Raw genomic sequence first — 72,089 nt, 5'->3', positions numbered from 1 at the left:
TAATTATAAAATAAATAATAATAATAAAAATAATAATAATTGTTATTATTTACATGTGGCACTTAAATACCGGAGGCATTCAGGCATGCAGGTTTGCGCTGAACATAATATATCTAACATTAAAAGAAAGACATTTTGCCTGAATAAAAAAAATACTTTTAACAAAAAAAGCAATGAATAATCAATCAATTATCGATAGTATTCCCAAACAAATGAAATACCTTGCTTTCTTTGCCGCCTGTGTCGCTTAATCGCTGGATGTGGGCGCCGGTGCGTGACGCCGGGGGAGGTTTTTTCGGACGAGCCCGCTTCACCGGGCACACGTCCAGACGCCCGGGGGCTGGTGGCGGCTCTGGCAGTAGACGTCCCCGGAATCCTCCGGCCGGACGCCGCTGATGGTGAGCGTGAAATCCTTCGCGGATCCGCTCCCGCTGAATCGAGTCGGGACGCCGGACCGACGATTGCTTGCCCGATACGCCAGGAGTTTTGGGGGCTCCCCGGGGGCCTGGGGGTACCAGCGCAGCCGATCTCCGTTTGAATCTCGGTATACGTCACTGCTGACCTGACAGCTGACGCTGGCCGACTCACCCGGAGGGACCAACTTGCCCTTCGGGGTCTGGGTCAACACGAGCTGCCCATAAGACCCTGCGAGGGAACGGATTCAAACGTCATTGACGAATTCAACTCAATCGGGGTTTATTCCGATTGAATGGGTTTTGTTTTTTTTTAGAGTCAGATTTGTTTGTCCCCTCACCGTCGACCCAGAGGGACAGCGCGAAGCAGACGACGGACGTGAAGCTCATGGCCGCTCGGTCGCTCGACTCCGTCTCCAACCGGGATTCAGAGTCGCCGGCTCCTATTTAAACGCCCCGGGCGGGCGTGGGCGGCGGGGCGTTCGCGTGCAAATCGTAAGTGTTTTTTTGGGCTGTTGTTTTTTTTGGACCGGTCCTCTGAGACCGCGGCCGCGATAAAAGCAAACGGCACAATTTGGGACCTTAACCCCGCCAGGTCAGCGAGTTGCAGCGGTGCGTGAAAACGCCGGGGGCAGTTTGGATCAGATGATTAAAAGGGTATTTCAGCGTTTTGCGCCCAGACAATTGAATCGATTACCCCATATATATCAAACATCATTTGAAAAGATTTGAATGAAATTTAAACCATGAGATCCTTGTGACATACCGGCTTAACTGCACCTTAACCGTGCTTGTAGGTTCTGCTGAAGTTTGTGTTCCAGATAGTTGTAGCTGGGTTGGACATATTTTGGCGAGAAATGCATTGGACCGTGTTTGTGAGATGATCAGATTTGGTCAGTTTTTGGCTAATTTCTGCTCCATAGTTGGATTGATTTGGATGAAACTTCAACTACAAGGTGTTTGTGACATACCAGTTCAAACGAGGCGTGAAGCGTGTTTGTAGGTTATGCTGGAGTTTGTGTTCCAAATATTTTTAGATTTCAAAATTCAGAGAACTTTTCTCTTTACAGCCCTACGGGCTGGACCCCTAAATATAGCTGCAGACAGCTTCCGTTATGCCGGGATCAGACTACACAAATTCAGCCTGATTTTGACCCTATTTTGTCGTGGCCAACACAATTCCAGCGCCGCGTGACATAATCGGTGACCACCCCGACGAAAGGTCTAGCGTATCCGATTTTTTGGTATTTTCCTGCCTGGTCCGTCAACTCCCACGGGGCGTTCCTTGATGTTGACCGATAGGATGACAGAGTGCTCTCTTGTGCACATACCCGTATGTAAACATGGCGAAGAGAAGCGGAGGGAACCGAGTGCGTCCGGGTGGCGTGGGGAGACGGGGGGAGGTGGAAACTGGAACTGGTTCAGATTGCACGTCCGTTGCCGACACACACTGTCCAAACGATCGGATCTACAGTACACTTTCTTTTATTTTCCATTTCGGAACGCAAGGCTGCCAGCATCACACGTAGCGCTTCTGTAGCTTCTTGATCCCCTCCACCCGCCGACCTATGAATTCACCCCTTCCCTCGTGCAACGGTGATCGGTCTCCTGACCAAGACACTGCGAGAATTTATGGCACCATGATCACCTAATCTGACATGAAAGACAAAAAATATTGTATAGTCTGATCCCGGCATAAAACACACCATCGTTTCGTATCGACAGTTTTTCGGGGTTCTGTCGGGTTCTGCGAAATGCAGCGTGAGTTACAATTTTCCGAGTTTACATCGAACGTGGCATCGGCTCCTCCGGTCTGTCGTCGGGATACAAGCGTAAATACTACGCGAAGCAACCGGATCTACACACTACGACTCTCTCAACGCGAACGCGCACCCAGAGGACCGGACCTACAGTATATACCATCGGATGATGACGTCACAACGCGACCTGCTGCTCAAATGAATGGTTTTCCACTAATTCCTGCTCTAAATGTTAATTTATATTGGTCAAACCTAAACCACAAGATGTCTTAAACGTCCCGGTTCCGACAAGACCTCAACCATGTCTGTGCATACTGCGGTTTTCTTATTTCAGATACCTTTACTCTGAAACATGCCAAGAAGATTAATGATAATAACAATCCGAGCATAAACAATAGGGTTCCAGCCCATAATAATACTAATACACATAATGCATACACACAAACGGCCACACAGGGACACCTTTTCTCCAGGAATTATCCAGTTTTTATTTACAACACTTTCAGCCTGTTAATGTTAATGATGGTGCGGAGCTGGCCATATTCATATTACTGTTTATGATATGGTTTTGAGACAACAGTAAAGTGTGAAATAATGAAGACATCAATCACCGTGGGGATGCAAACATCTGCTGGAAGACACAGGATAGGAGACTATTCTGGGCCGAGCCGAGTTGTTCAACCCTGAATATGCAAATATCACTTTCAACCCCAGAAGTCCCCTTCTCCCAGGGGGATACTCAGTGGTTTCCATCGCAGCCAGGTGTGCACTTTGGTGTGTTGGTGACCTTCGACACTTGGAGTATTCACCCAATGACATGCAGAACAACAGTAGATCATAGATAGATAGAGACTTTATTCATCCCAAGAGGGAAATTGCATTGTCTCAACAGCTCAGTAGTGAAATAATAATAAAGCAATATAATAAAAATATTAAAAATAAAATCACAATATAGGGAAACATTGGAAAATATATGATGAACCTAACAGTTAACTGTGCACAATAAGAAATATATAGCAATATACACTAAACCTTATGATAAAGTACAATTATATATAACCTAAAAATAACAGATCAATCAACAACCAAAAGTAAAAGATAAAAATAAAAAAAGTCCTAAAAATAAAATACAAGGTCCTATACAATAGCTTGAAATAAAGAGTGAAGCAGAAAGATGAACTTCAGATTGAAATGGTGACGTACAATAAACCTGGCATTTAATACAAGCTTTAAAGACGCCCGACGCCATCCAGTGGTCTGTGCAGGTACTGTACGTGGCCACCAATTCAGTGGCAAAATACAGTATAAAGATTTTGAGGAATATATATTTATATAATATAAAATATATTAAATACGTTTTTTTCTATAAAAAAAAATTCAAAATCACTTCATTGTATTTTTGTTTGAAAATTTGAAACTGCAAGTAAACATCTTTACACAGACGTTTGTGGGATTTACATTGGTTGAGTTTGAATGCGTGTTAACACAGAATCACTGTGAATGGGCCCTGACGCATCAGTACATCTCAACATTGGGAATACAGTTTACTTTTAGATCCTCACATCCTCACATAAATGCCCTCCTAACAGACAGATTCACTTTACACTTGTAGTTGTGAAAATGATTCATAAAACTGTCTAGTCCGTCCTTCGCACGGAGAACACGTGCCTAGCTTTGCTCTCCGCTCTCAGTTTTGCTTCTATTCTGGTCAATTTCAGCAGCTTTTTTTTTTTACCCCCTGCTGCAACAGTGGCAATGTAATTTTAATTTTGACAATTTAACAACTGCAACTGTTTTTTTGGGGAACTTCGCGACACACTACCTTTGTCTCCCGCCAGCGAGCCGACAAAACCTTGCACAGCCAGGCAGGCTCAAAATGAAGATACGTTTATAAATAACACAATAACCTTTCCAAAGCCTGGCAAAACTGAGCCGGTACGAGCAACGTCCTCTACGACTACAGATAATACCACCTCCTGGCGCAAGTTGGGAGCGAAGCCCAGGGACAAGAAGCAGTAGTAGCTGTAGTCCAGTGCGGAACAGCGATAAGGGCCTCTCGCTCCACACCGGGCACCGGCAGACCAACCCTGCGACAGCAGGACGGGTTCAAACCGTGACAAAATCAGCATCGATTGGAAACAGGGAGGGCTGCTGACCAGATGCACGAGAGAACGAGGAAGGGCGTCCGCCATCCCAGAGGGAGAAATGTCCAAAAGAAAGCTCATCCAGTCAAAGGACTAAACCGCGGACCCCCCTCGGATCAAGCTCTTATGGTGGGAGACTCTGATATAAGAGACCTTAGTGGTAAGACGCTTAAAATATTGATATTGATATATACGATATTGCCTGACGACACATGGATCGATAAAATCATTGTTCATGTGGGGACTAATGACGCCCGCAGAAAGCATTCAGAATTCCTAAAACACCACTTGCCCAACTGAAGATTGAGTCATTTATCAGCGGTTCCCCGACCATCAGCGGACAGAGGAACGGAGAAGATTCGGCAGACTCCTGGCGCTCAAACTCGCGGCTCATTGGGGGAAATTCCACTACCGCCTTCATCACCCATCTGCCCCCGCCGCCCGAACGCACCGCAGTCTGCCCCCGTCCCAGCATCGGTTGCTCCGCCCGCTCTGACCCGTCTCCGGTCTATCCCCAGCAGACAAAACGAGCTCCTCAGAGGCTGGACGACAACCGTCGGCCCCATTCTCTCCGGTCCTCCGGTTCATCCTCCGCCCCCCAACCTTCTCCCACCGCCGCCCACTATTCCCTTCATCGCCCATCTGCCCAGCTTAACGCCATTGTCATAGGTGGTCTGGGGAACCGGATCGGTCTGCCTGAATGTGTCCTGAGCCGGTCTGGAACTTGCGTCCCCGGGGGAGGACGTTTTTCATCCGTCTTGGGAGATCATCATATCGGATGATATGCCTTGGCCCCTTACTTGTCTCACTTTCCATGCTTCCATTAGGTGATGTTATCAGAGAACGTAATGCACATTTCCATTACTATGCCGATGATACACAACTGTATATTTCCTTTGGAGCCAAATCTGAATGTCGAATGTTCCCTCACTACCTGTCCCCTTGCTATAAAAGATTGATTAAATGGTGATGATGATTAAAACTAAATGAAGACAAGACAGAAAGACAAATGGTTGGAACTCTCGCCGAATCCCTGTGTCAAATCAGACGTCTGGGTTTCTATTCCAAATTGTGATTCAAGTTTTGAAATATCAAATTGAGGACGTGACCAGAACAGCATTCTTTCATCTTCCCCAGCCGCGAAAGACGCTGAAAAGCGAAACTCATGCGTTTGTCGCAAGTCGATGGGATCACTGCGTTGCCCTTTCGGCTGGCCTTCCGAAAAATGCCATTGAGAGACTTCAGCTTATTCAGAATTCGGCTGCTAGACGTTCGGACAAAATCGGTTTTCCTTTGGAAGTGACTTGGAAGTCGTCTTACTTGTACAGTATACAGAGCTCTAAATGGCCTACGTGACGGAATCGCCGGTCTTCTATGCTCCATCTGGATTGGATACGCAGCCCTTTCTAACCCTGCTCCAAAATAATGGAACAAGCTGCCAAAAAGATTATTGGAGGCAAGACTCTCGGTGCTTTCAAGCCAACGCCAAAAACCCCTCTTTTCAGCTCTGCCTTCAGTTGCTTGTTTTTAAAATGATTTGTGTTCCTTTAATGTTCGGGTCGAGTCTAAAAGTGGGGAGTTTGAAAACGGTTGAGAGGTAAGAGACGGGAAGCAGGAGAAGAGACAGGACGTGGAAGCCACGGTTGAGGATCACGGCGTAGGATCCGGGGAAACGCCTCGTGCCAAGTGTTGCCTTTACAGCGTCGTCTGTGCTCGTGGATGAAGATCATTGCGTATGATCTGGAAATAGTTTGTCTCAGCATTTGTTTTTATGAAGGAGAGGTATTTGGCCAACAGCGTAAGAAACCCACCGTGAATATCATTTATGTGTATGTTTGTCTGGGATTCTTGGAAGGGGATGAGAAAGAAACTAAGTAATTAGGAAGAAAGACCATGCAGGTAGGAAAAGTTACCACATGGGTTTATTTTATTTTATTTTATTTTATTTTGTGCATTTTGGGTGTCAGGATAGGGCACTTATTTTAATTATTTTGTCATTTTTCTTTGCAAATGCGTTTTTGCTTTGCTTGCATCGCTTTTATTGTCATTGCGTGACGGCCTTCTTTTAATGTAAAGCACTTTGATTTACATGATGTGGTGTGGCTGGGATATGACCTGGAATCAAATCTAAGGTAATTCAAATAAAGTTTTTATTTTATTATTATTATTATTATTATTATTATTATTATTATTATTATTATTATTATATAGCCGGTGCGGAAGTTTCAGCTAGGCATTATGATGTCAGGCTTTGTGATGTCATACTTTATGATGTCTTCTCCTGGAAGGCACGCCACGCGCCATTCCAGGTGCGTTCGTGACAAGCTGTGCTGCGGCCGGAGACACTTGTGTCCTATCGGCACGGGGAGAGAAACTAAACACAAACAGCTCGTCAAAGGCACAAGGTGAGCGCCACGGACAATACTCACCCTTTATGATTCTTCAAAGCGTCCCCGAATGAAGATTTCAGTCGGAACCAAGGCCATATTGGACTTTTATTATCACGTGTTTAGGTGGTTGAAACGTTTGGTTTTCCCTCGCAGCTTGTTTTAACATCATGGCTACATCAATGTCGGCAGCCCACCGGCTGGTTATAAGCTGTATCAAAAAATAATAGAGGGAACAGGAAGTTATTAACTGAGCTTAATTAAAGGAAGTTACAGTAACAATGGCCGCTGTCCGACAACACCAGAATTGACAGGAAGGACAGGAGTCGTTCCGAAAGTCAAAGTTGGTCAAATCCTATTATCTATCGAGACCATTATCCCCATTATGACTATTATTATATTATATGGGATTATGGTGTTTAACTGCAAAGAGAAGAAAGAAGAGCGTTTTAAAATACTTTTAGGCGCTTGTGACTAGAACGTGAATTGTGATCCACTTTCATTCGCGTTTTAATCTTCTCTTCTCTCTCCAGGAATGGCCTTTCCCAGCAGTCTCCTCCTGTCTGAAGAGAATTTCTCATGTTCCATCTGTCTGGACGTGTTCACCAGTCCCGTAACCTTACCATGTGGACACAACTTCTGCAAAGCCTGTATTACAACATACTGGGATGGCAATGTCCAGTACCAGTGTCCCATATGTAAAGAGCATTTCCACACTAGACCCGAATTACGGGTCAACACCTTCATATCGGAGGTGGCTCAAAAAGTGAGAGTTAGGTGTGTTGAACCCGGAGAAGTTCCCTGTGAGTATGGCAAGCCGTTTGAGCATTTATTCACTTTCTCGAACTCGTTGCAAGTCTTGACTGAACTGGTTATAAATCAGCTATTTGATATAAAAAAAACACATTCTTGATATCAAGAATTCAATTCTTCACGCCAAGAAAGCACATTTTTGACCAGATATAACAGTCCTGATACCCCAACCCTAATTAAATGCAAATTAATTTGTAATTCATTTCTGGCTAGTGAACTAGTTGCCTTTAAAATGCAGATTCGGAGGTGTCTATCCATCCATTGGCCAGTTTCCCGTCTCGGCTGTTTTTGGCCGGACGGATGGAAGTCCTGAATATTGTTAACAAACTTATTAACTGGCCACTATGGATGAGAAATATATATAAACATTTGGTTGGAACGAGAATTAAGAGATTATCATGAATATTAAAACTGAACCCGAAGCCAATTGGAAATGGCTCCAAATTCGCATTTAACTGCAACCAGATAACATGTGACACCTTGTGGTTCACTAGTTAACTCGTTGGATACGCAGGCCTCACTAGTTGAGTAGTTACACCAGAACGGTGTAACTAGTTCACCAGTAAGCCTTTTTGGTCCGATACTCAGCTAGCGGCGTTCAGTACGCAGCCACTAGTGAACTAGGTGCCAGTGTGAACAGCGGAACATGTTAACTAGTGGCATGTTTGCTCATCAAACAGGACATGGCAGAATTCTGACATCTGAGTGTTTTATTTTTAAAACTGGAACTTGGGAGCAAATAAAAAAACGCCTCCTGATTTTCTATGTAAATGAAACTAGTTGACTAGTGAAGCCACGTGTTTCACCGGTTAACTAGTTGCACACATAGGCCTTTCCAGTTCGCTAGTTAAAACAAGAAGGTGTAGCTAGTTAACCGGAAAGCTTTTTTTTTGGTCTGACTAGTCAACTAGTGGGGTGCAGTGAGCCGCAGCCACGAGTGAACTTGTGCTCAATGGGCACAGCTGAACATCTTAACTAGTGGTATGTGTGCAAATACATTTGTTACAGTAAACATGAAGTGTTGTGTGTATCTGAATTCACCTAAGGTAGGCCAGGGTGACATTCTAACATCACTTTCAGGCAGAATAAGAAAGGTGTGTCATAACTGCATTGAATTTCTAACATGTGCGAGCGCCTCGTGTCGATTATGCACATTTCAGTATTTTCAGTATCTTTAGACCTTATTGTGCGTAATCACCGGGTGTCATGATATTTCACTGCATATATGTATGTGACGAATAATCTCTTGAACTTGAACTTAAATCTATAAATTCTAACATAAATAAAATAAAATAACATAAATGAATAACATAAACTAATAAGGTTTGTGACACGACAAACATGAACCCACAGGTCTTGTAAACATATGTCTTCACCACTCTTTACCACACAAATATTACCATTATCAGAGGCATTCAGAGGCTCAGACGGCGAATGAGTGTTGAGCCTGAGATGGGTGGACGGATGTGTTGGACCTGGGCTGGAGACCAGGAGTTGGTGGGAATACAGTCTCTCAAGTCTTCTCTAAATATGTCTCCAATCATTACACTAATAAAAAAAATACCAAGTCAGGCTGTGGGCGGTAATACTACTGTAGTCAGGTTGTGGAGTTATCCGTGGTGGTTGCTGCGGCTGCTTCTACCTCCCTCCTCCGCCGGACCCCCTGGGCACTGCTGCTGCCGGGCGGGAGGGGGTTGGAGCTGGGGCCGCCTGTTGACCCGCTGGTGGCTCCAGGGCGTCTTTGGACGGCCCTCTGTGTCCCGTCTCCGTGCCAGAGAGTCCCTGTTCAGGTGCCATTGTGGCAGTTCTGCCTGCCACACACCACCCGAGTGATGTTTTCAAGGCCCCCTGGCACAGAGACACAGACAGTGGGGTTGACGACACACAAGTTTATTGTAGTGAGTGGGCTAGGTGGAACAAACCCCGGAGCAGACGGACAGCATGTCATGACAGGGCTCCTCTCCCGAGTGTGTGTGGGGAGGGGGGTTTTACCTGTTGCTTGTTAGACCAACCAACGAGCAACATGTATACAGCCACACTGATCCTGGGCCACAATTACCTAAAGCCGGGACAGGTGTGGCTGCTCAAACCACACCATCCTCACACTACAGTGATAATACTGCTGTAGTCAGGCTGTACGCAATAATGCTGCTGTAGGTGGAGGCAGTGAACAAAAAAAAAATCATGGCTTTTTAACATGTAAGCCTGTCTGTCTGTCTGCCTGTGTCTGTCTGGCTGTCTGTCTCCAGGCTGATCAATGCCTCAAGTGTTTCCACTGGGAGACTTACCCATAATGCACCTGGTTGGCTGTTGTTCACTGAGCGTGGGTCAGATGGAATATTGTATGTCATGTGACTCCACGTCGGGATTCATCACAAAACTGTTTTTCTTTTCACAGCTTATGAGGGAAGGTTCTGCCGCGCTGTGCTCTGCACTCTGTATATATTCCTGCTTTTTTGTCCTCTGCCTGATCATCTTAAAGATAAAATAAGATTGAACTTTATTCATCCCCGCGGTAAATTCAGGTGTCACAGCAGCAAAAACACAGTGCAAGTTGATAAAAGGATAAAGAAGTAAGACAGGAGAGCTGAAAAGTGTTTCTGTGTCCTTTCAGCCACCTCTACCACATCCACCCCTTCTCCCGCCGCCCAGCCAGTGGAACACTCCCCTCGCCCAACCACCCCTCTGCCTCCCTCCTCCTCTTCTCAATCCAAGGGACCAACACCCCAAGCTAGACCCAAGTAAGACACTTTTGCTGTCAGTGACGCAGATAGCGTCGGGAATGACTGAAATGCGTTAAGCGTTTTTTGGGGATTTGTGTTTAAATTTTAATCTACAAAACAATCACAAAAACTTATAAACCAAACAAATGTTTATCTAAAACAAATGATTTAATACATTTTGATCATCATTGTGGCAGTTCCCCCGCCACGCGGCGTTTCCCGGGCTCCCCGACACCGACATATGCAATGATGTTGAAGACAAACCATTTTATCGAAGAGAGTGGCAAGAAGTAAAAAGGTTGTCATGACAAAGGCTTCCTACCATGTGCATGTGCATGTGCGTGTTGGGATGGGTGATTTAACCTGTGCTCATCATCAACAGGTGCACAGCCACCCTGGATCTTGGGCTCAATTAACTAGGCCGAAGACAGGTGTGACTGCTTAAATCACACCACCCCCACACAACAATTATCAATGAACATTTTATTTAATATTCGGGTGACATCATATCACCACTATAGATTAAAAAAAACAAAACTGCCATTGGAATGGATAGAGAAATTAATTCATTGACCAAGACCCAGAGAGTTATCTCACAATAAAAGCAATCTCAATGTGATTATCTGCAGGAACATGGTACATGAGAGGATCCACACTTTTTTATTTATTTATAAAAATGACCAATGGAAAGCAGCTCCTAATATTGGATACCATGATTAAAAAGGGATCATCTTAATCTACTCTTCCTACCAGATACACCTGGTGTTAATGTCTTGGTGTCTCAGTGGAACAGTTAGACATCACCAGGTGCTCGCTGAATGAATTTCCACAAACGTTAAGTTCCATTGAAAAAATGTTAGTTAGCGTCAAGTTTGTTTTGAGAAAAATGTGAAGCCTTTCCCTTTTAGCCCAACAACCACAGCGGAACGTTCCCCCTCCGGCAGCCACAGCATAGAGGGGGAGAGGAGGCGCAGAGACCAGGACGGATGCAGAAGGACCCAGCGGGGGGACAGCAAGGACCGCAGACAGAGGCGCAGGTTGGTACCACCAAACCTGTGGTGCTTGCCGTGCCCCAAGTTGCTGAAAACATTATAATGTTTTGCATTGGGGAAATATACAACTGACTAACCAAATTATTTGGAGGTTTTTGTTTTTTGTTTTTTGTTTTTTTCAAAATAAATGGTTTGACTCGTGTTGTATCACAGGTAATTGGATACCTCCCAAAACTGGATCTGGGTTTTTCTTTATTCCCCACACTTTTCACACCTGTCACAATGTCCAAAGCTTGATTCCCTCTTGTCCATCAAACTCCAGCTTCAAGCATCCACAAGGTGATATCGAGCAGCCTCTGAATTTTTATGAGTTTTATTGGTTAAAGCAATTCTCAGTCACCTCTATGCTGCACAAGCTGTGGGTGTGGCACAGCTACTCCTATGTAGATGTGTAAGGAGACATCAAGTACCTGCAATATTTTTCTCCCATCAAATATCAATGCTTTGTGTTTGTTTTCCCCCGTTTAGTCTGACGTGGTCATTGCATGAGTCATAGAGAAAAAATTGAGTGAAAGTGATCTGAGTAATTATTATTTAAGTGCCCTAAGTAAATGTGGATACAGAAGTAACTTTCTGAATGCAATATTATCACAGACACAAACTTATCGTCCGAACATGATGCTTTCCACTAAGCACAGTGAACCAAGAGGTTGGTTGTGAGCAGCCGATCAACGTCCTTGTGAATGCCTTAATGATCCATTAATGGCTCCTAAATGCTAGAAAGAAATGTTAGTTAGCGTCAAGTTTGTTTTGAGAAAAATGTGAACAACTGTTCCACTGTCATTCCAGCCCACCACCCACAGCGGAACCTTCCCCCTCCCGCAGCCCCAGCAGAGAGGGGAAGAGGAGGCGCGGGGACCGGGACAGACGCGGCAGGGACCGGCGTGGGGACGGCAAGGACCGCGGACAGAGGCGCAGGTTGGTATCCGGCAACGCCAAACCTCCTTGAAGATCGGCCATGTTTGTGTCTGTTACCTGGAGGGGGCTTGCCGTGCCCAGAGTTGATGAAATTTAATATAAAAAAAAAAGAGAACAGATCGATTATAAACTTGCCGGTCAAGATTTCCGGTAATAATGGTCATACAAAACCTAGCCACTCCACCTGCCCGTCGTCGCGCCCCGGCCCTCGCTTTCATTGCGCCACGGCGCTTGTTTCACCCGCTGACTCACGCGTGCGAGCCGATCTGCCAGGCCGAGCACATCCGGTAACTTCCACCGGTAGCAGGGGGCCGATCGCCACACCGGAGGAGCCGTGGACTGAAGCGCCGAGGTCCGTGCAAGGGGCGCTGTAGCTTAGATGTACATTACATTTGCGTTTGTGACATAGACTGTTAATGAAACGTGACCGATAAGGTTCACATTTGTCCGGTAAAATAAAATATTTTCGGACGTTGCACTTTTGCAGTTGTAGATCCCAAATACCAAACGTTGCATAGTGCTGCTTTAAAAGGAATTACCCAAATTCCTCTATGCTGTACAAGCTCTGGGTGTGGCACAGCTACTCCTGTGTAGATTGTGTGAGGAGACATCAAGTACCTGTAATATTCTTTATTGGCCGGGGCTCCAATCAAATATCAGCGCATTATGTTCGAATTCCCCCCTCTTCAGTCGGACGTGGTCATTGCATGAGCCATGGAAAAATAGTGGTATACTCATGGAATACTCAAAATCTGAGTATTCTTTATTCAGATGCCCTAAAAAAATGTGGCTACAGAAGAAACATTCTGAATTGACTATTATCACAGACCCAAACTTATCGTCCGAACATGATGCTTTCCACCATGCACAGTGAACAAGGAGGTTGGTTGTGAGCAGCCGATCAACGTCCTGAATGCCTCAAAAGATCCATGGGGCTCCGCCCAAATCCTAAATGCCAGAAAGAAATGTTAGTTAGCGTCAAGTTTGTTTTGAGAAATATGTGAAAAACCTTCATTGGTCATTCCAGCCCACCACCCGCAGCGAGGCCCTCCCCCTCAGGACGCAGCCCCAGCAGAGAGGGGAAGAGGAGGCGCGGGGACCGGGACAGGCGCGGCAGGGACGGGCGTGGGGACAGGAAGCAGTGTTGCCCACAGGTCTGAAATACACCTGTGGTGGTGGCCGGCCGTTAAGGGCCGGCATTAAACCTGCCGGCAGCGCCCGAAGTGGAAAAAAAAAAGTGCCGGTACTCCCCTTATTCACATGTTGGCGGGGGGGATTAAATGCTGACACTGTGGCTCTTTGGAGTACTCTGTTCTGATTGGTCGATAGGGGCTATCAGCGGGTCGGTCATTTCTGAATAACGATCGCTGAACTGTTGATAACGAACGTTGCTGTGGCAGCCAATTCTCTGGCCGGCTTCACGTCCCTCGCATCACTACGCCTACATGCTAATGATAGTGACTCGAAGAGGTGAACGTGGACATTTCCATTTTGATATTATGAACAGTAAATTGTTATATATAGTCATATATACCTACGGGGGACGGTTTTGTCGTAAGAGAATAGTTTGCCACGTTGTTGTTGAACTATTTGTCTTAGTGGAAGCTCTTTAACTAGATATTCTAGTTGTAAAATAACTTGAAATCAATGTATTCTTCCGTTTCCTGTAATAAGCAGGATGACGAAGAGCCGGCGGTCATTATCACTAAATAACCTTCATGGTGATACAACACCTGATTGCCCTGTTGGCGGTTATTTTGCCATAATGGCCGCCTGGCTATACGTTATCCCTCAACATAACCTTTATTTCACCTGGAAAGTCCAAACTGATAAATGGCTGTGAATATGACTGTTCTTGTGAGATTCTCACGCTTTAATCAAATGAAAAAGACATTCGTCATCTCCAGCGACAACTTGGATAACAGAGAGATGAATCTAACAGAGCTTCCTGGTATACAGTAGATTTAGCAAGGGCTCGCCTGAAAATTATAAAAAATAATGATTTCCATATTCTCCATTCAATTGTTACATTTTAATCAGATATGTGTAATGAGTATTATGTATATTTCCATTTCAAACAAAGAAAGCAGTCATCCGTGATTTGTTTCTGGTTCATTCCACAACTTTACAATGTTATTCTGGGATTCAAAGCTCAAACTTGAGGTGTTAACATTTTTTTCAATAATGTATTTGATTCAAGAGACAATCCAACCTCCAGAACCTCATGTTCTTCAAACGGCATGCGCTTTCAACTCTGTGAGGTCCATCCACCCTGTTGCAGACACTTGCCCGTTTATCGAAAATGATTCCTAACATACTGTAAACACAAAACACAAAATCAAGGAGAACGTGTTAAATCAGAAATTCAAGTAGGTTGTTTATATTTTGCATATCACAATTTATTTCTAAAACGTATGATTTGTCTGGGGAATATTATAATTGCTTTACAATATGTCGTCACATCACATTTAGTATGTATAGGATGTGTTTTTATCGAGATAAATCAAGTTGTTTTTGTTTTATCAATGACCACTTACAGTGTTTGAGGGTCAGTTTTAGTGGTGATGAGAGAAAAAGGGATGGTCGGACATTATGTTGTTTTCAGTTCCCAGTGAGAATAACACAAATTAAGATTCATTTTTATTACTGAAGAAATGAATTCACTCAATACATATTTAGTTCTTTACATAGATGTATCATCAGAATACACTAAACATTTATTTATTAAATAAAGTTGAATACAGCAGTGGCTGTACTTTCTTGACTGCTGGCAGTGCATTGCACCTTAATCCAACAGATAACTCATCCAACCATCACAGCAAACTGGTGCCTGTGAATCACGGAAAGGTCACGACTCTGTTCTGGGCATAATAAGGCGAGATCAAGCAATACTTTTTGGAAAGAAACTCAAGTGTTTTAATAATAATAATAATAATAAATATAGCTGCAGGCAGCCATACACAGGATCCAGGCCGCAGCAATTGCACCAATGTGAAAACAAGCGAAATAACGTGTTATAATAATAATAATAATAATAATTATAATCGTAATAATAATAAATATAGCTGCAGGCAGCAATACACAGGGTCCAGGCCGCAGCAATTGCACCAATGTGAAAACAAGCAAAATAACAGAAATAAACAATAACTATTGTACTACTATACTCGCCACTTGATGACATCATCTCTCTCGCTGTTTTCATTGTTGAACACACATTAAAGAACATACCGGTACATAGAAAATACATACTGTACATATAATATAATGCAACATAATTTTTGTCAAAATAAATGAAAACAAAATAAATTACGGGGGTTTAAAAAAATATATACGTATATATACATATATAAATAAACATTTCTTAGTCACTAGACATAGATGAGAACAAAAAAATGGAGAGCAAGGACTTCAAAAATAAGGGGCATAAATCAAAACAACAAGTAGATATAGCCCCATGAATCATTCTTGCTATTTTACTAGAGTGCATTTTTTAAAGTGAGAAAAATAACTTGAAATAATTTATAAACCAAACAAAGGAGAGTTTGCTATTTCTCCATTTGCTGCAATGAATACGGTAATTACCCGTAAGAATGAAAATATTAATCATGTCAGGAATAGATGTGTTTAGATTATCCATATAAAATATATGAGAAATGTCAAAAGTCGTAATTTCATTTAACTTAACTGATGAACCAAAATCTTTTGGACACGGCATTAGATAAAACACGCGTTCTAATGTTTCGTCTGTCACATTACAAAAGGACAAGGGTTAAACTTATACCTTGTTTTTTTTAAAATAAACTTTGCAATCAGGTAAACCTTGTGAATTATTTTGAAAACTTTCTTGATTGGTGAAGTTTTACCCCCGTTGGTCTCAAGGTTTTACAAGACGGTTTTTCAACATTTGAAAGTCAATTCAGAGCCCTTTTCCAATTCTGATTGTTGGTTTACGGTGACTTATTAATTATATGGTTATTTGTCTCGTTCGGTCGTTTCTCCTCTGATACACTGCTGTAGTATGTTGCTCATGTTAAATAAAAAGTACATTAACGTAACTGCTTTGGAGTCAATTGTTAATGTAATATTTTGCACCAGGTTAGAGGGTTCATTGCACAATTTACACCATTAGTTCTCTGAGAACCTCCTTCATATCCAAGCAAAATTTGTATTGTAACTCATGCATCCCTAACCGAATCAATTTGGGACCTTGTGAATCAGAATTTAATCAATTTGGGAAATCAGTGGCAATACCCAGCCTTAGCCCCCCCCCCCCTTTCTCCCAAAATTAGTGCGTATATGCAGGGTAACCCCGCTAAAAATAAGCGATCAACTCCTTTCCTGTTACCAGCAGACGAGTATTCCTTTTTAATCCGATGTTAATCTCGTTCGACGTCACAAATGCTCCGGAAAAGGGGCGGTCTGGTCTGTCCAGGTGTCATTTGTCATGTTTGCAGGAAAAAATAGTGATTGGGGAAAACAAGAAAAAAATCATGCGGTTCATATATAATATGATTTATTATCAAGATTATCTTGAAAGTGACCGTATGGTACTGTATATATAAGTCAGGAAGGCACTTCACAGAAAAAGGTGTTTATTATGAGTTTGTTATAGTGTAGCAAAAAACACATTGTCAAATTTACTAGAAGTGTAATAATTCTCGAATTCAGTGAGCTCGTTGCTGTTCGTCGCTCTGCCCCCTGCCAAAAAAAACAAAAACAAAAAAAAAAAACAGCAAACAATGATGCTGGTGAAAGAAGCACATATGCCCTCCATTCCATCCCTGCAAGTGCTGGCAGGAGAGATACCACTAGATATTAGAAGGAAACAGATGACCAACTACTGGGCGAGCCGCAATGGGCAAAAAGCGCCAACACCCTACAAAAGTGGTTCTACAGCAGTGCTGGGAACAAGGCAAAAGACAAAGATCCAGCTTCGGGTGGGCTGGGAAAGTACACGCAGAGGACGGGGGTTAATATCAAGATGAGCCCAACAGTAGTAATACTTGAGATTAGGCCATGGACACACACAACAACGCTCACACACTCGTACCTGCTGGAGCTCAAAGAGATGGAGGGAAAGTGGAACATGTTTACAGCATTTCCGTCCATATTAGAGAGCACTACTCCCAGTGTGTACAAGTATATATAGATGGGTCAAAAGATCCAGAATGTCAGGAAAGTTGCCGGAATACAGCGAACTCCAAATGATCTGGGGGTTTCCTCAGTGGAGATGCTGGCAGTGCTACTGGCTCCGCAGTGGGTAGAGGAGAATAAACCGGGACACACTTTGATCTGCTCTGATGTTCTGTTCTGTTGCAGTCCTCAAGAGCCTGAGATCTTTCAACTCCAGCCGCACCCAGATATTCTGTTCAAAGTATTGCAAGTACATTCCAGACCCATTCAGCAGGTCATGTCAATTGGGGGTGACGTGGGTTCCGGCACACGTAGGCCTGAGGGGAAACGAGGGAGCGGACAGAATATCAAAACAAGCATTACGTGCTGTACAGCCACCATAGATTTACGATTATGTCCCATAAAGAGGTCAAGGTAATCATTTGGAGTCAGGCGATAGAAGAGCGGAAAGGGAAGAGGAATGCCGAAAAAAGGGGTCGGTTTCTATACAGCGTAAGCAGCAAAGTCAATCCAACAGTGAGAAATGTAGGCAGGTCAAGGAAAGAAGAGGTCATCTGCTACAGAATAAGGCTCGGTCATTCTAACTCAAACGGCACACTCAGTATAAAAAGGAAACATCCCAACCGGTTTATGCGAGCACCGTCAGGCTGGGGGGACTATTACGCATGCGATCATAGATTGTACTAAGTATGATCAAGAAAGACAGTACAAGAAGGAAGAACTTAGGAAGACCGGAGGAGCTCAGCATTGAAACATGAATAAACCTGCCAAGTGGGACCAACAGGAGTAAGACTTTTCTTTGTGTTTATTGGACTGACAGGGTTAATAGGTAGGGTTTCATCTCTGGTCCACACTCAGAAGGTGGCGGTAATGCCAATAGTTTGTAATCATTACCTAATAAATGTATCGGTCTCTCATTGTCCGATGAAAGTTTGTCTTTGTTGGGTTTGGGGGATTAGAGTGATGAGACCCTGCCTGATAGTGGGAGAAGGATTTCTTACTCGAAAAAACATTCTAGGAAGGCATTGGTAAAGCAGCTCTCTGATATCGTTCCAAAAAAATATGTGTAAAACTCAAAAAAATGTGTAAAACTCCACGGTTAAACCGTCAAAGTCCTGGTGAAGCTGATGTTTCCTATCTAGTTCTTAAAGTACATTACCCGTCATCCCATTATTAACCCTATTATTACCCTCATTTTATCTAAAAACAAAAGACAATTTTCCTCAGAAAAGTTGGGTCTATACAAGTTGCTATCAAAAAAATCTCCTATTTCATCATTTACTTGGCCTTGATTTTTTAATAGTAACACCTTTAATAAGCAACTTTTGAATTTTCCCTTTTGTTTGTCTTTGTTTTTTGTTGTTTTAGCTCTTGAACAATGCTCCCTTTGCTTTTTCCAAATACATAATTGTCTAATTGGGATTGAAGGCTGTTTAATTGAACATGTTCTTCCAGTGATGATTCAGCTTTACAACATCATTTGTTGATATCACTCTTAATGTCTCACTGTTTCTGCTTTTTAAGTTTAGAAGAATAATTGCTTGTTATTTACTCATTTACTCATAACCGACAATGCGATTCAACAATTTCTCCAATCAGTTGTTTGACTTTTTTGCAGAAATTGACTTTTCCCAAAAGGTTATTATTGAATTTCCAGACAAAGGTGTAAAAGTGCAATTGCTCTCAAAAAGTATAGGGGCACCAAATCCCAAGTATCGCGAATGCCTAGACACCATTCCATTCCTCTGACAAGCTTACACAAAGACTGAGCTTTTTTGTTATATCCCGATACACATAACAAAATATTGTTTACCACATTCATTTCCGACGCCACCATTAGCCCATGACCATTAATATTACTCTTGTGGTTAATTACATCGCCAGGGAGCCCGTTAAACGAGATCATTATGCCAGCTGAGTAGAAAATAGTCCCACCATTGCAGTTTCCAGAATTAAGTGTCAACTGAATGAGTCTCTTGCAAGAAAACACAATTGGCCTTTTGCTCCTTACAGAAAGTTGCCTTACGTTGGGTAGATACACTGTCTAGCTGCCTCACAGCTAGAAGGTCCTGTGTTCGATTCCCGCCTGGGGTGCTGTTGGCACCGTGCTCCCTATTAGGGGCCTCTCTGTGTGGAGTTTGCGTGTGCTCACATGGAGTTTCCTCCTTGTAACATCAGTAAGGACCCCCAGCAAAAACATGCAGGACAACGTCATCTGACCAGCGCTGGACATTTGTGACAGGTCCCCGGGCGTTCGCTGTCTGCTGCCCCCCGGAGGGAGGACAAGCCAGGAGGGGTCAAAAGCAGAGAACTGATCTCACCGGCCACCATTTGAAGCATGTGTGTGTTGGTTGCCGTGTGTGTATGCGTGCTGTGTGACAAAGATTTGTTTTGAGCAGCCACACCTGACCTGGAGCTAGGTGATTGGGTTCAGAGTGGCGGCATCATTGGTTGGTCTGACGAGCAGCAGGTAAAAACCGCCACCCCCACACACACTCAGTATATGAGCCCTGTCATGACACATGTCTACCTGCTCCTGGCTAATTCCAACTGGCCAACGCTCTACAATAAACTGGTGTTTAACCGCCCCCGTCTTCTGTGTCTCTGTGCCGGAGGTCCCTGAAAACGCCACTTGGGTGACGCGTGGTCGGAGAAACTGCCACAATAACCTTTTAAGGAACGCAATTTTTTTTTTTTTGCGATGCGCAAAACCGTTGAACAAAACAAAACCCGATATCGCTTGTGCATTCCTGGTCCGCTCTTCGGGTGTCATCCAACGCGTGTCCTTCCTTCAGGAACGCTCTCGTTCCCTTCCTCCTGGCTTCCTGCGCCAACGGCCACAGTTTGGAACGTCTTCTCCCGTCTTTTTCTGGAAAAGCCTCAGATTGCATTTTCTTTCGTGTCGGGCTTACTCAGCACATGAATATCGATTTCCTCCTTGTTTTCTTTCGCTGGCGTTGTATTGACTCCAATGCGTTTTTCGAAACCTTTCAAAAGCACCGTCTGTCCATCCACCTCTCGGGTCAGAGTTTGCGCGGCGTGGAGAATCATCCTCCTTCTTCCATTACTTTGCACTTTTATTTTCCTTGGGTTCAGGCTTTTTATCGGCGTGTGGGTCCGATTTATTCTATTTCCCGTAGGAGTCTTTTCATCAATTTCAACTTCCTCAATGTCGCTGTCATCGCACACCTCGTGCAGATCTGTCAGGTTGTCGTCATGGTTACTCATGTTAGGAGGCATGCCATCTCAATTGTACCAAAAGTCTTATCAATGTACATTGATATGAAATTAACTAGATATACAATATTGGGTTATTGCACGAAAGGGTTCACAACTTAAGGACTAAACAAAAAAGTACAATGATAGTACAGGGATAGTTCTCTCATAAAAACCACCAATAATGGTAATTAACAGTAATTACTTTTTATTTTATCCTCCATTACGATTCCAAATGTAATATCATTTCTGGTAAAATGGGAAAGGCAGAAGATTTTTGATTCTAGCCAATCATACGTGTACATATCACACCAGAAAGAATTGCTATAAAGACATAAGGAAAATAAGTGATCCATAGTTTCTATTTCTGCATCACACAATATACGGCTCTTGTGATCAAAGTTGAACCTTCATCTAACCTTCATCGGGGGGCATATGAGGTAGTGTGCCATCAAAATAAAAGATGATGGTATGCTTTTAATAACCTTATCATATTGTTTACTGTCGCACTGGAAATACAATTTCATACAGAATCCCTCAAAAGGGAACATGTTGCCAGATTCATCTATTGAATGATTGACCAAATATTTTTCTCCATCCAGTCACTGAAGATTAAAGACCTGTTTCTAAAAAGAATGAATCTGCAAATGGAATATTGTAGCATTGTGCAGTGGCCTGCTTGTGAATGGAATGAGGATAGATTTACGAGTTATTTTTGAACCAAAAAGTCAAAACGTAAAAGAAAATCACTGCCTCCAATCGTTTTCAAGATTTTCCTGGGAACATAATACCAAAAGCTGTTGTTACAGTATTTACAAGAAAGGATCTTAAGGTTCCATTTATACAGTCAAAGGCAATGGTCTGGAGCCCACCATCTTTATCATCATTTGCCATTGCTGCTTTTTTTAAATAATGAGATTTTCTTTTCCAAATGTAGTCTTAACCAATTTGTTGGATATGGAAAGAAAATAAGAAGGATAAATGCGCCCTGAAAGACTTTCCATCTTTGTTATATAAATGCGACCAAGAAGATCTCTATTTAACCATCCGCCTAACCTTGATTTGCATTCATCCATTTTGTTCTATATATTCAAATATTTCACTTAATTTAGTGTCCTTTGTAATATGTATGCACACCTAAATGTTTGAGCATAGTTGTACTGGGGATACCATATGCTGCCAAGTTCCTTTGGAACCTGCTTAGCACCTTTCACAAAGTTGTGTCGTCTGCCATCTGACTTATGACCATTTGGTTTTCAAAGACATTCAATTGCTCAATATCTGAATTTTTTATAAGAACTGAGAGCATTTCCCGGCAACTGAGAAAAGTGATGGTGAAATTGGGGCAGCCGTGTTTATTACCTCTGTTCATCATAAAACCAGGGGAAGTACCACCTGATAAAGACATTGAGCTATTAGTGTCGTGATCAGAAAATTGTTTGATTACACCCCTGAAATTCTCTCCAAAACCGCAGAGTTCCAATGCCTTGAAAATAAAAGGATGCTCCAGCACGTCGAAAGATTTGTAAAAATCAAGGAAAAGAATGAAGCCGTCATCATTTATATCATCACTATATTCAAGAAAGTCCAGGACTAGGATCACATTGTTATGTAGTGATCTACTCTAAATCCTGACTGGGTGTCACTTTTTATTTGAGAAAGCCCTTCTTTGAGAAGAATTGAAAAGATGTGTGCTAGCAGTTTGTAATCATTGTTGAGGAGCATTATTGGTTGCCAATTATCCATTATTTTGGGGTCTCTATTACACCTCACCACAGTCTGTGGAAGTGATCACTTTTCTATAGTTTCTTTTTCGATTCAACTAGTTGTCATTGCACAGAATACAAGTACTGAGGCAACGGAATGCATTTTACCATCCGAGTAAGTGACGTATCTTAAAGCAGTGGGCTGCCATGTAGCGGCGCAGTTAGGGGGTTAACTGTCTTGCTCAAGGACACATCAGCATGCTACCAGGAGGAGCCGGGGATCAAACCGGCAATCTTCCGATTACTAGACGACCCGTTGTACCTCCTGAGCCACTGCCCCCATAAAGGGTTTTGTTTTTAGCGTTTTAAATAACAGTATCTTGATATGTTCCCAAAAATATTTATAAAAATGAGCTGTAAGTCCATCTGGGCCAGGAGAGCGATCGGGGGTCCAGCACTGGACTGCTTTCTCTAGATCATCGTATGGGATCTCTGCTTCCGTCATTTCTGAAATCTTCATTTATTTGAGGAATGAAGTCTTTGGTTTTGCCAAAGATTTCTGCTGTATCAGGTGAGAAATTACAAGAATGGAAATAAATTGCTATAAAAGCGAAACGTTTCATTGGCTATTCTCTTAGAGCATTCATTCTCATTTACAGTATGATCAATATTTCCATATTTTTTTCCTGGCGGGTTTTCTCTAATCTACAAAAAGAAAGAATTTCTCTCTCCTTCCCTCGATCCATTTTTCTTTAGATCTAATGTAAGCCCCCCCTTATGTAAATGTCATCCAGTTTGGTTTGTAGTGTGAGTTATTTGCTTTTGTCAGCATCAGTAATTGTGGTTTTATTGCAGCAGGGACTTTTCTCTCTAGTCAATTTGATCTCTTCTAGCTGGGCGGATTGTTTCAGTTGTTAACTAAAGGATATGGAAAAGTTTATTTTAAATTTCAAAAATTCCCATTTGGAGATATAAGAAGAAATTCTGGCTTCTTCGGAAACTTCAGTAATAACGCCTTTAGTCCCCTGACAGTCGACCTCGGAATGTACCAGACTGGCATAAAACTTCCAATAACCTGTTTGATAGTTAAACTGTGGAAACAGTTGACGGATAAGGGAGCGGTAGATATATAGACAGTCAGCAACACGTTTTATGCAGTCAGAAACCAACAAAAAATCAAATCTTAGACCTACTTGAACCATCTGGCAAGCCAAGAAAATTTTATAATAATTTAAAATGTATGATGCACAATGGGTCAAAATAAGAAGAGGATTATATTGATGGTTATAAAACTTGGGTGAATGGTCCAACCACTCATTGTACGTCATACTGAAGTGTCACCTACTCATACAGTATTATTTGTTGGGTATCTAAATTTCAGATCCTTGATAAGGTTATTGATTTTGGAAAGTAAGCTCTGATTCTGGTTTATATTATTGTGTCCATACATATTCCCCAGAATAAAAGAGTGTTCAATTGACAAAACACAGAGGACCCAGTGTCCCTCCATACTTTTTTTGGAAGTAATTATTTTCTCAGGTTCAATAGAATTGCAGTATCTGTAGAGCGATGGGTTCCGTGACAATGAAATCTTATCCATCATTGGAGGGTTCATAACTTTTCATGAGTTTCATTACGACCTTTGCCGAAAATAAATATCGCCTTTTGTTGAATACCGTCTCTGAGGCCTCTTGCATTAAGTGAAATGAAACAATTTTGATTTGACAGAGAACATTAAAGAACTTAAAAATAATTACTTGAGCTTTATTTGTAGGAAAAAGCATGCTTTAGAATATGAACATAAGGCACTGTCCCTTTATAGGCAGTCAGCTGAAATGTCCTTCTTAGAAATGACTTGAGTTAAGAACATGACGGTAACTAGGGCGCCACAATTCTTTTTCCATTTATGCAGCCAGCCAGCCCTCTGAAATACGCCCGCTGACCTGCTTCTCTGGCTTGCTTGATCTGTGGCCATGCTGCCGCTCTCGCCTCCCTGTCAGCTGGTAGGATGTGCTCTGCAACGCTCAGATTCAGCTCCTTGCAGATTGCAGAGCCCTTGGTCGCATGCCAGAGCTCCTCTCTGAAGCGCCTCATGACGAAGTGCATGAGGACACGGCGACGCCTGCCTTCCGCCTTTTTGCCCAGCCGGTGTACCGACGCAACGACGCCGTCGATCTTGTCGGCCCAATTTGGAGCGATCTTCACCGGGATCTGTGACGCCTTCTCTCTCTCGTGTTTTCATTTTCCTCGATCCTTGTGCGAGGACAGTGCTGTAGCGGCATTAATGTTACCCTTCGTCTGGTGAAGTTTCGGCATTACAAACAGCCTTGAGAATCGGGTTGAAAAATAAGTCAGAATTCAATCTTTGCACAGCAAAATCTATAAAACAAGTCTTGCATTAAAAAAGGACTGATTTCTAAACTTCTAAACTCTAAACCACGATCAATTTAGTTGACGAAAATTGGAACAGCAATAACAGCTCATGGCCTCTTCCTGTGATAGCTATGGCAGTAAAGGAGAGAAAGGGAGGAGGATGTAATCTGGAGGGTGTTTCGGGGCATGTGATGCTGGGATTGTGTGTGTGCCTGTGATGAGTCCACCTGTGTGTGTGTGTGTGTGTGTGGGGGGGGGGGGCAAAATAAATATGGTTCCTGCCCTTCGAGCTGGACCCCTAATAATCGAACAGCACTGGTGCTCGCATTAGCTCTACCTTTTACATGTGCATATGGCATTTGACCTGAATCAGCATCTTGTTATTCATAATTTATCCTCCCTGTAGCCTCTTTCTAAGGTCGTGCCCATGTCAAGCCAAGTATTGATTTATTATTTGACATGAACAAATCTCCCATGGTCGTTGCAGCAGGAGTGCAAAAGAAGACTCTACTGATGATATTTATTTATTTAAAAATGTTGAATAAAGGTACTCCTCACTTAACCACCGAGTTCCATTCCTACGACGAGGTTGTTAAGCAAATTGGTCGATAAGCGAGGAACCACCCCCCTTATTGATATATTACCGGTCTTTTTGCGAACGCGAGTGTAGTTAATACTGACCGACTGCGGGAACGAGACTGAGAAAGGGTGATGTGCAAAGAGATGCTTGATGCTGAGACGCCACACTGCTGTTTCCACGACCAAAGTTCTCGTACAGTGTATAATACTGACTGGTCGGAAAGCTGGTCATAATCCTGAGCAGTCGTTAAACAGGTAGGTCGTTAAGCAAGAAGTACCGGTATATCTATATATATATATATATATAAAACATGGGGCCTTGGGCTGCTGTACTGGTTGGTGGAGGCCCGTGTGTGAATATATATATATATATATATATATATATATATACACATATACAGGTACTCATAAAATTAGAATATCATGAAAAAGTTCAATATTTTTTGTCACTCATTTCAGAAAGTGAAACCCATATATTATATAGATTCATTACATGAGTGAAATATTTCAAGCCTTTATTTCTTGAAATTTTGGAGCCACCAGCGGGTCACAGGTGGCCCCAGCACCCCCTCCTCTGACTGGCAGCAGCAGCATCCAGGGGGTCCGGCAGAGGACCGGAGGAGAAGCAGCTGCAGCAACCACCACGGGTCACCGCTTGCAGCTAGCTGCATGCTTTGTCACCCTGGGGGAGGATTGCCGAGGGACTGTGCTGTTCCAAGGGAACCAGGCCCCCTGGAAGGGGACCAGTTCTGTTTTGTCTGACTTTTTTTGTTGGTTTGAGGTATGGGACGCTGTTTCAGAGTCCAGTGTTTTATTTCTTTAAGGTATATGGTCCTCATGTCAGAGTCTGTCCTTTTAGGTATAGTAACCCTGTGTTCAAGTCTGTCTTTTTAGGTATGGGGACTCTGTTTCAGAGTACATCTATTTTTTTTTCTCTGCTTGTTGGGGGGGAAGTAGGCTTTGGCCAGGGATTTTGTTTGGTGAAGGGGCTATGTGGTGGGGGGATGGGGTGGTTTGAGCAGCCACACCTGTCCTGGGTCTAGGTCATTTGGGCCCAGGATCAGTGTGACTGTATACCTTGGTGTTTGGTCTAACGAGCAACAGATAAAACCCCGATCCCTGCACAAACTCGGGAGAGGAGCCCTGTCATGACGTGTACACACAGATGTCGTGTGTGTGTGTGTAAAATATGATCAGGGTTAATAATCAGTTTTTGGTTAATATTAAAATATCATTAGGAATTTGCATTTTATGGTCTGCTGAGGAATGTTTCTGGTCGTGCAGTTGTCCATGCTTTTTACGTTTGCCTGTGGAGGTGGGCCATAAGTTCTAGGGGAATAAGTTCATCTTGCACGTTTTGGGATTGTTTTTCTCACCCTAGAGTCGTGTGTGGTCATTGTTTTTCTGGATTGGAACCTTTCTGGGAGTTCAGGGATCTTCTGCTTTGGGCTCTTCGGGTGTTTTTACAGGTGCAGTGCTGGTGTGGGGCTCTGGAGCTGTTCTGCCAATCAGAGGTGTTGTGATTCTGTTTTGACTCTCAAACACCGCTACCAATTAAATCACTCCCCCACACACTCAGGGGGACACATCACACAGACAGATGCACACACACACATACACATACATACCCTCCTGAGAATCATTTTTTTATGCATAATAATGACGATGATATGACAGCAAGAAACCATATGTCCTAACCGTTGTTCTCATTTTGATGATTTAATTTTATTGTCTTTCCTTCTGTTATTGCAGTTTATATGATGTTATTATGATAGTGACCCTTCTCTTAAAAATAAAATAATTGTAAATGATAACATAATAAAGTCATGACAAAAGGAAAAGATTACTCTCATCAAGCAGTAGATCGATAGATCTATGGATAGACAAGACAGGCGCGCAGCGAGGGAGAGGGAAAGAGGGTGGGGGTGACATGGTAAAGAGGAGAGCCAGTTCTCACTTTCCCAGATATATGAGTCAGAAATGGGTTTGCACCTTGGGCGACATTTTCGGAGGAGGGGGCTGTGTGAGAGTTTGACTGAGTGATCATCACCGCCACCGCCACCGCCACCTTCTACTACTACTACTACTAGTACTCGTGCCCCCAGTACCCCTCAGGCCTGGGTGCGGGGCGCTGTACTATGGTGGTCCACACTCGGGGCTGGAACTTCAGCACCGCGGACAGCGCCCTCTCCAACTCCAGCTCCAATGCCCCGGTGCCGCAGCCCCCCGGCGGGCTGGGCGGCACCGGGCACTCGGTGGCGGCACTGTGCCTGGGGCTCATCTTGGTGCTGGGCGTCGTCAACAACTCCCTGGTCCTGGTGATATTCGCCAAGTTTCGGTGCCTCTGGACCCCGATCAACGTGATCCTGGTGAACATCAGCGTGAGCGACATCCTGGTGTGCGTCTTCGGGACTCCGTTCAGCTTCGCGGCCAGTCTGCGCGGACAGTGGCTGATCGGGAAGCATGGCTGCCAGTGGTACGGTTTCGCCAATTCACTTTTCGGTAAGTTGGACCTTTGGTTCCCTTTTGCTACTAAATATCTGTCTTGCTGTGCGTTTATCCTTTTCTGTGTTTTATTTTTTATTTTTTATTTTTTTATTTTTTCATTTTTTTACCTATGCTGCTTGCAGGTTGGGTGCACAGCGGGAGGGTATTTGTTTCATGCATGTCCGTGCATCACAAACAGTTTCATCTGCAAGTCGAGTTCCAATTCCCAATCTACAATTCCAGTCTTTAAAAATCATCCAAAACCATTTAACTCCGTCCTTTGCATGACCTGTGGAATGTCAAGACTTTATTTTCCAAGTCTGTTTTCCACTGTTCAAACTCTGTTGCATATATATATTCTGATTAAGGATTGTCTTTTAAGATAAGATAAGATAACGATACTTTATTAATCCCCAAAGGGAAATTCCAGTGTTGCAGCAGCAATGACATACATGACAAAACACATATACATTTATAAAAACACACGTTTTTGAGCAATGTGTTTTTTGTTGATATATATATATATTTAAAAATGATTTTGATCATATTGTTTTATCTTTGCTTCCTACTTTGTTTTCCCCTTCATCATTTCACCGTGCCGACGAATAAAGACTCTTGAATCTTGATTCTAAATGTTTAAAGGGGACTTGAAATGTCACTCTGGCTTTGTCCTCATTGCAAAAGGTCAGCTCAGATGCAGGAAGATTTCCAGAGGTGGTCATTATTGCCTCTATCCCTTGTGGCCCGGGTGAACTGTGTTTAGATGTACACCCTCCCCAAATTGACCTACCTTTTTCAATCCTACCCATGTTTCTCCCCCTGTCTTTCTTTTGTAAATTAGATAGTTTAGTCACTGGGTTCATTTGGAATAACAAAGTCCCTCGACTTGGAAGGGAGCTGTTGCAGAGGCTGAGGTCTCTCAGAGATCTGGCTTTGCCTAATTTTAGTTTTCTTTTATTGGGCTTCCTTCCTACCTTAGAGTGATTCTGTTTTGGATCCGTCTGGGGAGTTCACCTGCTCCTCTGCCATGGCTGCATATGGAGGCATCCTCCACTAAAGCTGCCTCGCTGATAGCCCTTGCTCATCCCCCCCTTAACTTTTCTTCCTCTCCTCCCTTTAAAAATGTCTTAAATACATCTATACTTTGAAGATCTGGAAGCAATTCCGATGCCATTTTGACATTAGCTCCGATGTCACCTAATCCGTGTTTTCACCCGTCTCTGATTGGAACAGCTCTCTTATAAGGTCCTTTAACCTCGACATCCGCAACTTTGTTCTTAATTTTTGCTTCCATTTTTTCAATCTCCCAGAGGCTTCACCTACAGACTCTTTCTAAACCCCATTCCCTCTCGTATTTGTACTCTATTTTACATAAGTCTTACAAACAGTGCATTCTGTTTTTTCTTGATGTATGTTATTATATTGAACACAAAACTGGTATTTGAAAAGTGACTTTTCTGATATTTGTGTGTTGTTAAAAATCAAATTAATAAAATTTGGGAAAACATTGTTTTACTGAACATCTGCCCTACTGCAAACTGCAAATACATATTTATTTCCATGTGTGCGGTATCAGATATATTGACATCGATTTTTTTCAACCAATTCTCAACACATTCTCAAGATATTTTCAGAAAGAAGTAACAATGTTTGAAATTAATATCTTTTGTAATATACATTATAATAGTACCATATTGGAAATATTTGTGAATAATAGAGAAAATATGAAATATCGTCATTATATTTTGTAATATGTTCTTGAGGAAAAATGACAATATATTGCGATGTGGAGTCCTTCCATGTATTCAATGGATTTTTTATTGTATTGCATTATATTTTTCAGTATATGTCTATATCAATATAGACATATTTATATATATATATATATATATATATATATATATATATATATATATATATATATATATATATATATATATATATATATATATATATATATATATATATATATACATACTGTAAATAATACACACACATATACACACACACACACATACACACATACACACACACACACACACATCAATAGAACCTGAACTTCAGCTGCTGGAACAAAAGAGTTTAATCCACCTGTTTCGTGTTATATCAGAATGTCTAAAATTGACATTTTATTTAACTGACATGACATAACCCACATATTAAATATATTCTGCATAACCTCAAATAGATGCCTTCCGTAGTTATTAACCATGTCATAGTGCCAACATGTATGCAGTACAATATTAATGTACATTTAATATTGAGCAACTACTCCACCTGTGAGGTCTTGGGATACATTTTACGGAGAGAAGGCAGGTGTTAAACTTAAAACTTAGCAGGATTTGAAGAATTTGGGGTCTACTTCAAAATCAGAAAACTAGTCGTCATCACAAAAACATAACTCAATATCTCCCTCCTATATTTATTCAATTCTCAGTTGATCAGAAGTCAAACCATTTGGCTGCACAAAGGAAAAAAATGGCCATTTTCCTGCTGCCGAGGGTAAAAATGTTTTTTTCAGTTCCCAGTTGCGAGTTCACTTCCTACGTCATTCATGCCCAAAGCACAAATTTGAATTTGGATAATATTCCCTAACATGTTGTTCTTTGTTAACCACCTTAAACACAACCCGTTAAACACCTTTTTTTTTCCATTGAATTGCATTCTGTTCTCCATTGGTGCCGGCAAAGGTTTCAGTAAATCAGAAATATTCTATATAAGAGCAGAGTTCTCAATATGAGACGGAATTGATGTTGGAGGCAATAAGAGAAATTAGAGGAGAAACAACACACACAATGCCCCACTAAGGTTACCTAGATATCCCCATGGACCAGTGTGCCCGACTAATTACCCTTCTCACACCTCTCAACTCCACAAGATGTGGAGTTGAGAGGTGCCTGAAGCCAGCCAGAATACAAGAAGGGGGCCGAGAAGGTCAAGTTGTCCGACCCAAATCTCATCCACCAGATTGATGCAAGGCTTTGAAAAGGACGCTCAGAGGCAGAAGTCGTTGAAGCGGTTGTGAGAGAAGGCAGCCAAGACCTCGCAGGAATAAAGAGAGACTTAGCCCCGTCTGCTTTGAAAACCATCTTAAGAGGCGAGCTGAAAAGCTGAGAAGAGCTGAAAACCACCAGAGCCCCTGAATTGGTGACAAACACGCGCACGGAAAAAAAAAACAGTTCCACCGAGTGAGCGCCGCCTCAGCCCCTGACCGTCCCAGATCAAAATCCCAACACAGCAGATGCTGGAGGAACTCACGACCAGTGAGCTGAGGGAGCTTTTGGGAGGTCTTGCTGGTCACCCACAAACCTTTATAACTGTGTCGGCCTCATCTCTTCCTCTACTGAGATCCAGAGGAGCATGGAAGACTGGAAGGCTGTCAGGGATACAGTACGGCGGTCATGCCTCGGTGGCGAACTGAGCTCCACATTTGAAGCCCACCTGGACCGTGTGAGATCCAAGCAGCGGGGTCTTAAGCTCAGCCCCTGTAAGTGTGAGCATATAAAAGAAATGTCTGGTTCTGAGGGAAAAAATGGTCGGTGGAGAAGGATATACCGCGGACTCGAAGGACAAAACTTCTCCAGGGTTTCAAAACCCCTGTAAGCCTTTCTTTCTTCGACACCTGGAGCTCGGACACAGCTGGCCCACCGTCAGCCGCGGTAGTCAAGGGAAGAAGAATAAAATTATGGCCAAAGGTCCTCTCGCACCCCTATCAAGTCCATCCTTGTATCGGTTGATGACTGAGACTGCTTCTCCTCTCCTCCTGTTTTGGGCTACTAACCAAAACTGAGGACTTTTAACTTTGAACACCCTGTCTCTGTCCAGAATAAATGCATTTCATTCAATGAATTGACCAATGTCCCTTTTTCCTCGTTCTATTATTATGGGAGGTTACTTCATGTGGTCATAATATCTGTCTAACTTCTCCCTTCCTCTCTCTTGCTGCTCCCTTTCCTTTTTCTGCCCCCCTCCCTCCTCCCACCCCTCCGGTACCCGGCCCCCAAGGGATCGTGTCCCTGGTGTCTTTATCCATCCTGTCCTATGAGCGCTACAACACGGTACTGCGTTCCACCCAGGCGGATGTCTCAGACTTCAGGAAGGCCTGGCTCTGCGTGGGCGGCTCCTGGCTCTACTCTCTGCTCTGGACCCTCCCGCCCTTCCTGGGTTGGAGCAGCTACGGGCCCGAGGGCGCCGGCATCTCCTGCTCCGTCCAGTGGCACCTGCGCTCCGCCGCCAGCGTCTCTTACGTGCTGTGCCTCTTCATCTTCTGCCTGCTGCTGCCGCTCCTCCTCATGGTCTACTGCTACAGCCGAATCTTCATCGCCATTCGGGGGGTGAGTTGTCGCGGCGCGTCTTTGCCACCACGACTAGCGACGGGGGGTAACTTGCAATTACGACACGTCAGCTGCTGAAAAGTAATACTTTAAGTCCGTTTTCCGACTCTCTCCATGATAACCTCGCCTTGAAGCATGCTTGGGGCTGGATTCAGGCAACTTACCCCATGCGATGAACAAAGTTGTTGCCGTAAATTCCGTGGCATATCAGCCACATTTTTCCCATCAGTTGTGTTTAAGCTTTGAGTGAGAATATTATCTTACCAAAGATGACTCTGTTGTGATTGTGAATGGATCTGGGAAAGGCATCTTATACTGCTGGAGATCCGGCATCCTGACCAGTCTCAGTCCCAGTCTCCACTCCACACGATAATAGGGATGCACGGTGCCTCACATGGAAATAGATATGGTGCAGAGGGTGTGGATAGAGATCTCACTTTTGCCAGACGTGACTGGGCAAGTGCTACCAACAGCGCGCTGCTGTGGCTTCTCTTATTGTTCCTGGCTGTCTTTCCTCTCGCGGCGCTTTTGAGGATAGCTTAGCTAAAAGTCATCTGTGGGGTGGATAAACAGAGGCAGAGGGCATATCGGTATGTCGTGTTTTCGCAGAAGAGGTGAGAACCTGACAGAGGAGCTTGTAAAAGAGACATTGCTGCAATCAATGGGCCCATTCTTCGTCAAAGGTAGTTTTAACCCACATGCGGAGCACTCATGCCCTACAACGCTGCGTGTGCGCTGCTATCGAATGATTCTATTGAATTTGTCTGCCCGCAGCTCAATAACAATACCTTGAAGGTCGGCGGAAATAAAAAAAATCGTAATTCTTAATGACAAATAATAAGATGGGAAGAGAAATATTTCTCAGATATGGATTTGTTTGCCTTGGAAAGACAGGCATGGTCTTGGGCGAGTGATGGCTGTTCTTTTATTAACTGTTGCTCTTAGAAACGCCGGGCCAATCAATCCTAAGGACAAAAGATCTGGATTTACCCATCTACTATTAATTTATCCAGCCACGGGGAAAGCGTCTTGGGGGGGGGGGCTCAAGCCAGGCTGCCTTCTCGTGGGCAGCGACTCCCCCTCGGAACTCAATGACTCACTGTTCCCCCGGGGGGGTCTTACATAAACCTGGAATTCACACATAATAGGTAATTAAAAGGCCTTGCTGGTGCTTGGGTCACTTACACACCTTGCTCCCATGTTTCTATGAATGCGTCATCCACGGAGAAGGTATTTTTAGATATAGGAAGCAGCCGGCTTCAAACGGATGCCTACTATTATGTCAGGCAATTCATTTTGTTCCAACTCGGTTTTCCAGAGTGAGGGGAAGTCGGGAGCGTCTCTGCAGATTGGATCGCAGTTCCAGTATGAGCGTAGATTGGACATGGATTTGTTTATTTGTGGCGGGAAAACTTCACACTCTAATTCTGGAGACAGTGTTGGTGTCGATGTTTTTCCATATTGTCTCTGCGCCTGCGAGATTCACACATTCGCCCCATGCCAGCGTCAACGGCACGTTCCCGTTTCACTGCAAAATCAATTCTACTGTAGGTGAGAAGCCATTATTTCCTTTTCGCCCAAATATTCCGGGGCGCGACAGAATTCCAGTATTCTCACAAATTCTCAGACTTTTAGTTTTAACCACAAGAGTGAAGAACAATACTGTATATTTGCTAAGGGCTGTAACATAATAAATCCTATTTATCATTCGCAATCAGATAATTAAGATAATGTTTTAGTAGATAGAGTTCCAAATTAAACACAAGTTACATGGGACAAGCTATGTGGAATTCATTCAGTTCCATCAAATTACGCCTAATATATATATATATATATATATATATATATATATATATATATATATATATATATACAGTATACTGTATATATATATATATATTCAAAATACCATTTGACTGCTGTCCTTCCCTTGGTCACGGCAGCAACAATTGAAAAATGTCAAGTAAAGGAACAGAAGGAAATAACTAAAGAGTTGTTCATAACATTAACATTTATTAACACCAATATAATTGCAAAGTTCATAATTTTGACATTCCTGTACCTTTAAGAATATCTTTAGGACAGGGGTCTCAAACTCAACTTACCTGGGGGCCGCTGGAGGTAGAGTCTGGGTGAGGCTGGTCCACATCAAGTATTCCACAAAGAAAGGGTTTCAGGTATTCAAGTATTCCAAAAAAAAGTACAACTTCTTTTCCCTTTCCTATTGCAACACTCTGCTGTCTTTATTGGGTCACTGATTACTCTTGTTGAGTCCGCCCACTTCCCAAGTCCTCTGTACCTTGCACTCGGTGACAGGATATATTTTCCTTCCACTTAGTGTCACTCTGGAATCACGTTTCAACCAAGTCACTAACGTGTTGGCTAACTTGTCAACAAACACCACCGGAAGCTGTCACGAGCCTGAGCTATGGTGGCCCATAAGTGATAAAAAAAAAATAAAACGCCCAGGGCGACGACTCGTGCAACGACTCGGCAAAAAGGTGCGTGTGAGAAAAACGCGCGGGCCGCACTATCACTAAACTTTGATGTCACGTAGGGGGCCACAAAATATCGTCCCGCGGGCCTCAATTGGCCTGCGGGCCGCGAGTTTGAGACCCCTGCTTTAAGAGATATGAGTACAAATACGCTCCACTGGCTTTCTACTTCTTCAGTTCTCCCTGATTTATTTTTTTTATTTCACTCTCTAAAATTAATAACAATTCGATTTTTCCATCACTGCTGACTGCTCTGAGAGGCCGGTTGTCCCAGGGTTTGCTCAATGGAACAAAAGCAATATAAGAATAGAATGATCACAGAGTACGGGATAATGTTCCAGACAGGCTCGTAAAAAGGCTTTGCTCTCAATGCAATCAATGGGTGAGTCAGAACTAGTTTTAAATCCCGACCCCAGCGCCTATCATCCCTCCTCTTCGTTTCGTTTCAGTACCACACGGGGAACTGAAATGAGTGGGAAGTGACGGAAATGATGTAATCGCAAGAGCTTTTCAACATTTCGGGGGAAGATCTTTCAGACTGATTCTTACACATACAAAAGATAATTGGGTGATGCAATTCAACTCGTCTCCTGCTTCCTCCGTCGTCTTCAGGTGGGGAAAATCAACGCGCTGTCGGCTCAGCGGCGGGAGCAGCACATCCTGGTGATGGTGCTGTCCATGGTGTCCTGCTACCTGCTGTGCTGGATGCCCTACGGGGTGACGGCGCTGCTGGCCACGTTCGGCCGGTCAGGGCTGGTCACGCCCGTGGCGAGCATGGTGCCCTCCATCCTGGCGAAGTTCAGCACCGTGGTCAACCCTGTCATCTACGTGTTCTTCAACAGCCAGGTGAGGCGGGGCTCCATGGGGCCACGGAGCTGGAGGGGAGAATAAGGGGGTCTAATCTAATCTGATCTAATCTAAACTCTAATTTGAAGGGTCCGGTGACTTTTTGATGGTTCAGTGATGCGTCAGAATGGTCAATCATTTTTGTTTTCTGCACTCCCAGTTTTACGCCTGCCTCGTGGGCTTCGTGAAGTGCGGCGGGGAGGCCCGCCATCGCATTAACACCCGAGACAGTAACAGGGACGGAAACCCTCCGTCGCTGCACGTGTCCCGCGGCGCCGTCGAACCTGCCTGCTTCGGGGACCCCGGCGGCACACCTCCCCGCGTCCCGCTGAAGGACTACCACACTCTGACGCTCGTCGTCCATTACAACCCGTAAGAGCTTCTCCTCTCGGGAACGGCTTTCGGGTAGCGGGAAAGACAAAGTGGGACGACCACATTTAAATCAAAGAGCTGTCCACACCCTCATGGATCGGTCTATTTGAGTTGTCAAAACGACCGGCTCAGTCAGTCTGATTTGCTCAGTGCTGCATTTCTGAGATATCTCCACCTGGGCCCTTAAAGGAGATTTAAGTTACTCCTATATAAAAATAAATAACATTTTTTAAAAAGCTGCTAGTCGATCTTTCTCAAACCTTGTGCAGCAGTGATTGGAAGTATAGCCCAGGTGCCAAACCCAAAGATTACCTGTACAAAATTAACAAAAATAACACAACCTTAATCCCCACATGAGTTGTCAGACAGAAATGTAGTTAAACTGCACTGCATCTCTCCATTGCACTGAAATTAGGACCAGCTGCACTGCAGATCCCTCACACAGTTATTAAATATATATTGCTTTAGGGCAGAGACGGCGGATGTGACATCCAACTGTCGCTCATTTGCTTCTTATATGAATCAAAGTAAAACGCCACAAATATTTTACTCACAGTATGGTTCTAGCCGGTAACATCTATTAATTGTTTTGTGTACAACAAACATCCGCAAAAGTGCATTTTTGGTTGAATATGTGTTAAAATGTCATCCAAAGTCTCAATATTTATATTATTAATATTAGGTAAGGTTCCACGGGCATTTTACCGTCCTTGTAGGAAAGAAGTTATGGCATTTTTGGCGCTCCACAGAGAGAAAAATGATTACCTCGTTATAACGATGTGACTGCGGAGATTCTGTCCTTAATCCAGTACTTGGGTGCGTGGGAGTGATTGGGGGTAATTTTTTATTTAATTTTTTTAAGAAGATGCGCTTCCAAGACCAGGCACAGGGTGTTTTTACTAACGGGACACGACACGATCATTAGAATGAACCGAACAATTAAAAACGAACAATTAAAAAACGATGCTGACAATACTGAGGGTACTCAGCACCGTCTGCAGCGAGACCCGGAGGTTCTTTTTTCGGGGAGGTAAGTGTCTATTATCCCCAGGAGAGAATTCTGCCTTTTCTCTCCGGTTTCAAGTTTTCTGTTTTCAAACTGTCAATTTATTATTGACAGGGGGATAATAGACGTGTGCCTCTCCAGGATTTAACCTCTCACTGTGTTTTCACCATTAGGGGGAGTTACTGTATCAGCCAAACTGAACTCCACATGCACTAGCATTTTGCAACATTTTACGTTTGACAGATATTATCCTAAACGGCTTGAAAGCCATATAGGTAAAAAGAATTTGGCTTGTTACGTGTTGTTCTACTAATTCGTTCTACTTCAAAATTCATTTTGAGCCATTTTCCTCGCTACAGTGCTGTACACTGTGTTGATAGTTGCTGCTCCAAACCGAGAAGAAGGCTTCTTCATGTCATAATGTGTAATTGTGTTTGAAATTCGGATGAGTGCAGATTTTCATTACAGAAAAAAGTGGGATCCGTTCTTTGATTTTTGGTTGACTTTGACTTTGGTTTTCCCCCAGTGCATTTGAAGAAATGGAATGCAAACAATTTATATGTCAGAATCAGAATCATCTTTATTGCCAAGTAAGTTAACACATACGAGGGATGTGTCTCTGTGTTTGGTGCATTAAAATAGCAAGAAACATAAATGTTAAATAAAACAATAAGAAAACAAGATCAGAATATATATAGAATATATAAAATATATAAGAATATGTCAAATATGGCTGTTTTTAAATTGAAGCATGTCTGTTAAAATAAAATATGCCTGTTTCTGAAATAAATGTAGCCATTGATTCATTTTTTTCTATATTTTAAATATAAAGGTTTCAATTTGATTTCATAATTTACTTTTACTGTTTTGCTACTGTATTGCTCACACTATTAGTGTGTGTGTGTGTGTGTGTGTGTGTGTGTGTGTGTGTGTGTGTGTGTGTGTGTGTGTGTGTGTGTGTGCGTGTGCGTGTGCGCGTGCGTATCTGTGTTTATCATCTATCTGTGAATTGAGAAAATGTGAATTCTCCTTTTGTTTTAATCAAGCCGACCTCTGACTCATTCTGAAAAACTTTCATATCCAAAAATAGACCTTGTTGCTTTCACAGCCGTGTTCTTTGCCATGTTTACGAATAGATGCAAGCAACACAACGTGTGGTTTCGTAAATGCGTCGCCCATCATACATTTCTAATGACTTAAGCAAAATGCCTTGCATGCAATGGATTCCGTTTGTTTGCAAGATGCAGTCAAACAGTGCTGCTCACAAATACAATGCATATTAGAGATACAATATACTGTATATGATGTATATTTCAAAAACAATCCCACATCAATAATGAATGTGAATAATGAACACCCGCTGAGCAAAAATAAACGGATAAATAACTAGATAAATTAGATTAGATTATATTCAACTTTATTGTCACTAGCAGAGTACAGGTACAGAACCAATGAAATGCAGTTGACGTCTAACCAAAAGTGCAAAAGAAGCATTTAAATACCAAAGTGCTATTTGAGTACAGTGTTTCTGTGCAGTTATGTAGTCAAAATTGATATATTATGTACAACATTGTAGGGTTATAAATACAGGTTTGTAGGGGGATTATGTACAGAGAGTATAAATAGACATTTTATATCAATACTATATATATACATGTAGTATATCTATGTATATTGTGCTTTTGGTCAGGTTATGGAATATAAAAAAAAAAGTTAAGTTAAAAAAAGTATTGTGCAGTTTTGTTTTGTTTTGTTTTTTTTAGGTGATAGCAGCGCAAGGGCAATTGATGAAACAGTGCAGTAGTGAGTGTAAACAGTCATACAGTGCAAGGTAGTAAATGTAAAAAGGTGAACATGCAAGTGAGCTGCAACAGGTAAGCAGGTAACAACAGGTAAGCAGGTAGCCATTTAAAAGCCCAGTGCTAGAGGGGGGTGGGGGTTTATTCAACAGTGTTACAGCCTCTGGAAAGAAGCTGTACTTGAGCCTGCTGGTGCGGGAGCGCAGGCTCCTGTATCGCTTGCCAGATGGAAGAAGGGTGAAAAGTCCATGGTTGGGGTGGGTGTCATCCTTGACAATGGATTTGGCTTTGTTTAAGCAGCGGTCATGGTATGTGTTGTGGATGGGGGGGGGAGTATACAGCCAATAGTCACGTATAAATACACATATAAAGGATATAACTCAACAACTGGTTATGGCAGTCTGCAAAACATCCCGCCAGGCCTTCCAAAAATCGACCAGCTCAGTTCAACAACCAACTCCATTGCAGAGAGTCGACAATTTGTAAATTATACAAACGAGCGTCCAAATGATATCAAAACGGCTCATTATTCTCAGCGTTTTCTGTATAGAGGGAGAGGGGGGTCTGGTCCTCATGTTAAGGTCACCGTCCTGAACGCACGCCGCGGGAAACTCGAGGAAACTCTGTCTCTCTGTCTGTCTGTCTGTATGTCCTTCAATTATCTGCACAACCGTTCACCCGATCGACTTCACGCTAAGCTGGGGGTAATCCCCCCGGGGGCCCGAGGACGCACAGCGACCCGCTCCGTGCAGACCTGGGCGCTTTGTGACGTCATCCAATTCCACTAAGCGGGAAGGGGGGTTTGCGACGTCATCATCCAGCTATGTGAAGCGTGAGAGGAGCCGCCGGAGACTCGCGCCAGCCCAGCGCAGGGCGAGCGGCGTGACCTCCAACGCCGCCCCTGCGTGGCGAGCGGAACGCCGGGGCAGTCCACATGAACAAGACTAAATCATTGACTGAGGAAACCTGGACTCGACCGATCCTCCTGAAATTCTGATATGCCTATACTTTCACATTTGGTGTTTGATTTTTTTTTTTGCGCAAGTTGTCCTTACATTTTGTTAAACTGTGCCATTTGCATGCAGGACACAGGACTGAATCACGGCACCGTTAGAAAGTCTTCAGTTTCAAACGGCCGTGTACCAGTACTCTTCCACCGGAAGAGTCGACGCGATTTTACGTTGTATTTATTGAGACCTGACCTGGGAGCGGCGCCCGCACAGAAATCGACCCCACGGAGGAGCCCAGCAGGCGGCGGACACCCTCGCCAAGCCGGGGCGAGTGGCTCGGACGGGCCCCGGGATCAATCTCGACCGCACAAATCTCCATCCGGAGAGGACAGCCGAGGCACGCTGCAAAAGCCTTGACGCGCCAGGGCCTCTTGGTAGAGGTTAGTCCGTCACGGTACCATTTGAGGTGGATTTCCACTGGATTCACTCTCTTCACGAGCGCAATTGGCTGTTGAAAACACGCGCGCATCATAAAAGAGGGCAGTGCCTCGCACCAAGCGAGTGTCTCAAGAAGCAGAGAGCTTCCAGGAAGTGGCGAGAGCAGAACAGTCGCTCGGTGGGTACATGGGATGTCACACCTGTCGGGCCCTGCAGACAACCTCATCTACCCTCCACCATGATTAACACCTACCAGACCAGCGCGTTCCCACCGCCGGTCCCTCCGCGCCTCAACAGGTCGGGTGCAGTTCTGATGCCGTCCAGGGGCCACAGCAAGGTTTTGCTCGGCTCTCTGGTGCTGGTGGTGCTGCTCAACGTGCTGCTGTCTTTCGGGGGATTCTTCTACCTGTACCTGAGCGGCAGAACGGTAATGTGACTGATCTTCCTGGTTGAAGGCTTCCGAACGAAAAGGGCCACGCAGCAAATAAGCTTTCAGGTTTATGACGAGGAGATAAGTTGAAATGCGCGTGTGTGGGGTTTTTTTAAGATACATAAGCCAAGAGCAAAGGACTTTTCTTTCGTAATCAGCTGAAGTTCTCAATTTCATTGTCACAACAAATTATTTTCACCCTAGAACATTATGATTATGATATATGATTTTGTTTTCATCGGGTACGGTGGCCTTGTGTAATGCATGAATTGTATATTATTTTAATATATATGATTTTTCATTTGATTGTTTCACACTCGTATATAATACTAAATCATTAGTATTACCATACTAATTACTTTAATTAGCAGTTAATTGGTAATTAATTGTATAGCGTCAATTTGGTGTCACCAATAGCATCAAGCTGTTATAGTTAAGTGGTGAAGAAATGCTCTTAGACATTTTCTCCACATTCATAAAGCGGAGTTGTAATATCTTGGAGTCATAAGCACTTCACTCATGAACTGCGTACGTCGCTTTCCAAGACTTTCGCCTCACCACACCATGCACGTTCTCATTCTGTCGCTCATGTTGGATTATTTCTTTCCTAAAAGGGCACATCTCACCAAAATGAAGCAAAAAGTAGGTTGACATTTAAGTCGCTGTAATGTCTTTTTCAGAGGTTTTGACTACTCCGGTCAACTTCCTATTTACGTTTCACGATGCTACTCTCCTTTCCAGCTGCTCTTCTCAGCTCGGAAGAAACGTCCCACACAGCCATGGCGCGGATGGTCATCAAACAGCCAAGTCAAACACTGAAAGGCAAACCAGAACGTGAGGAGCTCTTCGAGTCACTTCAATCAGTATCAAAGAATACTTTTTTTTGGGGGTAGGGTCACAAGCCTGCTCTTAACACTCCTCCCTCTTCCCCACAGTGGGGTACCTAGAGTGGAACATCGTCCACTCGGTTCGAAGAAACGTCAACCCCTACCAGGCCAGCTGGCTGACGGTGCTGCAGCCCGGGGACTACTACGTCTACGCCAGGGTCACCTTCTCCGGACGGGACCCCAAGCTCCCGCTGGCGTGCCGGGTCAAGCTGAGGCAGAGCGACAAGGCAGAGGAGAAGGACGTGATGAAGGCCTACTGCAGCCTGGAGAGCGGCGGCGGCCAGTGCACGGCCGCTCAGGGGGAGGTGCTCACCCTGCAGCCGGGCAACCAGCTGAGCGTCTGGGTGCAGGACCTAAACCTGGTGGACTACGAGGAAGGAGCCACCGCCTTCGGAATGTACAAGATGTAGCAGAAGTGCTTACATGGCGGCGTCAGGGAGGCCGCAGGTCGTAGAAAAGGTTCAGGACTTGAGGACTCCATTGGGACACAGTGAGGTTGCGCAAGGACACGTGACGCGGCTTTGACCTCGTTTCTTGGATCTCAGAGAAAAAGACTGCAATTCTTTTTTCTAATTTATTAGAATAGCTTTGTTTCTATGTTGTGAAAACATGATGTCAGAGTTGAGAACGATATTACTTTAATTTATTAATATATTTTGTGAAGAGTAAAACGATTATTTTATTCAAATCCGATATCTTGTTTCTCTTGTATGCCACATCATTCTATGCAATGCAAAGACAAGACGCACAGCCGATCATACATAGACATTTATTACAAATCCAGATATGCCGAAATATATATTTTTGTTCCTCTATTGTTTTCAATTTGCATATACGCAGGGTAAAACACATGCACACACTCATTCTTTCACAATGTGTGCACGACTATCAAAATAACCTATAAAATAAAGATCTTTATCGAAATACCCAAACACCTTTCTAGATTACACTTATTTCTGAAACTACTTCTCTAACCACATGGCCCACAATGGCACTTTCCAGGAAAGATGCAAAGGATAGGGCTCGCTCTTCAATATGTGTCAGTTTTTCAATATTGATATCTGGAAAAGATCCTCTAATACATTTATTTGTATGTCAGGTGTTTGCTCTGCCCATGAGCTGAAAAGCATGCCTTTCAAACGGCTCTGAACGGAAAAACAAAGCAGTACATTGCTCTCTAGACAGGAGTGGAAGACTGTAATTGCCTTTTTGCACGCAAATCTAGTGGTGGAGGAGCAGTGAACGGAAAGTGTGAATCTGCGTTGGGGAGGCGGGTGGAGGTGCCTCCACAGGATGTCTGGTACCAAAGTCACTTCTTCCACGCCGCCTTACACCTCATTCTGCATTCTCTACCTCCAAACTTCATGTCCTCCACCTTTCGTGAGTCTTCCCATCGCAGAGCTGCTCAGAGTGAAAAATGACTCAACCTCGGTGCATTTTCCACTGAAAAGGATTTGACATCTATTGCGCGGTTAAATGAAAAAAATAAGTTATATTGATGTTTATACCTGACATAATGTATACTCACAGGCTGTGAACCACACATTTGTACCATGAAACAGATTGTCAGCAATAGTTGTTTCAGATTTTTATTAAAAGAATGATCATACTGAACATAACACCAAATATGGAGCTTCTAGGAAAAAAAAAAAAAAAAAAGCATTAACAATACTTGTAATATTTGCATAGAAAAAACTTTGACAAAATGAGTCAAATGGAGACGTATGCTTATGCCAAATAAAGAGGACGATGCTTCTTACCCCATTCCACTGTAAGTGCTGACTGAGGCTTTCTGGCTATATTTCAAAGAACAGCACAGGTCTCTTTACGAAAACAAACCCAGAGTACGCTGTGATAGTCTTTAACGAGAGGACATCAAACTGTACAGGCAACGACATGAACGGATTTGCCTACGCTGATACCTTGACCTGAACAAAAAAAAACGTATGATTCTATAAATATCTGCTGTGTGTCAAGCATCTTCCGAGGAATATTAATTAAAAAAAAAGGACTTAGTTCATTAGCAAACCCCCGGTTCCCCCCACCCATCAGGATCCACCAAGATGTCAGCCCTGCTGACATGAGTCCCAGAGCCGGACAGTGAATCCCTACTGGTTCAGTTGCTGAATCTACGCTCTCACCTTCTTGTGGAGGTTTCATTTAGCATCAGGTGAAGTTTTATTAAATATATCGCAAATGGAGCTTAATGAATGACTATGCTATGCACCTGTGGGACAAAACGATCCAGTTCGGTTTGATACAAAAACTGACTAGCCGTTAACATTATTGCATTTTTCCATTGCATCCGCTCCGCTATGAGCCCTAAAGCGGTTTCTACTTATTGCATTTCAGAAAAAAAAAAATAAGATCCCATTTTGCTCTGCAGAGCACGAGGAGGTCGACAGTGCACGCAACCCAAACACGGCCTTCGTAACATCACTGCGTCCTAACAACACGTCAGTCGAAGCTGGAACTACATTTGTCACGCCCAATATATTCCCACGACCCTTGACCTTTTTTTTTTTTTTTTAAACATTTATTTATTTAAATAATACGTCGACCCACCGGTGCAACTTTCAATATAATGAACATATTTTTCTTTCGGCTATTATCTCTTGCGAGTTTATCGACTGCATCATGAGGCACTTGAACCACTCCGCTCTACCTTACAGGTAAATCTCCTCTAAATTCTTTCTTAGTCCGTCTGCAATGAACACAAAGGAGCTTGCAAAGACACCATATAGATAAAACAAACAAACAAACAAACAAACAAACGCTATGTCTGAACTCAAACTCACCAAACGCACTCTGACAGATACTCTTTCCTATCGTTGTTTTTCTCTTTGCCTCAACAGAAATGCAAACAGGTGAAAAGGCAGCAAACTACATGTTAAAAACATCACCAGGAAATACTCGGATAAACAATAAATAAAAACTATAGAAAAAAAAAATTTGAGCAAAGCTTTCCATTTAGTAAATATTTGAATGTTATTGGTATACATTTAATAAGAAAAGTAGAGGTGCCATCCTTATGCAGCTTACCGGAGCTCACTGCTCGGCCTCGGTTATTTTCGTTATGAGCCTGATCACCTTCCGATGACAGATTTAAATATTTTGATAATCACATTTCTAACGCAGTATGCCGTATTGTAGAAATACTGTACATTCATGCAAAATTTTAATATATATACCCCCAAGAGCTGCATTTACACTACCGAAAACATTTGTTGAATCAAAAATTCCGAGCAGGCTCCTGTTTTTTTTTTGATAGTCACTTTTTTTCTTTTTCTGAAAAGTGCTAAAGCTCAAACTCCTATAAAACAGTTCAGGAGCCGTGACGTTTTACCAGCACATGCTCTCCGAAGCTCGACGGATCCTCCGCGTGTTTGGGCGGCGGAGCGTCCACGTCGCCGCGTGACGACAACAACAATAAAACATACGTTCAAAACCACAAAGGATGGCGGCGTAACAGTCAGGGAAGGAAGACCATTCATTGAGTCTCTTGGGGGGGGAAAAAAGGAAGTGCATGCGAGGGGACGTCCGCGGTGGCTTCGTACTCCTTTTTTGTGCGTCGCTGCTGGTGCACATGAAGAGTCCCTGCTGCTGTCCCCCCCACCCCACCCACACACTCCGCGAAAATGAGCGTCTGGGTTGCCCCTCGCGGCGCGCTTCGGCGAGAAAAGCTCAGTTCCGAATTGGGAAGACCCGATTCCTACCTGGAGCCCCAGCATTTCATGCCAAGCGTGATCCAAGCGGTACCGAGAGAGCGGAGCACGGTGCGACTCAAAAGACGGGCGCGGAGGAGGCAGAGAGACGCACACACACACGCACCCTTTGAAAGCATGCTGACATAGATGTACCTTATACAAACACGCGCGCGCGCACACACACACACACACACACACACACACGTTGGGGTGGCGTTCAGTGGCCAGGCTCGTCCCAGGTGCAGTCGTTCTTCTGCTTAGTCAGCTTCCTGACGACGCGCTCCAGGTCCTTGCGAGACTTCTGCTCCTCCTCCAGGAACTGCTTCATCCACTTGTTCTCCTGCACAGAGACAGTTGCGGACACCTCGCCATTATTTTAAGCGGCGTCGTTCCTCAATCACAGGCGTTTCTGGCCGGTGTTAGAAAAGTCATGACAAATTGAACGTGAATTCGGTGTTTCCATCGGCTGGGGTGAGGGAAAGTGGCCACCTACTTGAGTTTTTATACACTCTGATGTTCAATGTCAATAGATACACTATTATAAACTCATACTGTCATAACATGGAGAGAAAAAAAAAAAAAAGACAGACAAATTTAATTTGTTAAGCGCAATTATTTAAAAATGCACTACAATTTATGACCACGACAGCCCTCATTGTATGCAAATCAGAACCACAACTCGATAATAACAGCATAATTACCTTTTTCAACTCATGGACCTCGTCTTTTAAGGCGTACACAGCGTCAACCAGACTTCTAAAAAGGAAGAAAGTTTTGAAAAAAAAAATGTTTTTTGAAAATCCTGTGAAACAGAATTACTTTTAGGTTTTTTTTTCGTCGCTCATTTAACAGGCCGGTAAAATGTGTCGTTTACTTTCTTATTGCCACAAAAATACACAGTTGTCACCTCACGGTCGTTCACACATCTGGGCACAAGAGGGTCCAGATGTGGCCGTGTGATATGTTTGAGAACGCACCCGATTACGGAGACGCAGGCAAGTGGGAACGCAAAAAACGGAGGAGCCGCGCGGGCGGAAAACAGAACGGCAACGCAGGCCGACGCCCTTACTTTTCCTCGATCACCGTCTGGCCGTTGCTCTTCATCTCCTCCACGATGATCTTCTCTTCCTCCGGCAGAAGAACCTGAGGGACGCACTCTTTACGCACTGCTGTGCGCACACACACACACACACACACACACACACACACACACACAGAAGGTGAGATTAGTCAAAACAAAACATTTTCTTCTTCCTCCTCCTCCCTCCTCCTCCTCCTCCTCCTCCTCCTCCTCCTCCTCCTCCTCCCACCTGCCGTGCTCTGGTGGAGGCTCGCCCCCGTGCAGTACGCCTCGATCACTTTCAGGATCTGGGCGTCCTCCTCCAGCGCCGCTGTGCCTGTAATTAAAGACCAAACGATGGAGGACAAGGTTACGTTGATTTGTAGGTCAAACTTGGGATCGTTGACGGAAATAAACTCGACCGTAAGTATCATCTCAATTCTCTTCTCGGAGTCGTCTCCGACTCAGCAGTGTAGCACTGAGAGTTCATCATGTTTCACTTTCCCATTCCAGACAAGTGATCAGTAGTACGTAACAATCATGATATATATTTTTTAGTTGGTTATTAATTATCACACAAATAATAAAGAGATTAACAATTGAATTGCCTTTTAAGTTCATTTTATGCCGCTATAACAGTGTAATAACACACATCCACCCGGGTAAGAAAAGGTTACTTTCTCTCAACCCAGCCCAATATATTAAAACATGTCGAACATTGGCTCAAAGTTCCCGCAAAATTTGGATGGAAATAAGTCTTTGGAGAATCTGAAGGAAAAAAATAATCCTGATCTGCTCAAATCATTGCAATCGGTCAGTGATGTAATAATTGTGACAGCTCTAGTGATCAGATTAGCAACATATACACATACACACATACATATTTACCCCATGACACACAAACTTTGACCTTCACTTGGACTTGGCATTGCAGCCTAGTATGGCCACTACCAAAAAAAACCCCATCGCTCTGACTCATGAAATTCAAGGACTTTCAAGAACAGGAAACCAATATCATACATTTTGTGATCTTTGTTAATTAAAATATAATATAATGTTAGTCTCTGTCTATATTATATACACACACCGATCAGAAACAACTTTAAAACCACTGCCCAACATTGTGTAGGTCCCCCTTGTGCCACCAAACCAGCTCTGACCCGTTGAGGCATGGACTCCACACGACCTCTGAAGGTGTCCTGTGGTATCTGGCACCAAGCAAGGCAGCAGATGATCCTTTAAGTCCCGGTAGTTCCAAGGTCGGGGCCCCATGGATCAGGCTTGTTGTTCCAGCACATCCCACAGATACTCAATAAGATTGAGATCTGGGGAATTTGGAGACCAAGTCAACACCTTGAACTCTTTGTCATGTTCCGCAAACCATTCCTGAAACATTTTTTGCAGTGTGGCAGGGCACATTATCCTGCTGAAAGATGTCACCAGGGAATACCGTTGTCATGAAGGTGTGTACTTGGTCTGCAACAATGTTTACATGTTGTACATTTGGTGTACATGCGGTAGGTGGTATGTGTCAAAGTAACATCTACATGAATGCAAGAACCAAAGGTTTCCCAGCAGAACATTGCCCAGAGCATCACACTGCCTCCACCAGCTTGCCTTCTTGCCATAGTGCATCCTGGTGCCATCTCTTCCCCAAGTAAACGACGCTCACGCACCCGGTCATCCCTATGATAATATGGTAATAATATGATGTTATGCTGAAAGAAAATACAATTCTTTAGACCAGGCCACCTTCGTCCATCGCTCCATGGTCCAGCATGAGCACTCTGATCAGTCTGCAGCTACGCAGCTCCATCCACAGCAAAATGTGACGCACTGTGTGTTCTGACACCTTTCGGTCATAGCAGCATTAACTTTTTCAGCAATTTGTGCTCCAGTAGCTCTTCTGTGGGATCAGACCAGACGGACTGGACTTCATTCCTCACGTGCATCAATGAGCCCCTGGGTGTCCATGACCCTGTCGCCGGTTCACCGGTTGTCCCTCCTTGGACCACTTTTGGTAGGTACTAACCACTGCATACTGGGAACAACCCACAAGACCTGTGGTTTAGTGGAAGCTCTGATCCAGTCATCTAGCCATTACAATGGCCCTTGTCAAGGTCGCCCAGATCCTGAAGCTTGTCCATTTTTCCTTCTTCCAACACATCAACTTCAAGAACTGACTGTTCACTTGCTGCCTAATATATCCCACCACTTGACAGACGCCATTGGATGATCAATGTTATTTACTTCACCTGTCAGTGGTTTTAATGTTGTGGCCGATCAGTGTACAGGTACACACACACTTCAGCAGCTTCAAGCATTTTAAGGACCTGGTAAGAACTGTGCCCAGCTGAAGTTCTTATTAAAATTGTTGCTATGACGACTCAGCGGCAACGTAGGGTAAAACATACTTTTCCGGAGAAGAATCTCGTCGTCGGACGGCTTCCTCTCCTTCTTTCGGTTTCCCGGCAGGAACTTCTTCATGGGCCGCGGACTCTTGCTTGAGTCCTGGGGGAGAAGTACAAAGTAAAGGTGTAGATCTGATGCACCTTAATGTGTTTGGCTTTATGTGTGTCCACACACACACACACACACACACACACACACACACACACACACACACACACACACACACACACACACACACACACACACACACACACACACACACACACACACACACACACACACACACACACAGCAAGCCTACATAGATGCACAAAATTAAAGTAAAGGTTGCAATAAACAAACAAAACGACAAGCATGTAGTGTTGACATGGTTACCCTGGTAACAACCTGGTCAAATCTTTGTGAAGTGTCATATGGGTATTTAAATATTAGTGCATTGCCAAAAAATAAAAATAAAATCTTTAAATTACGACGATGTGAATCACCAAACCCCACACAGTCTGGTGTCACGCGGCTGTAAACCGTCATTACATTGTGATACTTACACACAAACTCTCAACAGTCTGCTGAAGTGCTAAAGCGTGCCGATTAGAAAACTGCCAACCGCCAATAATGTTTCACTTTGGTGGAAAAAGCTTGTGAATGAACTCATGACTGAACGCCCCCGCACCCCCACATTGTCAGACGCCTGTGCAACATCCTTGACTGGGACGGCAAACTCACTGCGGGACAAAACAAATACGTAGCGGTGGGACCGTGAAACCCATTCATGTGGCATCAGGAGTCAAAACGCCGTCTTAAAAAAAAAAAACTCCCACGCACACCCCCCCAAAAAGCACGTTGTTTCAACACCGACGTTCTGCTCCACTTCAGAAGGACACTCAGTTAGAGATCTTTCAAAACTAACGCGAAAGAAGCGCTGGGTAGAACACCGATGCCACGCGTGCAGGACGGGAGCCTGAAAGGACACGCAGGAAACCGATAGCGCTGAAGGGGGGGGGGGGGGGGGGGGGGCGCTAACGGAACAGCGGCGTTACACACAAGCGTCAAAAGAAAAAAGACACACACACACACACACGTGCAGAAGCCAACGCTCCCCGACGCACACACATGGAGAGAGGAAGAGAAGTGAGATCTACCCTTACCTTCATGATATAAGACATCCTCTACAGAGTGAAGGAGGAGAGGAGGAGGAGAAAGAAAGAAAGATAAAGAGAGGGGGAGATGCACGTGAAAAATATGACGACAGGATGATGGACAGAATGCAAACGTGATCATTTTACAACAGACTTCACCTAATTGTTGCACGTGTCTAAAAGGGTGATTAATGAATGAATGTGGGAGAAAGAAAGAAAGGGATAAAGGAAGGAAGGGAGAGAGAGAGAGGGAGAGAGAGAGAGAGGGAGAGGGAGAGAGCGAGAGAGAGAGAGAGAGAGAGAGAGAGAGAAAATATTACGCATGCAATCTACACAGTGCTGAGAACCCCAGAGGCCCGGACGACGGGCAAAGTCTCCACCCTCACATGCAACCGGAGTGTGTGTGTGCGCGCGCAGAGGTACGTCAGCACGCACATGCTGTAACGGTGGCCTAGGGGCTCGAGGCATCGCGATTCCCCCGCAGATAGTGCCAAAAACGGACGACCGGTGCGATAGGTGCAGAGCTTCACCAGATGCAGAGGAACTGGCTGTTTTCATCCGTTTAAACGTTTGATCCGTCTCATACGCTCGAAGGTGGCGGGGCGCGCCTAGGGGCGGTTTCGTGGACACGGGTTGAGCCCAATCTTAAGACTAAATCACACCTTCAAATCTGGACCAACTGAAATGGCTTTTTCTCAGTCACTGAAATCAGAAACGGTTTATTCCGCGAGGTACATTTGACATATACTAAGAATTTGTTCTGACGAGTTAAAAAAAACAAAACAAAAAAAAAACCTCTCAGACTTGCCCTAGTCTAGGTTTAAAAAAAATTGGTTTCCCAAAAGGAAGATTAAAGCTTATCTAGATCTAAATCAAGTCTTAAATGAAACCTGACCAGAGGCAGGTTGGTTTTTGGATTAATGGATGGATTAAGACCAGCACTGAGACCAGACAGAAGGAGCTGACTAGTCCTTAATTACCTTTGTCTAGGACTTCCGAGTCTACAACTATTTCATCTCAAAATAAGCACCTCAAAAAGGTGTTTTAATATTTGGGATTCATTTAAGTAGGATTATCTTTGTCGTAATTTAGATCAAACCCTGTCTGTGAAACCGCCCCGTAATGATTAGTTTCTGTGTGAACACATGATTTCTGTCGCCATTTACTCAAGACTTTTGGACCAAACGGTATCCGTCAGTCTAATAATGCAGCTTTCTTTTAAGATGGTTTATGGACAAGGTGGGCTTCACAAGATTTTAGATAAACGATCAATGCAAATTAATAACTACGGCACTAATTTGAAATTGGACCATTACGCACAATAACCTGATTAGGAGGATGGAGTTTGAGGGCAGTAAAGGGTTAGATTTTACTGGAGATCATCAGTAAATGAGTTATATAATATTAACAGAAGTGTGCAACCTCACTTGTGCTGTCCATCTATTTACGGTGAAATGGGGCAATTATGCTGTTGTGCCTTCTCTGCCCCAATTTAGGTATTTAACCTACATGGGAGCAGGGAAGGCACAACAGCCAAGTTTGTGGAAACAGTAGTGGTCCCATGAGTTGAATTCTGACCAACCAGGTACCACCAAGCATTAATAAGAACAAGATGCTGAGTGTGTGTGTGTGTGTGTATGTGAGCCCATTACCTCCTTGTACCCTAGCGCGGCAGAGGGCTTGAGGGGGGGCGCGGGGCGTAGGCAGCTCAGGGACCAGGGCTTGCTGAGCCTGGGGGGCTCCAGTGGGCCGCGGCTGGAGGTGCTGAAGCTGCCCAGGTGCGAGTGGTGGGAGGGGGGTCCGACCATGCTCAGCGCCTTGCCCTCGGCAGTCTGCGCGCGAGAGTGCGAGACGACCAGGAGCCAGAATTAGAGCAGCATGAGGAGCGAGGCGTCTCGTTAAAACCTGCAGCCTGAAGTGCGAAGTTGCTAAAAGCTTTCACAAATGACCGAAGCTATTATCAAAGGCTGCTTTGATAACATTAAAAAGCGCTGCCTCTGTCTCTTTGTTCAGAAGGTGTTTTTTACTCGGCACTGTGCCTTTCTTTGTGTACGCTTGTTTGTCAATCCAAACCTTTAACACTGTGCCCACAGGACTTCCTCCTTTGGTGAAGGGTTGAAGCAGATCAAGCCACTCTTGTAACTCAGGCAGGCTGCTGCAGAACACGGTGAGGCGGTCCACCGAGCCGCCTGCAAAACAAACACACAATATACATTTTACACAATTAATTACAGTGCATGGCAGCAAATGTGAAATTATACAGGACAGTAACAGTATTAAATATAGCTGCAGGTAGCAATACACAGGGTCAAGTTTAGACCTTTGAGGTAGGTATTACAGTTTTCCGGTTTCTGTGAAACGCAGCAGAAGTTAGAGGCGTTACAAACACCGTGGACTTACGTCTGGACCAATCAACCTGCACTTACGTCACAGCATGTTGCTCTTCTCGTGTTCAGTTTAAATATCCCTGAAGAACAGTGTTTTAAGAGTTATGATCCTAGATGACACAGTGCATTAAACAGTGCAGTGACACAAAAGAAAAGGGTTGAAAAATGGTTCGTAGAACTTCCTGCAGTGTGGAAACGTCTTCTTTGAGCCATTTTGTAAAAGGCAGCACGAGTTACATTTTTCTGGGTTTCGAGCACTCAGTCTACAGTATACATGGGGCCACTAAACTTTGAGGGTAAGCGCAAGCGGTAAGTATTCATCTGCTCCATGGTGTCACATACTTGATGTCATTCATTCACCAAATAAATAACAATATACAATTATAGCTGCAGACAGCAATGCCCGGGATCCAGTTTATTTGTTTTAGGTTCGTATTACAGTTGTCTGGTTTCTGTGAAATGCATCACAAGTTACAACAGTTTCAAACATCACAGACTTACGTCTGCATGTTTCTCTTCTGCCATTCTGTTGAAATATTCCTGGAGAACGGTGTTTTAAGAATAAAGATCAATAACATTTTTAAATTTTGATTGCAAAATTTCAATTTTACAATCTAGCAGGAGTTACAAGTTGTTTTTTTTACAACAACTTGGAGACGTTTAGTGGATTTTTATGGCAGTGGTTTGTAATGTTACAAAGTGACTGTTCTCAATACAATGCCAATGTTTGTCCATTTCTTGGCATCTGGAACAATAACAAAAGCAAACTTCGTAATTATTTTGCATAAAAATAATAATAAATACATGTTATTTTATAAACATAATAAATAAATGTTAGTTGTAATTACTTTAATTGTTGTTTTTTTCATTATACATTGTAATTTAAAACAACGGTTTATTTTTTACTTTAAAACAAACCTTGTCATTATTATAACTTACCTTGTTGTGTGTTAAGTACATGTGCAGTCTCAGTGATGGCAGGTCAATTATGACAAATTTATGCAGATTTACATATTTATGGAGGTTTACGATTGTAGTATAACTTATGTAATTTTAGTGGTGACATTTTTCCGTGAATTTGAATTACATTTTTGATAGGTTTAGTTTCCATGAAAAATACGAAAAATGTTGTGGTATTTCTGTGAGTAATTACCATATCACCGCTTGTGTTTTTCCGACGCCTCGCTGGATCTTGATCACAGACTGGTACGTTCGAGTGGACTCGACGTGGTCGCGAGTTTTTGTGGACGACTGTTTTCATATTTTTCATTAATGCGGCAAAGTAACAGGGACCACAGAGATAAAAGCCAATCCAACAGATCTACTGACATCTACCAAGAAATAGAGTATATAAATATACATGTAAATGCATAGTTTGTAATCTCTAACCACGACAGAGTCTACACCGCACACTGGACATGGTGCGAAGAGACATTCTGAACCAGAGCAGTCATTGTAGATAGTATGCGGACTTCATAAAGCTTCTAACTCTAAATCTCATCTTGTTCATTTAGTTTATGAACAGTGGCATGTCGGTCAAGCACGACCACCTGAATACTTGGGGTCAAATTTGGTCGGTTTTTCACAAATTTCTGCACCATATGTTGATCGATTTCAATGAAACTTAAACCACAAGATGTTTGTGACACACCGGTTCAAACATGATATCAACCGTGCTCGTAGCTTCTGCTGTTCCTCCGTTTCAAATAATTTTATATTTAAAACTTCACCAAATTTTTCCCAAGCAGTAACAATAGGGGATCCCCCTATTGCCCTGGCTGGCTGATACATAAAGTATATTCAAATATTCCCTTTGGTCCCGGAGACATACCGGGGAAGATCTCTTTTCGTCCCAAACACATTTTCTTTCGTGGGACGACGGGATGATGTCATTTACTGTCAATTACTGAAAATGAGTAGTAGATGATCAAAATAGTTGCGGATTAATTGAATAGTTAGAAACTAAACCATTAATCGACTAATCATTGCAGCTCTATCGATCAAATGACTCATTATTGTAAAAAATCAAGTAGTGGTGATTATATTCAGATTTTTATGCATAACTATGTGGGAAAAAGGTTACAGGTGCTGAAATAATAATAAAAGGGAAAACACACCACTTTTTAGAGTTGTAGATGAATATCATCGACACCTAGAATAATCTGTCCACGCGATTTGACAACAAATCCCTAAGCAATTGCAGTGGCCCGGTTCATTGAGGCAAATACTTTCGAAATGTTTTGTATCACTGGGCGCTCGTCGTTTCACTGTAAGAGCCCTCATTAGCATAACGTGTGTCATAAGATTTCCCAAGCGGCAGAATAGTTTCACCTGAGGATCACCTACGTCACCTTTACTCATACAAGTCATGTTTTCTGCAAGCTCTGGCAACTGGGTGAGGAAATCCTACATGTCTGTTTGCAATTTTATGCGAAAACTGTCTTGAAAGAAAGGCAAGGAAGAAGAAATGCCTCTACCCACGAGTTCCAAGAAAACGGTGCTTGGCATGAGGTTGGAGAATGTCAGACATTGGGTTATGTAGATGAGGACAGTTTAGTTCGATGTGTTCGAATTTGACCTGCGCCACTTCCTGGCGAGGTACTAAACATGAGACTCGCTTTACTCGATCCTTGTAGGATCTCTTCGAATGGAATCGCCTTAATGTTTGTCAGGCCGAGTTTGGTCTTCACATGGGAGGTGTTTAAAGAACAGTGCAATAGAAGGCAAGGTTTTATAAATTGGGTGTTACTGCTCGGCAAGGGGTCACCACTGGAGCAATGTGCTACTAGGCCTAAATAGGCTTTGTGGGTGGTTGTTCTTGTGAGATGACTCCTCATATCCCATAGTGGGGGAAATGATTGCTGCGAAAAGAAAAACAGCACAAGCTAAAGACAGCTTGGCCTGCCAGCTGTGAACAAACCTGTGACATCGAAGGCAAAGTGGCCATTCTCCATATCGTCCGGCTGTCTGTGTACTGTAGTTCCTGTCAGAGGAAGTCGACCCTGTAACAATACATAGAGCGAGAGAGGGGGAGAGAGAGAGAATGAATAAGAGACCCTATTTATATATCCTGCAATTGATTAAAAAAAAAAATTAAAAAAGCAGAAGTATGAAGAATATGCTCTCTTGTTCTTTTTTCATAGCGTTCAGAACTTTTGGAGGAAGCCTCCCTTCTTTTGTGTCTGCACTGCAGGAACTAGGAACGAGCGCCCTTTTGAGGGACTTGTTTAGCTCCTACCCCGGGGCAGGGACTAAGGTCCCTCGCCCTCGGCGCAGTGCGGACAGTCCGCCCGGTCGAGTCGCATCGCTCTGGGAGGGGACCAGCCCGTGTACACTCGGCGGTAATTAAAGAAAATAGACGATAAAAATAAATCAATAAAAATTGTATTTTTATTGTCAGTGTATTTATTTCATTAATGTTACGACGTTGATTGGATGAAACAAAAAATCCCCATGCGGCACCCCGATGCAAGCCCGTGCCTAATGAAAGTCGGTACTGACTTTTAAATTACACCTTGTAATATGAGTGAGGAGTCAGCAACTGGCTCGCTCATTTCCCGCCTCAAATTTGTTCAGAAACAGATTTTGGTGGACTGATAAGGTGAAATACGTGAAAGTTTATGGAGTCAATTGAACGGAACCCAGAAATGAAGCTCAAACCCCAGCGGCTTAAGTCACTTCAGCATTCCGACTGGCGGCGCAAACGCACCCAGAAAGAAAAAAAACAAAAAAACAACCTTTGAAGGTATTTAGTTCTCGGGCGACAGCCACAGTTCTAGTTCCCCTCACTGAGTCCCCAGAAATGTTCGGTCCGAAAAAGCCCATTATGTGCTGAGAAGCTTAGTTTGGGAAAAGATGCAGGTGAAAGGAAAAGAGCAGAGAAGAAACACAACAAGATAACAGGTTTCTATGACAAATAAAAACCACTGACAGCTTGAGCCCCGTCCCACCTGATAAATGAAGCCGCTCATCCGGGGACTGGCGGAAAGCATCACCAGCACGTTGGGGAAAAGCATCAGGTAGGACTCTTCTTTTTCCTGTCAGAAACCAGCGCACCACAAAAAAGTTTTAGTTCTGATGTGAGGCGGAGAACATGTCCACATTAGGCCCGGGCGATCATGCAAAATTCCAATCGACGATTGCTGGTGGGCGGGGGCAGTGGTCGTCGATATACGACTTTACCGGGGGCGCACGCAGTGGGGCTCGCGCGCACATAGAAGGTAATGCAATGTCTCTATGAAATGATATAATAAATTGCAATATTATAATCACAAGATTTGCATATTGAGCGGCAGGTACAAGAATGAGGGAGAGGGGACGAAGGGTGAGCACCTGCCCCGTGGACCCCACAGTGCCCTTTTTATCAGGCCAAGTTTAAAGCGTGAAAGGGCATCGGAGTCGCGTATTGTCTGGGCAAGATATATTCATGAGGGACACCTCATGAAGCTCGGCGGCACCTGCGATGTGCGCACAACGCCTCCGCTGTGCTGCTCCGTTTGCCCAGACAGGCAAAATGCCTCGAACCGGAGCTGAACGGTCTTTGTGCCTTTTCTTTTTCTTTGAGCACCTTCCCCTCAAAGTCTCTGTACGGGACTGTAGAGGGGAAGTGAGACCCGATCACCAGTGGTTACTGGAGAGCTCTGAGCAGTGAGGGGGAGAGCCTCCGTCCCCTCTCTCTCCCTCTCCGCTCCAGTTTCTGGACACAGTAAACTGCACTTACACCGTTTCGATTTTTCCAGGCAGATAAAGAAAAAAAATTAAAATTTTATAAAAAAATAAAAAACTGTCGTCAATTCCAGTTGCCGATAGACGATTTAGTCGTAAATCTGCCCAAGCCTAGTCCACAGCATGGGCAACTTGTGTACATTTTTTACTTAAATGCAAATCTTAAAAGGTGCAATGTATAGAATTAAGTGGCATCTAGCGTGGAGGTTACAGATCGAAACCAACTGAATACCTCTCTCCATGGCGGTGCATAGGGAGGGGTATTCTCTCTAGGCAGTGTTTGGTTTGTCCTTTCTGGGCTGCGGTAAAAACATGGCGGTGCAACATGGCGGCCTCCGTGGAAGGGAACCCGCTCCCTATGTTGATATAAACAGCTCATTCTACGGTAACGAAAACACAACAGTTCTTATTTTCATGGGATCATACACTAATTAAAAGATACTTATGAATATTATATTCCATATCTGCCAAGTAAATTCTACACCCTGCACCTTTAAGGAAGTAAATAACAAATAACTAATAACATGCTAACTCAAATCAATGAGATCAGATGTTTGCATCGGTGACAAACAGCGAAGCAGAGATGCTGAGATATGTGGTTTGCCCTCAATATCGTTTCAAAGAACCGACCCCCACTGGCAAGCCACATGACACGCTGGAGGCGGTTTTTCAGCGAGATCATGTCCTCGATAGATAGATTTTTTGGATGTGGGCATGGGGGTTAGTGTGTGTTTTGGTGGGAAAGAAGGGTGGGAAGATGTGGCTCCATCCCCTCGACCAGCCTCACCTCGCTGGTGCCGTTCTGGACATGGACCTGGGCCATGTAGGCCACCGGGCCCAGGGTCTTCATGCTGTCGCCCTCCCAGCCACGCACCGGCTCCGACAGGATCTGCAGCTCCAGGTTCTTTCGCTTCCGCAGGTCCTGACAATGCGTCTGGAAAAACAGGGACAATTTTAACGGTTCCGTTTCAAACATATTGGCAAACATTTTGTTCCATTCCACAAGCAAGTATTTATTTGAAAAAAAATAAAAATAAAAATAAAAAAAATGAATTAAAATAATTAAATAATAATAATAATAATAATAAAAATAAAAATCTAAAAATCTAAAAAACATCTTGGAACACATTTTTGTTCCCTTGACTGTAAAGAAAGATCGGCAACAGTGCTACAGGAATTTTCAAGGGCAATTCACTCAGCTGAATTCAACCAGGAGGGTGCTGGGGTGCGTTCAAATCAGGTCTTGGTGTGTGTGTGTGTGTGTGTGTGTGTGTGTGTGTGTGTGTGTGTGTGTGTGTGTGTGTACAGGCCTTCTCAATTGGTTCTGGTGTATACGGTCGGTATTATGTCGTGGTGCATCCAAGCAGAGGAAAGCGAGCTCCGCAGCTGCATAGACACCTCACGGCTCAAGCCCTGAGCACCCCGCCGCGCAGCCACAGAAGACCCCCGGGCGCCCAGAGAAGCCGGAAGCCCGCGGAGAAACCCCCACGCCCGGGCCCGAGGAGCATAACCCAGTCCCGGGGAGCACTAGGAGACCCCGCACCCTTGGGGCGCAGACATACATCCCACCCCCACATGCAGGCACAAGACGCAGCCGCAGAACCTGGGTCGCGGTTGCTGTTTAAACACCTGTGATGGTTTCAACTAGTGTGCCTGTGTTGTATGAACAGTGACCCTGTGACAGGTGACTCAAGTATTGCAATTTTTATATATAGGTCGCTCTTGAAAATAAATCTTGATCTCAATGAAACAAACAGACAGAATAAAGAATATTATTATTATGACTACCACTAGAGTCACATACATAGGACAACAGCGAGCTAACACATTTTGTATGGAAAATAGATCTACAAAAGTGGATATATTTGGAGTGAGAAACTCATTAGCAGGGTGGTGAACATCACAGTCATTAGTCTTTGCCATTTTCCGCACAAATAATTCAACTTTTTCATTTCTTTCTTGGTGAATTTGTGAGGTGGGTTCATCACAGAGAACTCATAAACTCAAAATTACCAAATTACCATTTTCTTTATTATATCCCTCAATGGAACAAAATGTTCAGTTATTTAAAAAAATGGTCTTTGTGGAAGCTTTGTGTGCGGGCCATTTCTTTCCCTACTACCTGTGCTAAACATTGTCATATAAAGTGAAATAAAATATTCCAATACACTTATTTATCATAAAATATAAGATTTATTTCACCATTTTAATGTTACTTGTGAATTATTTTTTGTGTTTTTACATTGTTTGTCCTGGACTTTAATGTACATCTTGACCGCTACACCATCGGCCAGATCTTGTGTAATTAGGAGACTTCCTAGTCAAATAAAGGCAAAATAGAATTATATTCATAAATAAAAGACAAATACAAAAGCTTGTGATTGATTATACGCTTGATATCTAATGTTCACTCATGGAAATTAGGGAGCGTGTTTTCCTTTTTCAATTTGGAATAATACCATCACTGTGTGGATATATTTTTCAGAGCAATGTGCTTTCAGAGGTTTATAAGTCTGAGGTTTGCACCCACTGTTAGGGACCCTGCAGGGGATCCCCCCCCTCGCTCACACAGGACAAATCTATGTGTTTCCACCGCACCAGGTGAAGGTATGAAGATGTAGAACGTGCCATGCACAGGAGAAAAGCTGCCACACACACACACACACACACACACACACACACACACACACACACACACACACACACACACACACACACACACACACACACACACACACACACACACACACACACACACACACACACACACACACACACACACACACACACACACACTTTTTTTTTTCTACGATGGAAACTTAGTGGGAGAAACCTCTGATCTTCCATCTGGAACCGTGAGATACAAGCCTCCCAGCAGCATCGTATGACACTATTGTTGCTTGTTAACTGCATTTCCAACAAAGGTTTAATCATGGAAACAAACCGCACCAAACGGGGGGTTAATCAGAGCTAAATTAAAGCCCTTGGTAAATTCCCTGTGTTATTACATTACAACACTGTTCCGTGCAAGAGTAGAGTAGAATGATGTAACAAACCTTAAAAGCTTTATAATTATGTGCTGATGGGCACAGTGCTTATTCCCCGGTTAAAAAGACATTGTCACCTAGTCTTTGGAAAGCATGAACAACCCCAAGAGCTCCGGAAACTCACCACAAGGCTTTTAAACGCTGACGTCGCCTTCACTATGTCGCTGTAGTCTGGGTGGGTGTCCTGCGAAGATCCTTCAGTTTAGATTTCAGACACAGTGGCTGAAACAGCAGATACTCCACAGAGACAGCTTAGAGTGATCTACCAAACATATAAATATCAAGATATATTGCCCTTTGCTGGGCTTTTATAGATATTTTAATATTGAGCAGCCCCAGTGTAATTTTTAACACTATATTAAATAATCACAAAATATTTCAAAATGCACATAAAAGTAATGTAAAGCAGTTCAGTCTATTTCAATAGCATCGATTTGACCTCTTCCGCTGTTCAACTTTGTGTGAGAAACAATATTTGGATATTTTAACGTTTGGATATTTTTCTTCAATTAGTAAAAATTGTCCAGTATTTGAATGTAGTTGATAGAATTTTAAAATTTCACACAATATATCAATATGGCCTCGCAGACAAACTTGATTTTTTTTTGCTGTTATTCCCCACTATACCTCCACATGTCTCTCCAGCTCCTGCAGCAGCGTGGGGTACTTGTCCAGCCTCATGAAGGGCTTGCTGAGGCTGGTCGTCAAGGTGAGGATCCCTGGAGCACTGGCTCCCTGGCTCTCCATGAACTTATCCAGCTCCTCGCTGTCAACACACACACACACACACACACACACACACACACACACACACACACACACACACACACACACACACACACACACACACACACACACACACACACACACACACACACACACACACACACACACTTTGCCAACTTTCCCATTCCTCAAAATCAAATCAAACCATGTCCTGGTCATGCCTCACCTCTCACCTGTGCTTAGCCCTAAAATTAACCACTTTTTAATGAGGACACAATATGAACATTTTCAACATTTGTGAAAAATCCACAACTCTAAATCAAAAAAAAAAAAAAGTTCCTGCAACTGAAATGCAAATGAGTGTAGTGTGAAAAAGCGCTTTGCAACCCTGTCAACTTAACCACAACCATATATATCCTGTCAGCACTCCGCTTCCTGTATGCATAGGCGGTGGTTTTACCATCAGGTATACTGTAGGCAATTGCTTGGGGCCTCGTCTGCCAAAGGGTCTTCGTGAATTTGTGTTTCCTTTTTTCATTTATTTATAAAACGTATTAGCTGGTGAACAAGAACTATTTGGAGCTTGGTCCCAACATCAGCAGAACAGTGAGGACACACATCGCTTTCCTTTCACTGTGTGCGTGTGTGCGTGTGTGTGTGTGGGGGGGGGGGGGGGGGGCTGTTGGAAGGCGGTCTATACAAGAGCTTCCGAGATGCCACTGATCAGTCACCCAATCTGTCTTTTTTGCTTATTGGTGTTGCGTTTCCAGATAGCGTTTCTGCTTTCTGCACTAGAACCGAGCGAGCACTCCGTCAGGATGTGCACCTGACGCACCGAGATGTAGGTCTCCGATCCAGACTGCTGGATTTTATTTCCTGAGAGAAGTCCCAATACGCACAGGGGGATGCTCCAAAAGAATGTTTTAATGCTTTTAGATCTAGGCTTCAACCTGCATGCATACACGTAAAACACTGTGTCCAGGAGCCCCCCTCCCCCACAAAAATGAGCATGCACGCACACACACTTGTTTCTCCTTTATTGCTATAACTATCACAGGAAGAGACCACAGCCGTAATTGCTGTTCTAATTTTAACTCCACTTGCCGATTAACTCTGTCTTGGATGCAATGGCATTAAAGCACCCTGCATTGTATGCCCAGCCTGCTGACAGCACAAGTAGAATTTTTTATCTTTAAAATAAGTAAACAAATAAATAACTAAATAAAAAGACGGACAGAAAAAGCACTCTGGTTCACACAGACGTTAAAAACAAAAAAAAAAAAAAAAAAAAAGGTTTGCAACAGCCCCTTTTTGCAGAAAGAGAAAATCTGGCATCTTGTGGCTGTAAACGGAACTACATTTAGTTCCAATATCCCAATTCTATTGCACACAGATAAGTAGAGTTCTCCAAAATAATTATTACGCCCCTCAAGTTGTTTGTTTATATCAAACCCTTATCTGAGCTAAGGATGTAGTACTAAGTCTGTTCTGCATATACCCGAAGCTCATTTCTAAGCCCTGACGTGAGCCAGGTTTACGAGCTGAACATCTGAAAAAAATGACCACTAATTAAATTGTGATTGTTCACACTAATTGCTTTCCTTAAGGAGCACTGTTGTGTTGCTCTGTGCGGCGCGTGCAGACTCACCTGTGGTCTGTGAGGATACAGACGGCCGATGGGTGGCTGGAACAATAGGCCAGGTACAGACTCCTGATCTGCCCCATGAGGTTCAGATAGCAGCCCGCCACACGCTGCTGGCTCTCTGAGACTCTACAACACAGGAGGGGAAGAGTGAAAAAGGGCAAAGGAGGGAGAGAGAGAGAGAGAGAGAGAGAGAGAGAGAGAGAGAGAGAAAATTGTTACTTATCATAAGCACAGGTTGAAACTTGGGAGTATTTACACTGAATGACCACAGGAGGGCACGCACACCAGCTTCTGCCGCCTCCACGAGACAGGATGTCAAGAGATTGATAGGGCATGTGGAGGGATACACGTTGTGCAATTGAGCAAACTGGTGGTTTGTTGAGATGTGACTTACTTGGTGCATTCCTCCAGGGCTACACACAGGCCCTGCTGGAAGGTGAGGATCTCTTCTAGGTTACCACAGAGACTGGCGCTGTCCGCACTGCTCAGCCTGGCGAAAACATGCACATTTCCAAGGGAGTGAGTCTGGACAACCCACGGTTAGCTCATTTGACTGCCCCGACGGCCGCAGCATGAATGGCGTTTGTTCCATGTTGCACTTGAAAAAATTGACATATATAACTGAACCCATTTTATGCAGGAGATCACCAAAACGATATTTCAATGTGTGTGTATGTTAAAAAAAAATAAAAATAAAAAAAATAAAAAATACAAGAGACTAGAAACAGGAAGTTGCATCACTTCCTACTGGCAACCTACTGTAGCCCACGTTCTCTCTGGATGTATTGCAGAAATTGCACCATTTTTTTTTCCTCGATAAAACGTGATATTGCTGTTACTTGACACCAATCATTAGAGACAATCACAGTCATTTAGGTCTGAAATGTTTGCCCCATTGGACTGCATTTAAACACAGGGAGAATCTGCAGCAGAGCAGTACGTTTCTAAATAGTAAAGCGCTCAGTGTGTTTGTGCTGTGAACAGTTCTAAATTATAGGAAGCAACATTTTAATAAGGGCTGGGTTGAAAAATTATATATGTCATTTTTCATGTTGGGGGAATAGTCGCTCCATCTTTTTATCCGACTTACTTGTCGCTGGCTTGAAGGGGCCGCAGATAACAGCTCAACACTGTCTGAAGGTCCTTGACAAACTCCCGCTCATGTTCCAAGATGTCCTGCACCACCTGAGAAGGGTTTATTTCGGTCAGTACCCACACAGAAAAATCAGCCAAATGTAATATCCCCGGTAAAGGCCTAGCAGGAAGTGTTGGATTCATTGCAATTTTAGAACTTTAGCGCTGCATTACAATCCATTGTCAATGTTTTTGTTTATTAATGGAGCATGATACATGGTGCTTACCCACCACAAAAAACTGCTAAAAGCAATATGAAAAACAAAACAAAACATAACTATAGGGATTAAGAAAGAAAAAGGAAAAATAAAGTGCTTGAAAAATGCCACTAAGATGATAAGTCCCCCAGGATCAGAAAATGTTTTTGTCAGAAACATGAAGAAATGAAGGGCACCCGTTAGGCAGATCTAAAACCCAGCCCCCCTCCACACTGCCTACTCACCACGCTGTAGTAGTTCTTGGTCAGCTGAGTTCCCTTAGGAGACACTGGCTTCTCTGTAAGAGCAACGAGACATAATAATAAGAGTATGATTGCAATTACACATCCAAAGATGCTTTTATCGCTAGTATCTCGACTTTGGACTACGACAATTGATAGCCATGGACGCAGGGTAGGGCCCGATTGTGCTCGGATTTACAAAATTGACGACATCATTGTTTATTGCAATATTAAAATATCATTTTGCGATAATACAATACCACTGAAAGATAATAAAAGATCATATTGATTTATCGATGGGGTAAAATATTTTGAGCATTGTTTTGTGTTGTAATGGCACCAATACGTAACCAGGCAATACTAGACTTAGCTTGGTCATAACACTTTTACTAAGGTAAAATCCCTGTTTGCCTGTGTGCTGAACCCCTAGTATATTCAGATCACTTTGGTGAAAATCCCTCAGCAACACTGACCGCTGGCTTTGATCTCACGGACGTAGTTGCTAGGAAACCAGCCGGTCTTGCCGTTGAGCGTCCCCTCCCACCAGCCGCCGTCCTCCTGCCGCGTCACCAGGATGAGCTCCCCCTTCAGGAACGACAGCTCGTCCTCGTTGTTCTGCTTGAAGTTGAAGCGGGCCTTCACCATCGCCTGCCCTCCTGCACCGTTCTCAGACATCTCCTGTCCAAAGGAGCGTGGAGTTAGAGGGTTTTTTTTTGGGGGGGGGGGGGGGGGGCAGTGACTGGAAGAGCAGCTGGACATGCTTCAATGTGATGAAATTATATACGCATGGTGTTGCATTGTTTGAATTTCAGAATTTTTGTACAATATTGACATTGACTAAACCTTGTCATTCACTTGACATTGTGTCATTCTTTTGGGTTGGAGTAGCTTAGCGCTGGGGGCTGAGAGAACATTTCTAAATAAAAGGCTTAATTCAAGATTTTTATTTTATTTTTTTAATTCAAAACATTTTTAAATAGATAATTTTTTTATAAATTCCTTTTAAACAAATCTTGATTTTTTTCCCCGGCATTCCAAATGTTAAATCAACACAACTGAAGAGCTCCTCAAGACTAGAAGATGGCCACATAATTAGTCCACCCGGATGTGAACAACGTCCGTGCCGTTTTTACATGAATGTGTCGTTGTCAGCATGTCGGCTCGCAAAACAGAGACCGGTGAAAACATGAATTCGGAGAAAGCATACCGCCGGTTTGGACTGTCTGCGCAGGGAGCCTTTAGACTTGGCCGAGGAGAGCGCGTGCGAGGAGCTGGACTGACTAGAAGAGAGAGATCCCGACTGTGGACATGACCGCTCGGCGCCGCAGTCTGTTGAAACAAAGCGCACAGGGAAGACGCACCATGAGAGGGAAAGCCGGCGTTGTTATAGACACGTTACTGATGTTTAACACCCGGTCATGTAGTCTTGTTACGAGGTGGACTGGACAGTGTTACTGTGAGACACACACACACACACACACACACACACACACACACACACACACACACACACACACACCTTGCTAATCACTCATTGGGATAGGGTCTGTTGCTCTACGCAGCGCTGGGCCTCCCTCCTCCCTCCCTCCCTGATTGAATCACCTCATCCAACCCGGCATCCTGATCAACTTGCTACGCTGGGAGGGTAAGCACTGGATACTACATCAGTTGTAGTGTAGAGCCTATTATATTTCAGAATGACATCCATTTCATTTGTCCCCCCAATAGCTTGACTGTTCATAACTAAAAAATTAAAATAAAAAATAAAAATGCATGCAAGGTTGTCTTCCACATCTGACTTCTATCTAAAATGCAGCTTAGTCGCTTGTGAGGAGGCTTTTTATTGTGACGGGCAGTAGACTCTGGACAAAATGGAAACCAGTCCAGATATTCAAATGACCTGCAGACACCCACAACAAGCATTGGTTGTGTTCTCATGGTGCACAGAAACAAAGTGACACATGGAAGCCCTCAGGCCTCAGACACTGAACCAAACCACTCTGAAGGCCACTGTCCTGGTCCATACTGAGGCTCTAGGTCTATACTGCAGTCTAAAAACACGACAAATGCAAACATACAAGATGTGTTAGGCTTTGGCACGCATCAGATGAAGACTCAATAATATTTGTATTTTTCAAATAACTTTGGAGGGACCACAATCAACATCTTCTCACCCCTGTAATTTGAATTTACAAGCTAATCTCTAAAGTTCTGGTCCCTAGTTGCATCCCTGAAAGGTTTTTGTTTTTGTTTTTTTTGGTGAAAATGGATGCTCGCCGATAGGACTTTCAAGTAACATCAACAGCACCAATAAAACAACTTTTTTTTTTCTTTAATGATCTAAGTTTTTAAAGTGAGAAATCTCTGGCACAATGAGGCGGGCAGTGATGGCTCAAATCACTGCAGTTCTGACAAGAGAAACCCAAAGGAAGGTTATTTTATGCCATTGGCCTACTTGTGGCAACAATACAAAGAGCTATTCGTTTTTTCTCTACTGCTTAAAATGAATAATATTTGTTCTCTAATCAACAGGTTTCGATCAATATGATGGGAAAGGTACAGCAGACTGAATGTATTCCATGTTTTCTTGAATTGATCAATGATTATTAGGGTTGCATGTTTTTTTGTATATAGGCTTCGTGCACCATTTAGTGAAAGGTATTTAGAAGACATTGAATTTCCTTAAGTGCAAAATGTACCACAGAAAAAAAGATTGTCTTAGCTTGAGTCTTTGTGAGTACTATTATGAAAAGGATCACCTTCCATTCACATTGAGGCTTCTTGTTAGAAGCCTGAATGTAAATGGTGAGGCACCAGGCTTAGACCAGAGCCTGCATGTTCAACGCAGGGCTCACAGATTCCACGCGCCACTCCCCACATGCGGAGAGCAGCCTCAACAAGCCCTTCTGTCATCTGAACTCTGAGGCCGCCACAGTATTTTTTTCTCTTGTGGAATAGACACACATCAAAGTGTTTTCCCTGGACAACAGACCCCACCCCCGCCCCCTTCATATCTGATCAAATAAGATAATCGCATGATGCCGCCTCAACGTCAAATTCACTTCAAAAGATTAGTGACAAGCTTCTGGGCATTGTTAGGTCTAATGGGTTTACATAGAGAGCAGAGACCCACACTTAAAATGCTTTTGCCCATGTTTTTCCAAAGCTGTGGCACGACAAACATCTTTCATTTACACTTACAGGCAGTGGTGTGCATGTAAAATGCTAAATAGGGAGAAGGACTCGAACTGGGTCCGGGGTTCCTCCCCTAAAAAAACCTCAGATATACTTTTCCAGATAACAGCTGCCATGCCCATGCTTACAAATACAGCCATACAAGTTGCATTCACATTTCTGGAAAAGTGCGGAAAATTGCCACAGGTTACGTACAGCTGGCATATCTGTGCACCAGCTGGGAATCTGTGAGTACAGTGTGGCTGACACCAGCTCTTCAGTTATTCTGACACTCAATGTGCTTTAAACCCCAGGGACGAAGCAAAAAAACTGAAACCACTTCAGTGTTACTAAAACTGTAGTGCAGAAATTGATTACTTTATCGGGGGGGTGTATGGATGGAGCAACTACATAGAGTCTGAAGGCATGTATATGATTGATAGAAAATCTCTACACGTCATCAGAAAAAGGTGGAGAAGAGGTCTAACAACAACAGCCTAACATCCGTTCTCACTTCATGTATCCCTTAATTTAGCAACACTGGATTACCTAATAACATTTAAAGATTAAATATACCAAACCAACAGTTTAGTTAGTTGTATGGTCATTGCAAACTCACCCTTTAAAGTGGTAATCTGTTAGATTATTTTGTTAAAATTTACAAAATTTGTGCTTTTTTTTTTTTTTTTTTTAATCTATTTCATTAGTTCTTCATGAGAAACAGCCCTTCAATGTATTTGCGTGATGCATGTGTTCCTCTATATGCTGTTTCTATGGTTGGTGGTGAGCCGGGGTCTGCCTTTCCTGGCATTAATTCACTAATGAGGCACAATGAGGCAAAATGCAGCCGTGGTGAATTTGATAGAGCAGCGTAGCTAGTTGTGGTCAATAAACGGTTGATATGGATGAACATCCATAAAAATAGAACAGCACCCTTGGATAAATAAATATCCCCAAGAAACAAATAAACAAATCAATGGATCAGAAGAAGGCAAACTTTTGAGAAAAGACTGACCGTCTTAGACCAAACACGAGGGTAGGGATGTTAGGGAGGAAAAAAAATGAAAAAATTCGTTTCGAATGGAACTCTGGGACTTGTAAGCCACCCGACTTTACGGATTTCCACTTTAAAAACTACGGGCTGCACATCTCTTACCTTGCGTGGCGAAGTTGACTGCCAGCAGAGTAGTGAGGACCTTGCCAAAGTTCTCCCCGGTGTACAAGCACTCTGGATCAAACCCCTGGAAAGAAAACCAAGGAGATGCCTTTAAAATCAAAACCTCTATATCACATGCTCACATATCGTCCTCGACCCCGGTGCACAACAGCAGAGGAAGAGAAGTAGGTCACATTCACTTAACTTATCTCTGCCAATAGTGGCAGATCGGAGCGCCGGTGCTCGTGATGTGAACGCAGATCTAAGAGAAGCTGAATCCACATTTAATACACATGAAACAACGCGACTGGCACCATAACCAGAGAGATAAACACTGAGCAACTCAAAAGGCACTGAAGCATGATCAATATTGTGTGACTTTTAAGTTTCGGTAATGAAACAAACAGTTTGACTGCACATCTTCACCTTAGATGTGTACATGCATTAGCTGCATGTACACACACGCCCGTGCATGCACGCACCCACGTTCCTTCTCTGTTCTGTCTCAGACCGCTATCTTCTTTCCCCTGAAGGATCACATTTCACATTTTAAATAAAACATCTCAGTTATAGAGTTTGTGTGGCAAGGCACTGGTCATTTGTTCGGCGTGTCCGCATTCAGAGTTAAGGTATTGAAGAGGCCCGATCAGAAGTTTCAGATGATCAACAGCTATCAATTATGAACCAGCGCCTATCCATACGAAAATATTAAGTATTACTTTATGTGCCTTTTTATTCATGGAAAATTTACACACACACACACACACACACACACACACACACACACACACACACACACACACACACACACACACACACACACACACACACACACACACACACACACACACACACACACACACACAGGTCTCAACATCATAATGCAAGACTCAACATCCAATACAAATGTTTATGAACTTGGGCAGGGCCTGTAGTTCCAATGACTCATGTTATCGTGCGCCTCGCTATTTGAGGTAGTGACCAAGAGCAGCAAATCATCTCATGCAGTTTATGATACAGCGGAGGCCCAAACAGTTGCCGTGCCTTCCTATTTCTGCATCCCACAGCAGAAGTGAAAGCTGGATGACTGCTCTCTTTGTGCGGTCACATGACAAGCAGGCTGTGGCTGAAGAACGAGGGGTATGGGGAGTTTTCTAGCCATCACATCACAGACCAAAGAATGGGCAGGGCAAGCTGCAAGGCCGCAGAAGAACTCTTACGTGGTACACTGTGGCTGTCCCAAATCCTGCCGCCCATGAGCTGCTGTGCAGCCACGAAAGGTCTAATTATGGACCGGGGTGGGTGGATAAAGGCAGATGGGGACCTCCCAAACATAACAAACCAACCAGGCTGAACAACGGAACCTCTTGACTTGCAGCAAGCCAGCCTTGCTGACTCAATTACTTGTTTAAAAAAAACCCAAGTGATGTGAGCAGGACCCAAAAAAAGTACTATTTATAAAGCTGGTGGAGGAATAACTGTCCAATATGGAAACCACAGGGGGGGGGGGGGTGTTTCTCGCTACGTCCACTAATCATTTGCAGCTTTCTTCCCATAACACAGGCCCATATTACACACCCGAGGAAGATTTCAGCAACAGGAAATAAATCAATATCACAAATTGCCGCTGTAAAAATGGGTAACCATGCGAGTCAAGAAGGTCGACACGGAGGGGAAGCAGCCTCCTTTCTGTGTGTTCTGTGACTGACGGCAGCCTGTTTGTAAAGCTCCACTCCACATGGAGCCCACACACACACACACACACACACACACACACACAAACGAGAGCAAAAAACAAATCTCACAATTACTCCGCCAAGAGGGTAATCCCTGTCATTAAGCCACCGTGGGGAGGCTGCAGGGGGAGTGTTGATGATAGTAGAGATGAGAATAGATTATAATGGCCAGATGTGAACTCACGTCAAAAAATAATCAAGAGCAGAAGGGGCGAAGTCCAAAAAAGTTGGAAGAATAAACAGACATATATAGACATGTGTATAAACAATATATTTATTAATTATTATTATTATTATTATTATTATTATTATTATTAATAATAATAATAATAATAATAATAATAATAACGCTATACCTACACATAGAACAAGAAGCTAAATGTAAGCAAATGCTGTATATAAATATATATGCAAAAATATGAATGTGTATGTAGAGTAGTGCAACAGAGTAGGTATGTACTACATTATTTTCTAGGTGTGGTGAAATCTAGTGAACTTACCTCTACTTTCAGGGTCGTGCATCCTCTTAAGAACTCCCTGATGTTCGCTATGGACTCAGCTTCTCCCCTGGGATCCTGGCAGTACTGCACGCAACACACGCGGAACACAGACGTCAACAACACGGCCGGCCTCGGTCTAGCGCGCCGCGCTGTCTGCCCGGCGGAGGCGCGTACGGGACGCCGCTCCCAGAGCGCTGTTGCCGCGGAGCATTGATCCAGGAAAAATCGCCCCCAAAGCGGCGCCGGTGCAGCGGGCTGTCACGCTGTGCGGTTCGCACGCTGTGGACTCTTCCTGCGTCTCCTTCGCGTACGCACAAGCGCAAACTAGGAGGGTTGCCAGGTGACGCGCAATAATCCGGGGGGGGGGGGGGCACTTTCGTTTCTCAACGTTTTATCGGTAAAATACACATTTACACAACAAGTATGAGTACGAAGCGGTCGTTTTCCCCGCACGGCGATAGCTTCGGGAGCAACATGACTTAGGAAGGTTTTCGGTTCAAAGTTTAAACCCAACCGGGGCCTTTCTGTGCGGACACATTATATGGTGTTGATCTTAATTACCTGATATGGGGTGGGTGTCTAAACGTGTACCTTTCCAAAGCTTGTACCATGAAATATTATGACTCCATCAGTCTTTGTGCGTTTTTTGTTTTTTTTTGTTTTTTCTCTCCCCCCTCCGAAACACGCTACTTCGCCCGGGAACGTGTTTTGAAAATGGATCCCGCGACGCGTCCGTAAATTCACGAACCTGGCAACCCCGACCACCAGAAACCCGTCCGTGGGGGCACACGCGCGCGCACCAGGAAGACAGCCCGCAGCAGGAAGTGACGTAACGTCTCCGCAACTGTTATTTATCTGTAACTTTTAACGCTCAACAACGCGCGTAGTTTATGGACCGCGATGCGCGACTAAAACAAAAAAAGAGGGAAGAGGAAAAGGGCGTGAAAACGAAGCGCAGCATCATGTCGGGCGACTAGTTCTGCTGAGAAAGTTGTTGTTTTTCTTGATGTTTCTATCCGCATAGTATCTGATGACAAGAATGCGGAACGTTTCCTTGCGCTACCCAGGAAACGACGTGTTGACTTTTATAAACAGTTATTGTTTATATAATAAAAAAAACCAACCGATGCCCACGCTTATTTGATATATAATGTTTAAAAAAAAAAGACGAAAAAATGTAAGCGATGAGCGTGGAAAAAAAACAGGCCCGTCGGAGAAAGTGCTTGATCGTGTGTTCCCCCAACCCCTCCCTTCCACCCAGCAACGGTGACCGTCCCGAACCCCGCTCCCAACGGCAGAAAAAACGTGTTTTCAAACCGCTCACCTTGGCCCCAAATCCCGGTATGACCCGCTCCACGAGCTTGCACAGCACCACCCCATCTTTCAGGGATGTTTTGAGGAACTCCTCCGGGTCCGCGATGTTCTTTTTGGGGGAGCTGAGCACCCCCAGTGAGATCAGCCAGGTCACCGTCTGCTCCTCTGGATTCATTCTTCCAATTTATTCTCATCATCCGACAACATGCTTTTAGAAAACCCGCTCTCTGTTCCGTATCGACATGCAACTCAACTCACATCCGCAATTCTGCAAGCCAAAACACACACACACACACACACACACGCACACTTCGAGTAGTGATGTAAGACTTGCGAACGATACGTTCGAATGGAACGAGTCGTTCGAGCGACTCCAGTAAAAAGTGCGAGCGAATTTTCCGACCCGAAATGAAAGTAACTACAGAGTACTGAGCCCCCCAAAAAAGTGACAAGGCATTTGCCACAATTCATATTAAATATGACCGAGTGAGTTACAAATCGCTTCCCCCCCAAAACACACCCTGACACAA

The 72,089-nt window shown here is 43.6% G+C and overlaps 3 protein-coding genes and 1 gene segment (V, D, J or C); 2 read left to right on the top strand and 2 right to left on the bottom strand.

The window, feature by feature from the left end:
* Positions 1-310: 310 nt before the first annotated feature.
* LOC307235961 (immunoglobulin kappa variable 4-1-like) lies at positions 311-803 on the bottom strand. The segment is given in 2 exons: positions 755-803; positions 311-645 (listed from the first exon to the last, which is right to left on the bottom strand).
* A 26,552-nt stretch (positions 804-27,355) lies between these two features.
* On the top strand, positions 27,356-35,755 carry tmtops3a (teleost multiple tissue opsin 3a; the record flags this gene model as incomplete). The annotated part of the gene is made up of 4 exons (XM_080008221.1): positions 27,356-27,719; positions 31,710-32,038; positions 35,146-35,379; positions 35,540-35,755. 4 exons carry the CDS (start codon positions 27,356-27,358, stop codon positions 35,753-35,755), a joined length of 1,143 nt encoding a protein of 380 aa, XP_079864347.1.
* A 4,427-nt stretch (positions 35,756-40,182) lies between these two features.
* Positions 40,183-41,671, top strand: cd40lg (CD40 ligand; the record flags this gene model as incomplete). Its single annotated transcript, XM_080008220.1, has 3 exons — positions 40,183-40,376; positions 41,129-41,208; positions 41,310-41,671. 3 exons carry the CDS (start codon positions 40,183-40,185, stop codon positions 41,669-41,671), a joined length of 636 nt encoding a protein of 211 aa, XP_079864346.1.
* A 1,165-nt stretch (positions 41,672-42,836) lies between these two features.
* arhgef6 (Rac/Cdc42 guanine nucleotide exchange factor (GEF) 6) lies at positions 42,837-71,848 on the bottom strand. Of its 4 annotated transcripts, none has more exons than XM_080007840.1 (22): positions 71,570-71,848; positions 70,246-70,329; positions 68,010-68,094; positions 64,887-65,008; positions 64,153-64,357; positions 63,683-63,735; positions 63,197-63,291; positions 62,501-62,596; positions 62,110-62,232; positions 60,363-60,501; positions 59,860-59,919; positions 57,476-57,622; positions 55,914-56,000; positions 54,884-54,965; positions 51,650-51,765; positions 51,229-51,408; positions 49,586-49,606; positions 48,443-48,539; positions 46,279-46,365; positions 46,038-46,137; positions 45,670-45,724; positions 42,837-45,308 (listed from the first exon to the last, which is right to left on the bottom strand). In XM_080007840.1, the coding sequence occupies exons 1-22, from the start codon at positions 71,732-71,734 to the stop codon at positions 45,186-45,188; spliced, it is 2,322 nt and encodes a 773-aa protein (XP_079863966.1). In that variant the 5' UTR covers positions 71,735-71,848; the 3' UTR covers positions 42,837-45,185. The 4 variants fall into 4 exon arrangements, with proteins under 4 accessions (XP_079863966.1, XP_079863967.1, XP_079863968.1 ...); XM_080007841.1 differs by having other exon boundaries at positions 46,038-46,134; XM_080007842.1 differs by lacking the exon at positions 49,586-49,606.
* Between the last annotated feature and the right edge of the window lie 241 nt (positions 71,849-72,089).

Source organism: Zeus faber (genome assembly GCF_960531495.2).
Source record: "Zeus faber genome assembly, chromosome: 10".
Classification (NCBI taxonomy): Eukaryota; Metazoa; Chordata; class Actinopteri; order Zeiformes; family Zeidae; genus Zeus; species Zeus faber.
The sequence above is the reverse complement of the archived record's forward strand: the minus strand, read 5'-3'. Positions and strand labels throughout refer to the sequence as shown.

What these genes read in the sequence shown, in the direction of transcription:
- arhgef6 (XM_080007840.1), bottom strand. Translation starts at nt 71,734, where the DNA reads ATGAATCCAGAGGAGCAGACGGTGACCTGGCTGATCTCACTGGGGGTG. An exon ending in CCGTGAGATCAAAGCCAGCG is followed by an intron (nt 63,736 to 64,152) that starts GTCAGTGTTGCT and finishes TTGCTCTTACAG; the next exon opens with AGAAGCCAGTGTCTCCTAAG. An exon ending in CTGTGGGCACAGTGTTAAAG is followed by an intron (nt 51,409 to 51,649) that starts GTTTGGATTGAC and finishes TCTCGCGCGCAG; the next exon opens with ACTGCCGAGGGCAAGGCGCT.